Source organism: Carassius auratus, chromosome 13 (assembly GCF_003368295.1).
Source record: "Carassius auratus strain Wakin chromosome 13, ASM336829v1, whole genome shotgun sequence".
In the NCBI taxonomy this organism is placed as follows: Eukaryota; Metazoa; Chordata; class Actinopteri; order Cypriniformes; family Cyprinidae; genus Carassius; species Carassius auratus.
Genome location: NC_039255.1, coordinates 6,901,071 through 6,973,159, shown reverse-complemented (window position 1 = coordinate 6,973,159; position 72,089 = coordinate 6,901,071). Strand labels below are relative to the sequence as shown.

Below are 72,089 nucleotides of genomic sequence, written 5' to 3'. Positions count from 1 at the left end.
GACGCCTTAACCATTCAGCAAAAAAATGCAACTGGACAATAGACTTTCCTGCCAGAAAAAATCTAGCTATAATCTATAAAACATAATCAGATATAATTTATATCTCCACTGAGTTCATTTACCAATCATAATTAAATCATTTCAGTAGTTTAACAATATTTACACACACAAAAACAACACTCAATAAATTAAACAAAACAATTCCATCTGCACACACCCTGATGCCTCTCTGTCTCTCCTCCATGGCTTTGACCAAGAAATGGCAGCTAAGAGAGCTACAATTAAAATATATTCATCATTGCAAGTCATTTTAGTTTGACAGCTAGAAATAAGACTGTGTGAACATTGATATTTAAGCAAGCCCCATCACTCAGACATACTGTATAAACAGGGCTTCAAGTAAAGAAATATAGGCTCACTCAAAGCCTATGAGTGAGCTATAGATTCAGTTATGTTCATATTTAAAAAATAAATACATTTGTGTGGAGTATTTCAACGTTTCAGTGGATGTGCTGCTACATACTATACAGTTAGGAAACTAGTGCACCTTTGATGAGGAACCCTTGTCATTCTGTTGTTCCTGAAGATAAGGTTCAAACCTCTGTAACAGACTTCAGATCCAGAAACAAGATTTGATTGTTGCAGGAAAATCTTTAGAAATCTCAAACCCAAGGGCTTTCAGTCAGATCAAACAGCTACAGGATCGGCTACAGGAGAGTTAACCAGGAGGCTTGGACTACATCCCATTTCCTCTACTGATTCAGCTGTAGCCGTGTGTTAGTGAAGGGTACGTGTGTTCCTTTTCATGTGGGTGGAGGTCCGTTGATATAGAGGAGCATGGGGTAAAAGGATCGGGCAAAGTTGTTGGAGAGAGTGCAGCTGTAGTCATCTTCTGAGAGAGGCACCAGACACGCCACAACCAGCAGCAGCAGGAAGAGGATGTGGAGGGGGAAAGCTGCTCGTAGGACACGATATAGGAACAGTCTCGCTGGGGACGAATTAGACTTGCCAGCCCTGGAGTAAAGACAGAAAGTGTAGATTTTTTACACTACTGCTCAAGAGTTTGGATTTTGTCTTTTTTTTTTTTAAATAAACATTTTTTCAACAGGGATGCGTCTGATCAAAAGTGATAGTTAAGGCTTTTGTATTGTTACAACTTTTTATTCATCAGCGAAGCCTGAAGTGGTTTGCACACAAAAACATTAAGCAAAATAACTGTTTAAGCATTAGAACATATATACATATAGATCAACGTGTACCTGACACTCCCCTGGGTAACAGCGTGAACTCCTGCGGCTTCCTAGAGAGAAGAAAAATAAGGTAACACTTTAGTATAGGGTCCAATTCTCACTAATAACTAGTTGCTTATTAGCATGCCTATTATTAACATATTGGCTGTTTATTAATGCTTATACAGTACGTATAATGCATGGCATCCATAATCCTACCCAATACCCTAAACTTAACAACTACCTTATAAACTATTAATAAGCAGCAAATTAGAAGTTAATTGAGGCAGAAATCATGGTTAATGGTTAGTTAATTGTGAGAATTGGACCTTAAAATAAAGTGTGACCAAAAATAACTCTGTTATTTTTTTTAAATGTTTTTTAAAAATGTTTTTTACCATCTTGTAACCATGATAAAAACAGACCAGTAAACTCATTTACTGTCACTTTCAAAACCAAACTCCCCAAGAGCATTGTTAGAAGACAAAATTACAATGACCTACGGCTGCATTCAATTTACAATAAAACTGTCCTATATCAATAATAAGAAAATTACAATTACAGTAGTAAACGTAGACTGTAAATAGCAGCAGTTTATTTCACCAGAAACTAAGTCAGATCCTTGTCATTTCCAGTCTGAACAGGGTGTTAATGGAGAGAGTGCTTCTGTACCTGGTGTTGTGTTGGTGCTGTCCTGCCCACATTCGGACCTGAAGAGTCCTGTGACAGAGCACAACCGAAGGTGAAACCAGCCTGCCCTGCAGAGAAAGTTTTCGCTTGTGTATGTGAGACTGAATCAAACTTACCAATCTGCTTTGCAGTGTGTCCAGGTCGTGAGCGATTTGTCTGATCAGCAGTCGTAACTTGTTGCTGATGACGTGAACCTTCTCTTTGGCCTCCAGGGTGTCTTCTCCGTGGTCCTGTAACAGGATCTGTGAGGAGATCTCCTGCAGGCAGAACACCTCTCTCTCACGAGATTGTAAGTCCTGCTGAACAGCCTATTATGCACAAAAAAACTACTTTAACTTAACAGTTAAAAAAATACATAAATTTAACCCATATAATAAAGTTATGAATTTAGAAATTTTGTCCCACATTTAATAATTTATTGATCAAATATCATTATTTTTGTGGGGACATGTTTAGATGTGGTTGACACACTGTTATACCTTAAGTGAGTGTTGATGCTCTTGCAGGATGTTGAGGTCTGTGTTTCGGTCATGGATGTTGACCATGTAGCGCTGGCTCTCTGCTTTGGCTAACCACAGCAGCAGAGAGTGAAGAGTCTCATGAAACTCCTGTGAAGAATGAAAACGGAATACACAGATGAGTCTCTGTTCATTAAATGGTGCTTGTGTGTTTGGTTTAGGCTACACTATATCAGGACCTTTACAAAATCCCTACAGGAAGTTACTGGCTTCAAGAACAACATGAACCCAGCATTTAAAAAAAAAAGTAACAAGTGCAAAGGTGTGAGTGCCCTGACATGTGCTTACTAAACACATGTTGTGTTGCAGTTGCACAACGAAACAAAACAACACTCATGGTATTTTGCTGTTATCTGAACTCTGTTTTCATTGTCACTTTTCATGCATGTTTTTCCTCACCTGACACTCCATGAGTGCTTGATGCAGTCGGTGTTCCCAGCTGTCCAGGGCCACACAGGCCTGAGCCCATTTCTGATTGGCTGACTGCAGATTCTCACGCAGTTCTCGTAGTTCAGTGCTGTCGCCGTGCTGGAAGCCCCGCCCACTGAGATTAACACCAATCATCACTGATTTGTAGCCGTTAAAAGTCCTCTGCGTGTCCTTATGAAAGAACAAAATGGCACAATTAATCTATACAGTATATGCATAAATAATATACTGTAAAATGTGTTAATGTTTTTGAAAGAAGTCTCTTAAACTCAGCAAAGCTGCATTTATTTGACTAATAATGCAGTAAAAATAATATTGTGAAAAAATATTACAATAAAAAAATTATTTTAATATATTTTATAATGTAATTATTCCTATGATGGCAAAACTGAATGCTCAGCATCATTACTGTTACATGAGCCTTCAGAAATCTAATGCTAATTTGCTGCTCAAGAATCATGTTGAAAACAGTTGTGCTGCTTAATATTTTCTGTGGAAACAACAATACATTTTTTTCAGGATTCTTGTCCAAGAATAAAAGTGTATATATTACATACATGCACTCTCTCAAGTGGCTTACTGTTTTATTACTTATTCGTTTCTGTTTGTCTGATTCTATCACTCTCTAAATCTCTCTCTCAGTACCTTTAGTTTGTGGATACTGCTCTCCATGTCTCTGATGGTGATTTTTGGCTGTACAGTTTGAAGTTTGTCTAGCTCAGGCATCACAGCGTTCAGCCATGCCATGACATCAGAGAGGTCAGAGTTGAGTTTGTGCCACTGCTGAAGATCCTGCGGCACGCTGCACGACTGTACTTCCAGGAGCTCCCATCGCTCAATCACACCTGAGGCCACAGATCCGAAGGGCAAAGGTCAGATGTCACTGAAACTCAACTGATGAATGAATATGTCTGTAAAAGTCTGTGTACATAATATAGCAGTACCCGTCTTTTCTGCGACGGAGAGGACCGTCAAACCCTGATCATCCAGTTGTTCTTCCTCGCTCAGAATCAGTTTCACTCGCTTTATACTGTCTATACTGCCAGCACACTCAAACATGAGTTTATCCTGAAGGATGAGAGAGAGGAAATGGTACACAAAATGTATTTATATGTGTGTGCCAAGGTTAAAGTGTGTTTAGTGAGTGTGATGCATGTGTGAGGACTCACATAGGCCTGTGGGTGATACTGAGCACTGTTGTCAAAGGGTGAGGATGTGAGACTGCTTATAATCTCTCTGTTCGCTCGCTGCCTGTCTGGGGCATCAGGAGAGTGCCATGTCTCCACCACTGACCTTCCTCCTATGCGAGAGACAGAGCAAGATGTTTTAACTCCTAATACCAATCAAAACAAGCATGCAAAAAGTCATCACAGCATGCTACAGAAACAAAAATAGAATAAAGATGCATATGGTGGCAAAACTGACATGCATTATGAAAAACATCTGTACTGCAACACATGCAGAGGAAGGTTTTTGGCAAACATAAAAACAAGCATCATGGGATTTCAAGAACATGGGCAGCTGCTAGAGAGACAAAGTTGTTATCCAGCCAGGCAGTGAGCACAAAGCAAAAACTGTCTATTATATTTCCAGATTAAGGAAGGAAACGTCACATATGCTTAAGCACCCATGTAATGTGCAGTGAGAGCACTGACAGCATGCAGCAGGCTGATGCCTACCGGACACAGCCTTCAGAGCTTTAGATGTAGCTTTAAAAAATAACTGAGAGCTCTCAGTGACTTCTACATCTGCAACAGAAGAGCAGCAGACAGACAGAGATCTAGAGACACTATAACAGACAGATAACAGACATCTAGACTAATGAAGAGTCAAATATCAGACAGAGAGATCTAGATAAACTAGAGTGTCAAATAGATAGATGTCAATATACAGTATAAAAAGCGGCAGACAACAGTAAGATATATGGATCATTGTATAATTAGTGGTACATTTCACAGCAACAAGATCTTCATTTATTATTAAAATCAAGTTATATCTATTATTGTTACTTAATGGACCTGAGCTAACATGGACTAATAATGAACTGCTGTATTTGTATTAACTAATGTCAACAAAGATTAATAAATACTGTAACAAATATATTGCTCATTGTTAGTTAATGCATTAAATAGAGTAAACAAATGGAACCTTATTATAAAGTACTACCCAATATGCTTTATTAACAAAACGACTATTGGTTTCTTTATATATTTCTTTATATATAACTAGTTGGGAAGCTTAATTATTATTACACCATTTTAATAAAACAATGTAAAAAACTGCAAATTAAACAAAAGTTGTAAATAAATATTATTAGTTATACAGAAAATTAGTTATACAGTTTTTCTATACTTCAAAATGCCATAGTTAATCCAATGTGTTATTTGCAATTTCTTTGTAATTGTTTGTTAAATTTACTAGCAAGTCGATGGAGGCAAAAGCTAACAAAACCTAAGTAGAAAAATATTTTCTTAATTCAAAGAAAATGAAATCCAAAATTTAAAAAACTTTTTTTTTTTTTGCTGAATAATTTAGATTTGAGAAAGATATTTAATATAGATACATTGTACCTTATTTTTTCATTCATTATTTTGAACTCAAAGCCCAATCGCACAATAACAGACATTGCAAAAAACATAATTTAAGGGACATTGAGGCAATTTTAAGCAATAAAATATTTACATTTTCTTAAAAATATGTGAAAAAAAAAATTATTAAAGGACATGAAATGCACCCTAAATTGTAGAATGACTCATATAATAGATAGATAGATCTAGATACACTATTACAGATTAGTAGTGCATCTATAAAGACTAATAGATCTACATTTACCTAAAAGTGCAGCAGATGACAGATAAAGAGCTCTAGAGCTCTAGATATACTTTAATAGAGCAGTAGAGACCAGTCTGTGAAGAGATACCTGATAGGGCACTGTAGAACATCAACTCCTCATCATCCTCTGGAGATGAAGATCCTCCCACATCGACTGTGTGGTCCCACTCCAGTGGGATTGAATCCACACTGACAGGCGTCTCACGCCCGGAGCGCTCCAGAGCAGGGTGTAACAGCTGAGATACGGCCTGACGTACTGTCAGAGGAACATCAGAGCTCAGAGCAGCCTCCTCTTCCTCCTCTCTTTCTCTCTCCCACACCCCACTGAAATCAGCCGAGTCCTCTGGATCTGTGTCTCTGTCTGAGAACTCTCGGTCCTCCTCAAGCACCTATGAAAAGAAAAGAGTGGGAAGGGTAAAAGTTAGTAATCAATCAAGAGTGTATTGTTCAGAGTTTGTGAGATGAGTATTTTCAAACTGACCGGGCGTCTGCTGATAAGACGGTGGTGGAATCGGGCGACTCTGCCAAACACTTCCTGGCAGTAAGAGTGCAGCTCCTCTAGTTCATCTTCGATGAGTACAGCGTCCAGTGGAGCACTCTTCTGGATCAGGTTCTCTCCAAATACGATCAGAGCATCAATCTTATTGGTGTTTAGAGTGATCTCCTGCTGAAATGCCTGCAGGAATCAAATAATAAATTATTTTTCACTGTGTGACCAGACTCATTTAACGGTCTAACCCTTTAATAGTAATAACAGAATTTTTTTTAACATAAAATCAGTGTACTGACGTTTAGTTGACGCATCTTTTCATGGATATCACTTTCTGAAAAATGCTCCACATTGGTGAGCTGAAGGTCCATTTCAGTCAGCCAGACCAGAATCCCCTCCCTTGTTCCTTCAAAGTCTTCACGCTGGGATGTGAAGTGCTGCACAGAGGAAAAGCATTTACAGTTCTGTTACATTTCAGAAAATTGAGTTTTGCCCCTAAAAAGTATACTTTGTTATCATGGAAACGAAGAACTGAAGGTCAGATATGCAATTAATTTGAAAATTTTCACAGGTTTTTAGGTTTACTAGGTACCATTTCCAAACCAGTCAGTATTTGAAAAATTTATACAGTATTTGAAAAATTTATATATATATATATATATATATATATATATATATATATATATATATATATATATATGTACATTTTTCAAATACTGACTGGTTTGGAAATGGTACCTTTATATAATATATATATATTAAAAAGTACTGTTCAAAACTTTGATATATATATATATATATATATATATATATATATATATATATATTACTGACTTCTGAACAATATTATGAACCAAGTCTGACCTTTAACCTGCGGAGAACAGCGGCCACTCTCTTCTGTAGCGTATCCCAGCGTTGGTTTCCCTCATGCACCATCAGCTTTAGCTTACTGGCACCATCTGTCCGGTTCTCTCGTGCCAGACGTCGGTATTGTTTGTTCACCAGTTCCAGCTGTGTCTGGCGCTCATGAACCTGGCGCTGGAACGCCTGCGTGTGTGCAAGTTTAAAAAAAGTAGAGCATTGTGTTAGCAGCGCAAAAGGTTGTGGGTTCGATTCCCAGGGAACACACATGGTAAAAAAAAATGTATAGCCTGAATGCAGCTTTGGATAAAAGTGTCTTCCAAATGTAAAAGTCACTCTGGCATCTGTGGTTCAATTAAGAATCATAAACACCTACAGAACATTTATATTGCATTAAAGGTTCTGTATAGTTGAAAAGTTTTATAGTTGAATATTAAAATGTTATTTTTGTTTCACTAAGAAAAAAAAAAGTTATTTTAAGAATGGTTCACTGAAAGGTTCTTCGAGGAACCAAAAATTGTTCTTTTATGCTATTACTGAGATAATGAAAGAGCTACTATTTGTGAAAAAATCCTTAAAAAGATCTAAACCTCAAACTTTTTGAGTTCCTCTTTAGCACAGGTGTAAGGTACATCTTTGGTGGCAGGGTTGACTGCTGTACATTCTGCCGTGCTCAGCCACTCTTCAAAGCGTGAATAGTCTTCCAGGATCTTGCACCACAGACGCCATGTCTCCTCAATCCTGCAGGGGACAGTATAGAATACATTGGTCAGAGAAAAAAAACTAATTAGTAACATTGATGCAGCCAAACATGCTGATTTGGGTGTTTGTATTGACCTCATTCTCCTCTCCATAGACATGGCACATATGTTCCTCCAGCGGCGGTCCAGGCTGAAAGTGGTCTGCTGAATGGAGTCGTCCTCTCCATCGCTGCTACAAGCGTCCCCATCATGCAGCAAAACATCACACAGCGTCAGAACAGATGCCACACCATCTGTGTGCTGTTCGATGTCTCTCTGCAAGTCCTAGTGGAGACCAACAAAATCACACTCTAAAGGACCATTCACAACAAGGACAATAACTATAAAGTTCTAATAATCGTTTTAATTCTATGAGAATGGGAAAGTTCACACCAAAATTATAACAATAACAATACAGAAGAGCAATATTGTTGGATGCAATTTCAAAATCCATCCTGCCTTAAAGAGTTTGAGCATTCTTGGTGCAAGTGGACCCAAGACTAACATATACCAAAAAACTCGTCTAAGAAAGATGACATCGCCAAGACATCAAAATAATACAACAAAGGAGGAATATACACTTAAACATGTAAACATTAATAGGCTTTAGTGGCCCTGTTTACCTATACTCTCTGCATAAAGTACTGGTGCTTAGATAAATCTTCTGCATAACACATTGTGCTTTTTGAAGGCATAAAATAAGTACTTGAAGCATGTTAGGTATAGTTACTGTGGTTTTGTTATTAAATGCACAGATTACCTGATGCTCTGCTAGTTTGCGCTGTATCTCATCACTGTGGCAGATGCTGTAGATGATGGGTTTGGCCAGCTCACCCTCGACGCCGGAAAGCCAGGTACGGAGATTAATCATGTTCTTATCCAGCTGCTGCACTGTCCCGAGTGTCTCCTTCAGCTTCCTCACCCTGAAATACAATCAGTCAGTCTGTCAATTTCTTTATTTTTTTGCTGGCATTCAATAGAACAGTGTAAGAGGAGACAGGAGGCAATAAGAGAGAGGAACAAGCTTGGCAAAGGACCATAAGGACTCAAACCCAAGTTGCACAAAGTCACATTTGGCTTTTATAACAAAAAAAAGAAAACTTTTTAAAACAGAATGATATCTTATTTTATTTTTACCTATTCTAGACCCAGTCTTAGAAATTTTCAGTCATTCATTCAAAAAAAAAAAAATTATTACATTACTTAAAAACTATCATATTCTAAACAAAGAGTGAAATAAACTATTTTAACAACCTTTGTATATCAAATAGTTTGTATCACTTCACAGTAGTTAAGAGTTTTGATTGGTTGGACATTTGCTTTCCTATAGAGTGCAAACTGTCTTTCAACTTTTTTAGTGTCCTTATTCCCATTTATTTTCCCATAGTGGAAAAAGTATTTGCTAAAGCAATTGCTGCAGTTAAAAATTATTTTTTTAGAAAAATAAGTTGGAAATTGTTGATATGAAACACGGTTTTACCAAAACATGGTCTGTCTTTAGAGGTTAATAGGTTATCGCTAAAAAACGATTTCCCTATGGAGACAATAAATGGGATTTTTATTTCAGGAACCTAGAAGATATGGATATAGAAATGAATTTTTGTTATAAGTTTTCTTCTGTGTGGAATAGGAGGAACAGTTCACATAAAAAGCAAACATTCCTTGACCTAGTGTCATTCCTATACAGCAAGCCTGCCAGCTGACGTTTACAAAGACAATACAGGACAAAAGGCTTTTTATTAGGTCTGAGTGTGCAATGACCCATGCCAGGTCCGTCTGTCACACTCTATTCAACCCATACAAGAACACTGAGTGCTAGGACTATCTGAGCATGTAGACAGCTTTTAATGTGACTAAGAGGATGGGGGCATTCCTTCATAGTCATGTGACATTTCCAATGGAGGTCTGACCAAAACAAATCAGAGTGCTGATGTGGAAGAAGTGACATCACACAACAACTCACCTGCAGGTGACAGCAATGCATTGAAGCACTCAAGGGTTTATGCTTACTGTGACAAACACAAGTGCTATTTGCACGATCACAAACAAAATGAAGAGAAAACACACTTTAATAAAATAGCAAATGCATGCAGTCACTCAAAATATTTTGGTGCACTGAAATAAGGCAATGTAACAAGATGTCCTCTGTGTCACATTAATATAAACATAAAAGTCTTAAAAGACGACAATATTTAGAAATATATACTTATAGCCTGTTTTTGATGCATATCTGTTTAGAATTGAGAACATGCACCATTTGCACATCACCAGCATGCATGTCCTCCCTAGAAACAAGTGTGTTTTCCATGCAAAGCAGAATCTGGTCAGTCCAGCATTGAAGCTAGTGTTAGCCACTATACACACACACACACTGACAACCCCCCCCCCCCACACACACACTCATTTACGCTTATATGAAAACCCTGTGTGTGTACGCGTGTGTGTGTGCAATTAGCAAACACTTACTCGCAGACTGGTGAGGCTCCATGGCTCTCTCGTGTTAGCATCAACATGTCTGTCTTAATGGCTGTGGCTGATCTCACACACGCTCTTCTCACAGAGCGTGAGCTGCTGTATACTCCCACCCTCCTGTCCCTCTGTCATACTCAACCCCTCCTCTTTCTCGCTCTCACTGAATGGCCATGAGATGCGTCATTTACAGTGGAGCTGGTGAGGATACTCCATTTTCCCATCACTTTCTTGAACTGCATTACAAATACAGCAAGTGGTTTTAAAAATGTAGGAATATTTATATACTGTCATATCACAGACTGTATCATAATTAGATGCTACAGCATTTTGGTGCGAGCAAGCATATTTTACAGATGGTTACAGGGATGTCGTGGAAAGTTTTATGTCTTTTATTATGATTCAAACTTCTCCAACATGCTTAATTTCAAGCAGTTCAGCTAAATGAGCTGAGAATTCTGGGCCACAGGGAACCACGTTGGTGGGCCTCACAGAAGCAGAGCTGCTTGTCAAATGCTTTCAGTCTTAAGAAGAGGGTAATTCACGAGTGTTGGGAAGATTCAGAGCACACTTCAGTACTCTGAAGGGTTCTATTAAATCGTCCCACTTCACGGTAAGTCAGTATTTGATATCCATTCATGATGATATTCATGGTGGATAAAGATTGTTAAAACGTGGAATATTATTTGTGAGGAGGAGACACACAAAACTCCACATACACAAAGAGGCAATGCTGTCACAGCCCAAAATAATCTTATGGCAAACTTGTTGCCATAGAAGCAATTCCAGCTATATGGGTCTAAACTTCCAAGTGGGAACTGAAAAAAAATAAAATAAATTGGCATTCAAGCGCTTTGGTCAACATCTCACAAAGGAGTGTAAAATTGTCCTTTAAACAGGGAGTAGAGAATTTTAATTAACTTTCCTGTGTGTGTGTGTTTGTGTTCTTGTTTTTGTGACATATCAGGACACAACTCTGTATAATGACATGGGTATGACACAGGTATTACAAGGAGAGGGTGATTTATGAGGACATAACCCATGTCCCCATGTCCCCATCAAAATGCTTATAAATCATACAGAATGAGTTTTTTTGAGAAAGTAAAAAAGCACAAAGTTTCCTGTTAGGGTTAGGGTTAGGGCTGGTGTAGGGCCATAGAATATACAGTTTGTACAGTATAAAACTATTACGCCTATGGTATGTCCCCACTTTTCACAAAAACAAACGTGTGTGTGTGGTGTATGTCTGTGTTTTTAGCAGGGGTATTTTCAGCATAACATCTGTCCCATGTTTGCCCTTTGTCCAGCAATAGAGAGCAGGGTTTTGTAAGACACCAAGAGTTCAATAATACAATGGCTGCCATCACTCAGCAAATAGCAGAAGAGCAGACTGACTAGCCTTGATGCTGATTGGCAGAGAGACACAATAAGTGTAGACAGAAGACTTATGGGATGGCGAGTGGACACAAAGGCCTGTGCCAGCAGACATCAGCTCCCACGTGTGCAGATGCTGTGAGGGTGAACTCTGCTGTTCTTTTAGCTGACAAAAGAGTCGGACGTGTCTATGTCAACCTCTATAATCCTGCTTAGAGACTTGTCTCAATCACACACTCCCATTTGCAAGTTGTGTGAGTGACACACACAAATATGTACACATAAACAGCCATTATAACATTTAGGGTTGGTAAGATTATTTTAAATGTCTTTGAAAGAAGTCACCTATGCTTACTCAAGGCTACATTTAAGAGTTACAGTAAAATATTATTACAAATAACTTTTTTCTATCTTAATATACTTTAAAATGCAATTTATTTCTGTGATGGCAAAGCTGAATTTTCAGCAGCCATTACTTGAGTCTTCAGTGTCAAACGACACGATTCTTCAGAATCTAGTATGTAGCTCAAGAAACATTTCTTATTAATTTCAATGTTGAATACGATTGTGCTGCTTCTTTGTGTGGAAACTGTGATATATTTCTTTCAAGATTCTTGGATGAAAAGAACAGTATTTATTTGATTTTGTAATATGATAAATCTCAGTGTCCCCAAACTTAGTAAATATGGGTACTGTATAGTATATATTAACATATCTCTTCAGATGAAGCAAATATAAATTACAAATAATCTCTAAACACTTGACAGTGACAATGAAAACAGAGCAACCAGCTGAGACAGGCTGAGGCATGCTGGAGTCATGCTTGTGAACTTTGACCTCAGACACAGTAAAAACAAATGACTTCAACAACATTATCGACACAGGCTCAAGCCATCACTAAAACACTTTCTTTATGCACACAAAGTGAATTTAAAGGAATAGTTGGATCATTATCCCTGACAGGGTCATCTTGTATCATCCTGAAGGTGTTTATAATTGGATAGCGAACAGCTGGCTGCATGCGTTTTGGTTAAACTCGTGCTCATGGAGTATCAGTGATTGATGCAAAGCAATACTGACAGGTGTAATGCTCCAGCTCAAGGTGACAGCCGACAAACAGACAGGTCTCGTGCCTGGTTACCTACTGATCCACAAAGCTACATTTAGTGTCTACAGGCACCTGCACAGCTAGTGTTAGCTCTAAAATCTTGACATTAGTGGCACAGAGCCAGAGCTAACATGCAAATCGCTTATAGACGCTCAAGAATCTGCTCAGCTGGGAACTATGATAGAAATCTGTAGCAAGACATAATTTGTCTGTACACCTGTTTGCAAAGCAGAACAAGCAAACATGCTATTAACACAATAAGGTGGACTGTTTTTGAGATACGGCTACCTACAGAATTTTAATTACTGTCAATGTGAATCTAGATTTTTGTCTTATAACCTCCGAAGAGGCTTGCTTAAGCAACACAATTACATTAAATGACATTCCACCAACTGTTGCAATGTTCCAGTTGTATTTTGAATTGTGAAATTTACAGTCATAAAAAAAGGCACTTTAATGGTTCCAAGAAGAACTTTTAAAGTCCATGGAACGTTCCACTGAACAAAAGGTTCTTTATAGTGGAAAAGGGTTCTTTAGATGATTGAAATATCCCTTCTGTTAAGAAAATAATGTTTCTTTTAAAAACTGTTCCCTAAATGTTCTTTGGGGAATTGAAAATGGTTCTTCCATGCAATTGCTGTGAAAAAGTGAAAATCTCTCTCTTGCAGTTTCTGACTCAGCGGATCTGATATTTACGATTCATTTGAATGTGACAAACTGCACTTCCTGTCTGTTAAATAAACATCTCAATGTGGCTGAGATGAATTGGATCAGTGTCAGATTAACATCACTGTGCCATGCATCTTACAAAGTACTTTGCAGTTCATATCCTGTGACCCAAATGCTTGTAAAATCCAGCAAAGTTCTCATTTAACTTATGCATCACCGTTTAGTATATTTGACCATGACCATGCTCATGGTTGCTCTAAGGTCTTACCTGTCCTCAATGTGATCAAACAGATGCTGCCAGCGGTCGTTGATGTCCTTGATCTTGTCATTGATTTCTGTCTCTTTGGTCTTGTTGCTAGCAGTGATGAGTTGTTCTCCCAGCTGTTTCAGATGGGTCTTATTCTCACTAAAGAGGTTGATCTCCTCCATACAGTCCTAAATAGAGTGAACATTTGAGTGTAAGAGCCAAGGAAAGTAACGTTTGTTGTTTGTAACATTAGGTGAAATATGGAAATTGTGTTAGCAACACAAAAGGTTGTGGGTTCAATTCCCAGGAAACACACATACTGGTAAAAAATTGTTTAGCCTGAATGCACTGTAATTTGCATTGGTTAAACGCGTCTGCTAAATTCATAAATGTACACAAATGTGGAATAAACATTTGTTTTGCTATCGTTTGTGAAGACCTCTGTCTCACCTTCTTGAGTTTCTCCACCATCTCCTCGATGCTCAGCTCAGCGCTGTGTGCCACCTTGTTTTCCGTCTGTGTCAGCCATTCACACAGCTCACGATTCTTCTCATTAAAAATGATCCAGGCATTCAGCCGGTCAGCAATCTCCTGCTTACGCAGAGACACCTACAGAGAGAGAGAGAAAATACATAAGAGATATGACAGCATGGCTGCAGCTCACACAGAGACAGGGAATCTGAGACCTGAAACCACTAAAGATGTGCAGGTCACCAAAATCAAAAGAAAAATACAATGTTTTTCGCATTCTGACAATAATAAAATAATTTTCTAAATAAAAAAATAATAAAAATATTTGAATATGAATTATGGAAGTCTTGTTGTACTGCCTTTATGCTGATTTAAAAAAGCTTAAAAAATTATCACAGCAATGGAAATCTAATGAAGTCTAACAAATCAATACTAAGAATACAGGGAATTATAAAAAAAACAAACTAAAAATTAAAATATGTGCATATTGTTGTAACAATTTCTGGGACAAATGTACTTAATTAAAATCATTAAAATAGTCCATTATTTTATTTTTTATTCAAAACAACGTCTTTCCATTTATGTATTTAAAGATCACTAGCCAAAACCTCTTTATGAACCTTGTTACTCAAAAGTTTTAAAAACCAAACTAACTCAAAAGCTGCCACATGTGGACATCACTGTTACTAGGCAACACTTCCACCCCCGACACACTCACACTCCGGTGTGTGACAGACACACACTGGGAGTGATTTCCAAAACAAAGAGCTAAAGACTCCTGCTTCTATTCACTTCTGTATGTCTTTTTCAGTGTCCTTCACTCTATACCATCTGCTCTCTCATTCCAGTGTCAACGACTCCCACCCACCCCAAAACTCCCACCAGACCCCCAAAACATAACCCCTGGATACTCCAGCCGACAGATACAGCACCATATTCATTAAAAACCGCAGCAAGACCTCATGCCAGTGATGCACAGGTACAGAAAGGAAATCAATACATGGTCACCAGAACAACATACATCAAAGAACTTCACAGGAACAATGACTCCAGCTAAATCAATGAGCGCTGAAGAAAAAACAAACAAACAAATCCTCACATCTGTTTCTCGGGTAGTGATGGTGTGCTAACATTGTATTTAAAATAGTTGGAATTCCTTTGAACATGTCGTCTGTGTAGGTTTACTTAGCAGAAGCTGGAGACAAAACGGTCTCCAAAAGTTAAATATAACAAAACATCCCTTTGTGGACATCCAGGATGTTTAATAAATCAATTAATGAAAAAAAGCATTAATATTAAATAATTTAGATAAATAGTTATATAATAAAAACAAATAAATAAATAAGTTCTCTTTAAAGCATAGAGTTTTAGTTTAGGTTAGGTTTTACTCAATAGTAATTATAATTAACTTAAAAAAAACAACTAAAATGTTGTGTCTTCATTTAGATATCTGTAGGTAAACACGTGTTTTTAAATCTTTATGTTTTAAAAAGCTGCTAAGTATATACACCTTAAACTACATTCAAATAATACGGATTCATTCATTATCTTTTGCTGTTTAATATTTATACTTCTCACAAAATACAGTTTATCAGTCAGCTCAATGAATTCGATCTGTCAATGTTTAGATACAAGATTCCTGTAAGCATAAAATACAAAAGTCTCTGGTATGTCTGCTAGTTAAAGATATTTGTGTCTTACTTTGAGGCAGAGCTCTTCCCACTGGCAGTGCAGATGGTCCACTTGCTCCTGCAGGAGGAGGACGTCATCGGTGAAGATGTACTGGGACACGTCCGTCTTCATGGTGCTGAGCTCCGAAAGACTGACGGCCCAGTCCTCTAAACAATCCTGAACCTCCTGCATAAAATAACACACCACAGTCACACACACTGACAGAAAACACTGCCAAACGTCCCAGCTCTGACTCACGCAGTCTCTCTCTTTCACCCTCTGGCCCAACGAGATTAAAGCCCACAGGACAAAGGGGGAGGGCAGGAGGGAGAGAGAGAGGGAGGAGGATCACAGCTGAATAAGCCTATAGCAGGGAGGAAAGGAAATCAAAAGTGTCATGCAACACAAACAAAAGCTGTTATGTGTGTAACTTTCACCATTAGCTTTACTAGACACCACAACCGTTTAAGTGTTTTTTTTTTATTACATTATTAAATTATGCCTTTATTGCTCTTTTATTGAAAAAATGCTTAGTGGGTAATTCCTTATGAAGTGGAGCAAATCTGTTCACCTCTTGGTGTTAAGTGTACCTTCACAAGGAGGCGTTCCTCTTCCATCTCCTCCTGCTGATCTGGGAGCGACTGCTTCAGTCTGGCTCGTACCTCCTCCAGGCACTGGGCCTGATCAGCTAGCCTGGTCTCCCATTTCTGCAAAATTATTTTAAAAACATATGAACAGAGGCTTCTTTAATGCTCTAACATGTTTTGGGGATGGACCTGACACAATTAAACATCAGTCAGGAAAATCTAAAATAATGCAGAGAAAACACACATGCATGCACAAACACACACTAGTGTGGGGTCATCACAACACACACACATCTACATGTTAATACAGTACACACACGTCACATATTCATTATAATACAAGTAAAACCATATTATAATAAGACACTACACAGAGGATAAATCCAGAGAATATGGCAAAATATTTCAGTGCGCTGGCATTCATTTTATAAGGTGTTACATGAGAAATGAAGACTTACAATGTACTGTAAGACAAATTCAAAAAGGCTGAGACTGACAGGGAGAGCTATAAATCCCTAGACAGGCTTTACTATAAACCCTTTAGCACATGTCAGGTGCATATACTCGTGAACACACACACAACAATGTATATGTTTTCTGTGTCTTCATATTATTACTAAACAAATGGCAAATTTATTTGATTAAACTAAAATCAAAGTCAACCATGAACGAGGAGGAGAGAAACAGACAAATAGACAGTGACAGACAAAGAAAGACAGCCACACAGACAGACAGAAAGACAGACAGACCTGCATGAAGACTTTTCAGGTCAGGAACACTGATATTAAAATGAATGTGCTTGTGGTTGTGTAGTAGTGTGTGTAAAGGTCTGATCTGGATTAGTCCAGCTGTTGAATCAGAGGGAATGTAGGTCAAACTCAGCTGGACTCATTCCTGCACAAAACCAACATAATACAATATCTTCTTATTCTTCACACACAAACACAATCCAACATTTAGTGTTGCCCTGTATCATTCTAGAGTGGTAATCTATAATGGGAGACATTATTCCCGTTGAAGTTATTTTCATACACGGACAGAGAGTTAATAATAGTTGTTCTATGGAACAACTATAAAAAGGTGTTCATAAGATTGACAAACCATAAACAGCTATTTCCTATCTAACCTGCTATTTCTTAACTAATCATAAAATCATATAAAATCATAAAAATTCCAAGGGCAAATTTCACTTAGCAGTAGCTGTTTTATTATATAAACTTTACCCTCATAAATGCTGATATGTACACTAGATAGGAATGATATCTGACATCTAGAACATACTTTCCTATTTGTTCATGATAACCGGATAAGGAAAAAAAATAAACAATTATAGGAATTTGCCCCTTACAATAATATAGTTCTAGATGGTAATATATATATATATATATATATATATATATATATATATATATATATATATATATATGTAGTATATATGATATTTCTTGTAAAAAGAAATTCTGGACATTTCTATGATTTTTAAACAATTCCTTACCCAGGTTTAGATTAGAAGTCAGAATTTTCTAATATTTCTAGGTTTCCATGATCATAGGAAAACTATTTTAGAAAAGAAAGTCACACATACACACTCAAATAGCTTTATTTGTTTCCCATGTGACCTAAAAAAATAACTGACATTACCATATAAGTCTACATTGTAAATGCAACAGAAGGTCTATAGAACTAAACAATAAAACACAAGAGTTAGCTCCTATTTTAAAACCAGTCAATCCATCTTACCTTTATGATGTCAGATGTGAGAGTCTTTCTCTTTCCCAGCATGCACTGGCCCTGCTCCCAGTCCTCCTTCAGGGCTGTCAGGTCTGTCTGCAGCTGAATCTGCGTCTGCGGGTCACTCACTGAGAACAACTGCCTGCCTACCTCCATCACAGACAGATACGCAGAGACTGACCTTTGAAACAACAGCTCTGTTCGCTTTACAGGGACAGCGAGAGAAAGAGAGAGAGGAGGGAGAGAATAAAGGGTTCAAACAAAAAAGAGAGGGAGAAATAGTGAAACAAACAAACAAAAAACAACAACAACACACTTTTGTCACTAACAACTGCAAGCAAATGTGTCAATATGATTAAATCTCATTATACAATATATTAAAATAGAAACATTTATTTTCAATTATAATAATATTTTACAGTATTTGCCTAAAGGTATTTTTAATCAAATAAATGCAGCCTTGGTGAGAATAAAAAACTCCAAACTTTTCAGCAGTAGAGTATGTACAGTAGAGTGTGACAGTGATATTTGAAAATAATCTTGTTACCTTCAGATCTTCCAGCAAGAGGCACAACTGTAGGATACTACAGTATGTGGGACCGGCAGATGACAAGACTGTGTGTGTGAGTGTGAGGAGTTTGTGGAGTGTCTGCATTGTGTGTGTATAAAGGTGCCAGTGCTGTATGAGCCCTTCCACTAGAGCGCGCCGTTGAGTCCCTCTCTGCACTGCTCCCTGCTAGTGCTCTCTCAGCTGAGCCAGTTTTAACAGGAACTCACTCCTGAGGGCACAGGCAAAGTGGTTAGTAAGACTAGAAATCTCATGTTGAATTATCAATATAAAACTTCCAGGTAGGCCTATCACTTAATATTTAAAAAAAGTAGGTCCTTTTTTTCCATGAAAAAGTGATAAAATACTATATTACATTACGGTTTAAAAGTTTGGGGTCAGTAAGATTTTTTTTAAATGTTTTTTAAGTCTCTTATACTCATTAGTGCTGCATTTATTAGATCAAAAATACAGAAAAAACTGTAATATTGTGAAATATTATTATAATTTTAAACAACTTTTTTCTGTTGTTAGTTATTCCTGTGATGGCAAAGCTGAATTTTCAGCATCATTACTCCAGTCTTCAGTGTCACATGATCCTTCAGAAATTCTTCTAATTTGTTGATTTGGTGCTCAAGAAACATTTCTTACTGTTATCAACATTGAAAACTGTTGAGCTGCTTCATGTATTTTTTTGGAAATCATGACACATCTTTTACAGGATTTCTTGATGAATAGAAAGCTCAAAAGAACCTTTATTTGAAAATACAAATTAAAACATAAAAACATGTCTTTACTTTAACTTTTGAGCAATTTAATGCATCCTTGCTGAATTAAAGTACTGATTTCTTTTTAAAAATCTTACTTACCCAACCTCTGAATCATATTGTATGTCATAAGCAACTATACAAAATCATATTAAATCCAAAACAGAGACTGAAAAACAAACAAAAACAAGTTGAGAATCATTACCTGTCCTCCACATCTCCCTTCTGCAACAAGAGGAGAGGTTCACTGATAACAGAGCAAAGGATCCGATGGCCTAAATACAACTGCAGAACCTGATTTTACCAAGTGAGACATGTTCCTGGGACAACATCGTTGTTGACCCTGGAACAACATTGTGATTAACCAATCAGATTTGAAGAACCAGTTTATAGATTTTGTGAAGTTTACGCTTAAAATCAGTGTTTGGTGCTTGTACATCAGTGTCATTCATCTATCATTTCCTATGATTTTATCGATTACTCATGGTTAAGGTTAGGTTTAGGTGTAGGGATATGGTTAAGAATATATTTTTGGAGTAAAATGTTGTTCCAGGGTCAACAAAATATGTTGACCTAGGAACACATCGAACTTGGCAAAATCAGGACGTGCAAAGACAACTCCTTTGCAAAGCCTGAAAACACTAGAAGAGAAGGAGAGAATAATATTTAATCTGATATTAGTGTCTTTCTCAGCTGATCTGATCATAAGTGTCCATTCACCTGCAGTTCTCCTGAGCATGTGTCACGGGGTCACTGGGGATCAGCCTGTAACTGAGAGTGTTTAGTAGATCCAGATCAGGAGAGAGAGAACTGACCTCCATCAGACCCGACTGCAGACATGGAAATATAGAAACCATTAATACTGGACATCTCTTCAATTAAATAATGTGAATGAGTTATGCATGTGTATGTACATTTTTATTACCTGAGATATATCTGTGAGTTCACTGTCCATCCTTTGCTTGCTTTCCTACTGCTGTAATTGTGTTTGGAGGGACTGGAATGACTTTTCAAATTCTTGAAATTGCTCAAGATCCTCCTGAATGGACATATTTTTAATTAAAGGAAGAATCAAAAATTCTGTCATCATTTACTCACTCTAATGGTGTTTGATGACTCGCAGACTACTATTATAATACTTGACGGTGCTATTATTGTGTTTTTTTGGTTCCTTTTTGGAACTTGACAGAGCATGGATATATTATGCAGAAAAATAACAATAGATGAGTTTTTAATTGAAATGGGTAATACTTCAAACACTTCCATGATTATTAAAGCAAAGGGGCTAATGTGTGCAAGTCTTACCTGCATTGTTCAATTCTTCCTTTCAGAGTTTGTTCTAACTGCAAGAAACCACGTTAAAAAATGGCATTCTGATCTGATATAAACTGCATCATTATCATCCATCTGTTCAGTCAGATCCTTAGACACTTCAAGCATTTCATTCACATCAGTCTGTAGAGTCTCTGAGCATTTTTGTAATACATAAAAGGAGAACATTTTCATCCTTTTTCATTTCATGCAGCTAAGCCTCAAATATTTAGGAAATGCAAATTTACACATTTGTTTCAGGCCAGTGAAGCACAAATCAAAAGAGAAAAGATAGAGAGAGTTGTTCTTGTACATTAGTTATTTTCATACTGTTTTCCTTGTGTTATTTATCTAAGCTAAGTGTACTTTACATTTTATTTTATTTCAATATGATTTTAATTTTTTAAAGAATTATTTTTTATGGCAAAGTCTTAAAAAATACAAATGCATGTTTTAATGCTAATAAACAACAATAAATATTCAATGAAAGAGAAAAAAATATTTTAGTTTAATTATTACTAAATTTGTAAAGTCTTAGTTAATTACTTGCAGATTTTAGTTACTTTTAGAATTATTTTATTCACATACATTTGCTTACATTATTTCTTAACAATTTGTTAAAAGAAAAATAACAATCTATTATTATGCACTGATGTTTAATTTCGAATCAAATAAAATCCAAATCTAAGATAATTATTTTATTTGCTAATTATAATTTTTTTATTGATAGAGAGATTAAAAAGTGAGCAAGGTACCTGATATGTTGGGAGCAGGTGTGTGAACACTGAAGCAGTACAGGAGTTGTGATCCTCTCGTTCAGCCGCCTGTAACCTGCTCTCAGCACCTGTAATCCAGCCACAAACATCAGCCAGCAGTCCTTCAGGAGATAGGCTCTCCAGCACACCCCGATAGAGAGAAAGAGAACAGAGAATGAGAATAAAGACAGATGAAAATGACAGATAGAGGTGGAGAAAATAGAGAAGAAAGAAAACAGGGGAGCGCAGTAAGGGTGACACATGTAATCAAAGACGAAAAAGGGGATGAGAACAAGAAAGAGAAACCAGATAATAGGACTCTATTACTCAAAGATTTCATCAACTTCTGAGTAATACAGGAAATCATGCCTGGATGACTGCCTGACCTCCATGATATCTTTTTATACATGATGTTCTCCCTCAGAGAGACAAAGCTCCAAACTGAAAAACATGAAACTGACAGGTCTTTCTTTCCAACCATCCAGGGAACAGTTAGTAATGATGCAGTAACTGTGTACCTGATGCAGTCCCTGCTGGACGGCAGGAATGAGTGTCTGTATCTGCACCCAGTCTTGTTCCACTTAAGACAGCTGGGACTGCAGAGTCAGGAGAACTGGGGACAGATAAATCAAATGCAGATGCAGTTGGTTCCTCAAAGACAGCACCTTCATTTGTGATGTTTGCATCTGATCCTTCTGTTATAGAAAGGGTTTCTTCTGAGGAGGTGTTTTGAATAGAAGAAACATTGGTTTCTGAAGGAAGAGTGATATCTACAGATGTGCAGTTGCTAGTTTCACTTGGCTGTAGGTCTTCAGAGGTTGTTGTATTTCCAGAGGGAGTGGATGTTCTGTAGTAGGCTGCTGATCTTCTGGGTCTCAGTGTTTTGCTCTTTTTCACTGAGCAACAGGATCAATGATCCAGAACTGATCACTGATGCCTTTAGGCTCCTTCACAAACTCCTGCATTAAAAACATCACAGTTACAAAAATGTCCTAATATAACCAGTGTTGTCATCATTAAAACTAAACCTATTAAAATAATTTTCCTTAATTATAAAAAAAAATTATTTAACAATCATAAAAGAAGGTTGTATGTAGCTCCTGTAAAAAGTCACCAAATGTTTTAATGTTCAAAAAAATCTAAACTAAACATGAATGATTAGAATCACTTACTGACTGACTGACTGTTAAGTGCTGAAAATAGGAGAGGGTGTCCGCATCCTGTTTGGCTGTGGTCATGTGATCTATCCATGTATGCAGGTGTTCAGGAATGATTTTCATCCCAGTGAGTGCAAACCCTTTAATACATCCTTCTCAAGGGCAGAGGAGTACTGACTAAAAATATAATAAAAGCTGCTGTTGGTCATTCAGTTTACCAGTTCTTTTATTCATGCACCCATCTATACCATTTGCTTGTTCTTTCATTTATACATCAAAAAGTGTAATAAGTGTCATTCCACATGATTTCTTGATTCCCTCACAGCCTTTGACGTTATGTTATTTTTTCTGCCCCCTAGTGCATTGCCCCCTAGTCTCAAATTTCATACTATTCATTTATCATTTATTATGTAGCCATCTCTCCATCTCTCTCTCTCTGTCGGTCCCTTACTCCACCCACCTGCAGCTGCAACTACTTCCTGGATTGTCGTCACTTTCGAGGACAACTTGTGTGACAAGGAACACACTCACACACATATAAAGAAGGAACCATACTTTTACTTTGAACTGACTCAAATAGCCTAAATAATTTTTCCATCTTTTATTCTATTCCATTACACTTTATTTCTTTCTAGCTTTAGATAAAACCCCTGCTATTTCCCTCTCAGATGTCACAGAATATCTGGTTAAACTTATTGGTATTACTGCAATTCATATATTTTACTTCCATATATCAGAAATACAGCCATTTAGGTTAGTATGGACCTAATATAATAATTTTACAACCAATCATTAGAAAAACCTATATTGATGGATCGCAAACCTGAATATTGTTGGGAATGTGTCCCTTTCAGTGTCTTTGGTGGTTATGGCCCTGGGCCATATTTTATCAAACTCTTTTGTTTGTACTATAAAAACATACTTTCTGAAATCCAAACTTCCTTCCCAGTCCACAGAGACCTAATATGCAAGAGGACTAACTTTTTGATGTCAGACAGACAAACACTCGATTGTGCGCATTTACATCAACAATGTCTTGTCAGTGTTCAAAGAGTATAAGCTAATGAGGAAGTAGGATTTGCAAAAGTAGGATTGCAGCCCGTGGCTCTGTCAGTAGTGTGTGTCAGAGAGAGTATGTAAATCTTTCTCTGGTGGTTGTGTGATGGTGTGATTATGAAGCTAAGGCTCTGAGGTGCAAAGGTGGTCTCCTCTAAGGGACCCTGTATGTGAAATGTCTTCTAAGGAATCACCCAGCCCTTCATCAGAGGTCATGACATTAGCTGAGGTCACCACATCATCTGTTTCTGTTGGTGGGGCTTGTGACTCTGAACTCTACACTCTACGAGTGTCATGTGTGTGAACGTGTCATTGTTGTGTGGCATCTGTTCCCCCCTCCATGCACCCTGCTCCTGACACAGACAGAGAAAGAGGGAGACAAGCAATGTATATGTTTTGTTGGAATTTTTTTTTCAGACTTGAAAAAAGACTTGATTATGATAGTAATCACTCAGGAGGTATCAGAGGAAGGCTTACTTTTATAGAATGTGTCATGTAAACAACAATCATTCATGAAAACCAAATTTATCATAAAATACATGCATTTAGACATAACTGTGCAGAGTGAGCAGACATTGATTAACTGACTTTTAATGTTACATTTGATCACTTCATGAAACAAAATCTGTTCCTTTCAGAGTAACCATTTTATCTTGCATTTGGATAAAAGGGAAACTCACCAAAAAAAAAAAAATTTTAAAATAAATAATACACTGCTATATGAAAAACAAAATAAATACATGCCATATAAGATATTATAGGATCTTTTTGGTATTATAGTATTGTATTTAGTAATTAAATGCCAATGAGAAGATACCATGCAATGGAAAAATATTTTCCTGCTTAACAAAAATCAAGAAAGTAAATGAAATAATTACAATTAAATGCGGAAAATAGTAACAATGAAAAGGTAATGAAAAGTAGGTGTCCAAATATTTGCCTTGTAGTATTCAATGAAATTTGTACTATTTGATGGAACCTGGTGGGAGTTACTGCGCAGCGTATATAAAAAATAGTGGTTTTGAAATAAGGTGCAGTCATATTTATAATTGTTTTGAGAAATTATGTGGGTGAAATTTCTACTGAATTCAGCACAATGAACTTTGCCTGATGGACTTTTTCCCTGTTCACAAAGTTGAAATTCATGTGGGTTCTGATTTGGTGAACTTTGACATGTCGTAGCACTGACCACTAGCAAGCCTCTTGGTTTGGCAGTGACATTTGTGTGGGCCAAAGAGCAAAAAGATCCACAACAAGATGCTCATTCTATCAAGTCTTTTTGGCCACACTCTGTTATAATACTGTTCTTAAAAATTATAAATACATGAATAAAACATCTGTTTAGAAATCAGTTATTTAGGGTTTGGATGGTTGGTTTGCTAGCAGGCAGAATAGTTTTTTGGAAAAATTCAGTTGAGCAAGGCTAAGTGTGAAAACTTTTATATTATAGTTGCACACACACACACACACACACACACACAGAAAAAAACCACTAATGTCTATCACATGATTGGTTACCCAAAACAGATTAAGTCTAGTATCAAACTGAAGAGTTAAATAAAATACATTTATAAGGCACATTATGTTGGAGTGATTTGTCCATGGATATGAGTTCTCTACATTGTGCCTATGAAAACTTCTTATGCATGACATTATAATGCTATTGCATAGAACTTGTGGTTTAGCAAAGGAAGATAAATAGTTAAATTACTAATCAAACAGATTTAAGCTTACACTCTATACATATACTAACAATATTTTAGACCAAATTAAAAGTTAGATTTGGATAATGTTTAACATATTTCCACATTTGCAAATGGAGTACAGGGAGTATCTGAAAAATAATAACTGCAGACTCAATGAAAGAATGTAGTCATACTGCCCCCTAGAGGATGTGGAGTAACAATCATCAAATCAAACTGCACTATTAAGAAAAGTCAAATCAGGATAATGTCTATATTAAAAAAAGTCTACTGAGATGTGACAAGGCAGAACTATGAACCATGTGATGGAAAGAGTAAGAATGTAGAAAACATGACAGTAGAAAGCAGAGAAAACATCATATGTTTTTGTTTTGAAGTCACTGTTTTATGAAAGCAATAATTAACTATGCATAACAAAGCCCTTTAGCCATGATTATATTCTGTACCTTATATTTATAAACCTTATTTCCTAATTTTCAAACCTGTGTTTCTGTGGGGGTATGGCTGCTCCTCTCAGAGATCCAGGTGATCCTCTGCTCGGGTGTGGATTTGCTCCACTGTCATCAGCGCAGCTCCTGACCTTTTCAATGCATCCTCCTCTATATGCACAATCTGAATATGACCACTCTCCTGCACACACATATTATAACCAGTATGTAATCACTGCCTCTGGACCATTAGATTCTAACAGTATTTTGTCTGACCTGTGTGTCTTCTTCAGTACATGATACTGTGCATTGTATAAACTGTGTTTGTATGCTTGTGTGTGCATATACTGTATATGTATACCTGTTCATGTTCCAGCAGTTGTTCCTGTAGTTGATCTGCTTTTTTGAACACTAGGAGTGTGTTTTCAGCTTTGTCAGGCAGATACAGATCATCCTTACAGTTCTGAATCTCAGCGACTGTCCTTTTCATCAGGTCGATCCTGTCCTGACTGCAAACACACATGAAACACACACAGGAATCAGGTGCTTTATAGTACATCATTTTAGTCTTTTCCATGCCTGGTCAAATGTTTAAATACTGTACAAGACAAATTTTTTACTTTACCTTTACACAGTCCTGACTGATGTCTTTGGTGGTCAAAGTAGATTTGATTTTGGCCACATCTTTCTCCATGACCTTCACCTCTGACTCAATGGCATCCACTTCCTTAAAAAAACGTAGACACATAAACAGAGGAAATTCACAGATTCCTCAAATTATTATTATTATTATTCCCTTTTATAGATAATACAAATGTGCATCCTGATTTGCAAAATTATTCATAAATGAACTAATAATTCTAAGTTAATTAATCAATCATACATAATTTTGTAATGGGGAAAGTCATGGCGTAATGGTTAGAGTTAGACTTATAATCCAAAAGATAGTGAGTTGAGTGTTGGTGGGGTGAGTGAATGTACAGTGCTCTCTCCACCTTCAATACAACGACTGAGGTGCCCTTAAACAAGGCACTGAACCCCCCAACTGCTCCCCGGCCGATGCAGCATAAAAGGCTGCTCACTGCTCCGGGTGTGTGTTCAGTGCTGTGTGTGTGCCCTTTGGATGGGTTAAATGCAGAGCAAGAATTCTGAGTGTGGCTCACCAAAATTGGTTGTATGCCACGCCACTTTCACTTTCAAATGTGTATGTATGAAGTCATATCCTCTTTTTATTTTATAAGATGTCAGTGTGCTCACTGCTGCTGCATGTCTGCCACACATCGATCAGTATTTGAGAGCTGCTCCTATAAAGGACTGATATCAAAAACACTTCCCATCTCTGTCAGCACACTGCTGAAACCCTGTAGAATCTGTCTCATCTGAGCAGAATCATCTAGAACCTAAAACACACACATACACATGTAGATTATTATTTGACATGAAAATGATGAAGCACTTTTAGCCTTATACAAAGATCTGGGCCAGTAACCAAATACTAAGTTTAAACCCCATAGTGGGATGATATAGGTTTCTTCAGAAGTCAGCTAAATGATAATGATGTGTCTGAGAATAAAACCTGCAGTGGATTCACATGACTGTCCAGGCATCTGGCAGTGGTGTATGTGCAGGGTGTCGTTAGCAAAGACTGAGCCTCTGAGATCCAGCTCTGTGACCCTTTCACCATCTCCTCATGCTCCTGCAGCCAGTCACGGACCTACACGCAGACAGTATAAATAACACACTTTAGATTACATGCAAACGAAGTCATAATTCAGTTATTATCCACTGAAACTCCAGTTTTCCTTTCATTCGACTCGGTCATGTTTTACTTCTTTGTATAAATAATTGACAAAAATTTCAATTGACAAATGTTGCTGTATCTTAATTAAAGTTTTGTTTAATTCTTAATTAAAAAGTTATGTTTTGATGAATGTAAAATCTGGGTGCTGAAACAAAATAAGTTCAGAACCATTCAAAGAATGCATCAAATCTGCTCCTCCACTTCTTCTAATGACTGTGAGACTTCCTGAAATGTCCCTCTCTCTCTGTCTCCCATCTCTTTTTTATCTCTCTCTCCCTCCCATCTCTTCTGGAATTGATGAGTTTTTGTCAGAGCACATCATGTTCAAGCTTTCTGAAATACGCTGTAGAACGGACTTCTGGGTACACAGCTTTGAGTGAACCTCCTGTAAAGAAAAAAAGCGACATTACTCATCAAATAGGTTACATTAGTAATGAGTACATCTACTGCACAGACAACCATTTTCAATTTTATCCATTTAATTTCAAAAGTACTTCTTGGTACCAAAACCAAACCAAAGCTCATTGAAGCATCATAAACAAGAACAGCAAAGGTAACTAAATTTGACTGGTTCCTCAAATTACACAGTCATTCACTGAGGGCAGTCACAAAGTGAGTATAGACAAACAGAAAAAACATATGAAAATTGAAGTCGTTTCTGTGGTCAAAATATATAAATGGTGATATCATATAATATATACAGATTTCAACAAAGTTTCTGGAAAACAAGCGAATCTGCGTGGAAGAGCTTTTCGTCCGCAGGCAAAATTCCGAATCGCACATATTCCTATTGTCATTCATTCCTTCATAAATAATTCGCAGAAAATCAATTAATGTAGTCACTGCGTATATTTTTTCACCAGCTGCTAAACAGTTATTACGAAGCTGAGAACACCAGATGAGGTAACCATGACAAGTAGCACAGGCTCCTCAATGACTTTATTATAGATACACATAGGCCTACAACAGACAGGAAGCACAAAATATCGTTGTTTAAAACATTATTAAAGATTTCCACAGGCTATAAAAAAGTTTGTCCTTCAGATAATCAATAATTCTTACTGAAAAGCCCCTCAGTCAGTACCTACATACGTTTTATTGCCTAAAGCACACTTACATGTTCATTTAATTACAGGTTGTGGGACAACTTGATCACTTATACTGTGAGACAAGTGATTTATGAGTAGATCGTGTTGGTTCTCTTCATCAGAACCTTCCAGAATCGACCACTAGGCGTCACTGTTGCATAATTTCAGAAAAGTTTGTTTAACGTTACTAAACACAAATTTATTTACTCTAAATAATACTTTGTACATTTCAGCTAATAAGTTTTGTTTCTGTTCTACTATTGTTTTCTACACAAAATTAAAATAATAATAATAATAATAATACTAGCCCTATAATTTAGTGTCCTCATGCAGGTCACTCCGTATCTTCAGGATTCTTGCATAGTTATGAGTCTAATATGCCTGTTTGTAATTCATGAAATCCAAAGATGTTAAATGTATGTTTTCCCCTAATTTAAAAAATAAAGAATGTAATAAAGAAAATTATTTTCTGAGGAAATTAAGCTGCACAGTTGTCACCCTGCACCCTCAGGTGTCAATAATATCAGACCTTTCAGAAAAAAATCACTTTTTAGATTTTGCCATGGACTCCTTCCCTGTTTGTCTTTGGTCTTTTGTCTTTGGTCTTTTGTGACATTTCATTTCTTTATTACTGCTGGATGTATGTGTGCCAGACTCTCTCCTGTAACTCTATGCTGTGTGACTGAGACTCTGGCTGTTTGGCTGTGTTGTGGAGCTCATACAGAGGCTTCTGTGCTCAACCTGAAGCGTTTCATCGGCTGTGCAGTCAGAGAATTGACCTTTCTGGCCCGTAAGCCAGGATGCAGTGGGCTGCACATCACCACTGATGCCTGCTGGGGGCGCTGTGAGACCTGGGCAGTAAGGCTTACGTTATCAGCCCATGAAAAACATACTCATGAAAAGAGAGAAGCGCTTTTGCAGCAGACCTGCAATGTGATCAATACTTATTCAAAAATGATATGATAAACAATGTCAAGGTGAAAATTAATTTTAAAGCATTGCTATTATTTAACATGGTTTTATAATTCTCTAATATATCAAATGATAAACCCCAGATTCGGTATATTCCATAGTATCATAAATAATAGACAAGGTGATTTTGCTTTTAATACAAATTGAAGCGGCAAAATAGTTCTGACTTTTTCATAAAAATGCAAAGATATTATTAGAGAGATTCAGTTAAAAATAAATTTTGATTGTGTTTAAGTGTTACACATAGAGCAGTTAAAAGCACTTTGGGAACAGAACTCACTTTGACCCATTTTTTTTCCTGCAATAAATGTTTTACAAGAATCATTATTTACTGCTCTTAATTATTGATAAGAGCATATCTGAAGGAGAGTGTCGATATATTTTCTATGCGCACACTCAGAAAAAAACAAAAACAAATATGTTTTATGTGCTAGCTTTGAAATCAACTACTTTTTATGACTCAAATATATAACCCGAATAGTTATACCTCATCCTCACTACAGGTCAATTCAGTTTTAAGGGTCAGATCAAGACAACACTCATTTTTGAAGATAAATTGCCTTCGGGGACAATATTCACTTTCAGTAAATGTTTGGGTTGGAACAGACATTGAGATATTATTTAACATTTTTAATTAAATATTCTACAGTATATTATGCATAGTCTATTAAAAAAAACAAAAAAACAACAACAACAGTGCCCAGATGAAAAGTTCTCATCATGACATCAGTCTGATACACACCCTTCACTTCACCTGTCAATCACTGCAGAAACCAGTCCTGGACCCACCCTTCATCGAGTCGCACCAGCGTGTGTGCACTTATAATGAAACTCGATTAGAAACGGTGCAGCTGCCGAACTGCTCAGCAGACGTGGACCCGTCCTACACATATCCAGTGGCCCTCCGGTGTGACTGTGGGGTTTGTCTCACCAGCACCACGGAATGCGTCACTTCGGTCTGATGGAGAAATCAGCCTGCACTTTAGTTATGGTTAAAACCTCAAAGAGCATGTGCAGGGCAGGAATAAAATTAATCAAAAATCAATCTGTTTGATGTCTATGTACATGCGGAAGAGAGTTTACTTTCAAATGGTCACTGTAGCCTGTGTTACATTCCTAATCCTAGTATTTTCCTCCTCCTTTATTTCCCGAAAAGAGCGAAACTTAATAAAACCGCAAACAACACAACCATGGTCTTCTGTCATAACCTGAAAATAAAAAATCTTATAGCTATAAGGCATTGAATTATTTTGATTTCTCACTGATCTGTAATAGAGAACAAGATTGTTCATGACGTCATAATTGTAAACCTGTTCTTTTAATAAAAAATAAAAATAAAATACAAATCCTCATGTACTAGCTTTTAAAAAAAGTATTAAACTGATCAAGATGAAAGTAAAGACATTTATAATGTTATTAAAGATATCAATTACAAATTAATTGTTCTTTCAAACGTTCTATTTGTCAAAGACGTCCAAAGAAAATTAGCACAATATCCATTAGAATATTAGTAAAACTGTTCAACATTGATATTAAGAAGAAATGTTTCTTGAGCAAACAAACAAATAATAAATAAATAACCTTTTCTGAAGGATCATGTAACAATGAACACTGGAGTAAAGGCAGCTGAAAAATCAACTTTGCATTACAGGAATAAATCACATTTTAAAATATATTACATTTAATTATTTATTTGAATTGTTATAATATTCCACTAAAATACACCTTTGTTTTTACTGTATTTTTATCAAATAAATAAATGCAGCTTTGGTGAGCATAAGAGACTTTGTTCATTAAAAAAACTTTTTTACAGTAGGCTATGTACACACAGTTTACTTACCTCAGACAGTTCTGGTAATACAAGGTAAATACATGGGTAAGGATTAGGGGTAGGTTCAGGGTTAGTAGTTATTACGTAGTTATTGTAATTATTATAATAAGTACATAGTATGTACATGAGGAACAGGACTGTAAAATAAAGTGCTTCCCAAAAATCTTATTAACCCCAAACATTTGAACAGAAGTATGTTTCAGTATTTTCATATACATTACCTATACTGTATAATCCAATGGCAACAGTGCATGATGGGTAACAGAAGCAAAGTATATATATATTTTTTGTTGTTTTTCTTATTTGTTTTTCTTATTTGTCTGAGATTTGTTGTGTGTGTTTTTTGGCGAAAGTCTTGTAACTATGACACATGTCCATATGTGTGATAAAGAAATCATTAGGGGGTCCAACCCACCTGTTCAATGCTGCTCTCATCTCAATCAGTGACTCATAGTGTAATGCCATTTATACTCATATATTTACCACCTGCTCATAACTTTCCATCTAAGGCCAACCAGACAAACTTTTCTCCATTTAAACTTTAGTGTATTTACCTTACATTTGCTGATCTCACACATATGAATAATGTATAATTTATAATTGTCTAATCATCAGAATACTGCAGGACTTAAGAATATTTTTTTCTGAATGCTGCATTACTGTGAGTTCATATGTCCCAGCAGTCCCTGCATGATAAATTATTTAAAGCCTCACTAATTTGAAAATGATGAGAAAACATTTTCATCTCCTATTCTGTTATTGTATTGAGTAGCAGATGCATATGATTATTACCTTTTCCATTATAAACCTAAACACTGTGTGTAACGCCTCAGAGATCAAATTCAGCAGTTTCTGCACTGGAAATTACATTTACTGCAGGTCCAACAGTTTCATATATTTTCATTTAGTTCCACAATCACAAAGGTGTGCAGATTTGGTTCAGATAAATGTGGATTCTTCCTAAAAGTGGGACAAAAAAGTTTGTTTAATTTTCAAATTAATAACAACAAAAATGTACTTAAAATAAGGGTATCTGTGTTCCTGGCTTCTAAGAAAAATAAATAATAAAATAAAATAAAGTTACATGGACATTACATCTCTCAAGGTACTGCAGACAACCTAAAAAAAAAATTAATAAAAAAAAAAAAATCTGCCAAGTAGCAATAAAAAAATATCAATAAATAATAAAAATAAAAATATGATTTTGAAAGGATCATGTGACACTGAAGAATTGAGTAAGGGTTGCTGAAAATTCAAAAGTAGAATACTGTAATAATATTTAACAATATTAGTGTTTTACTGTACTTTTGATAAAAATGCTGCTTTGTTAAGCATAAGACACTTCTTTAAAACATTTTTTTTTCAATTCTAATTCATTTTTTTTTTAAATCAACCCAAATTTAAATTAAAATATCCATATAAATTATCTTAAACAGTCACAGTAAATGTGGTGGATTCTTCACAAGAGTGGGAACTTCCACAGAGTTGCATTTTGAATAATATGTCATGCAATATTAAGTGCTGTAAAGTACAGTTACAAGATGCTATTTTCACTATTTTAACTGCCTGGCAAAAACTGTTTGTGCACGGTACAAGACGGGGATTCCAAAAAAGGCTGATGCCTTAGGGGCATAATCCATTCTGTTGCTACGCTAATGTTGGCATGTACGATATACGTACACCAGCATTTACCAAAAATGTCAAACCTCCCCCAATGCTGCCTTTGTCCCATATTTATTGCCAAAATTACCCTTCTGTCAAATCACTTCCATTCATTGAATTGTCAAACAAACAAAATCTAAATCTGGCCCAACTCAAAGACAGGATCTTTCAAACAACTCGAGGCGTTTGAGATGACGGGCATGGATCCATCCAAATGAGGTTCTAAATATAAGCAAGAAAAAAAGGTATGGCAGAGAGTGTAGTCTTACACAACACCTCTCTCACACATTTACGTTCATTTATTTTAAATACTATTATTTATATCTGCACTATATCAAGCTCACTAAATAAGAAAATCATAAATATTTGTGATAACCAGATTTTATTTCTGGACAATGACTATAAATTCATTTCTAAGTAGACTAAGTAAACAAAATGAAATGTCCAGGCTAAAATAGGATTATTAATTTAGGAGGGCAGTGATTTTATGATTACTTTCCTATGCTTTGATGCTTCATATCATCTTAAGTTTTCGCTGATGCCAGTTTCAATGCGCTCTTTCAAAAATCATAGAGATTGACATGAAAAAGAGAGCTAGGCCATGTGACCTATTCATCTGATATCTGAAAAACCTGTTCAGTAAGAATCTAAAAAATTTCATTAATATTAAAATCAGTATATAGCTACTGCAGAATGGTAGTTTTACAGCAGAGTGGTAGTTTAAACAGGAGCTTAAAATTGGTCTTATTCACAACAGCTCATTGATACCTTGAGACCATCTGCAAAAGGGAATATTTAGGACACAGAAGGCAGACCTCATCTTATATTCAATATAGCACAGTCTTTGGTTTTATATTTACAAACACACGTTACTGCTGAAATGGTCTTGTATCTGTGAAGCAACATTTATGTGTGTGTGAGTATATAAAAGCACAAAACTAATATTTTAAAACCAAGCCAATAACAGATCTTTAGCAAGCACAGCAAAAGAGAGACAGAGAGGAAGATAAATAGATTGTAATAACAGAATCTGGAGGGCTTGATGCCGAGCTGCACCAATACCTGAAAACTGACTTCAGCCGAGAGCTTCATCTGTCTTTCTTTTGTAGAAAACAGGATCAAACCAGCAGGACCATAACACAGAGAGCTGCACTCTTAACCTGTGCTGCGAGATTTAACCTTGTGCTACCTGGATACAAAGAGGGAAACATTATTAAGCATATGTTTATTTAAAAATAAAGAAAAAAATCAAGGAAAATAGTTATGAAAAATTATTAAAAAAAAATGAAATACATACATGTATATGCATACACGATCCGTCAGAACCATTTTGGTAGCACTTTATTTTACAGTCCTGTTCCTCATGTACATACTATGTACTTATTAATACATGATTATGATTACATTAATGAAGGGCATAACATCCTACACCCTCTAAAATCCTGACACATGTAAGTTAAAATGTAGACAAAAAATAATAATAAACAGACCTGTCCTACAATAACCAGTGCTGGTTTTTCTCCTTCAGTTTTATTTCAAGAGTGATGTTTAGTTCCTTTAAGGCAAAGTTCTTGAGTGCTGTTAAAGTCATTCATGCATACGTGTTTCAAACAGGACACAGTCGTCCTTCGTGATCGGTCATGCTACGTTTTGTTAAAAACCTGAATGTAAATTATGGTGATAAAGACAATCAACAGTCTCTTTCATTTAAACATTGAAAATAAGCATTCTGTGAGAATAAATACATCTGCATGCAGTCAACTGCATAATATACAAGCATTTAAATATAATTTCAATTGTACAGACGTCATCAGGGTTGTACATTTTTGGCAAGCCAGAACCCAGCTGGACATGCATTTTATATACAAACTTATGCTGAAAAGGGGGGAAAAAATGGCGGGGGAAATAGTTCCATTATCAGTGTGCAAAGTAAGTGCTGATTGAACATTATAGCACTAAACAAAAATCCTCTTATTTTTGTATTCATCAGTACATGCCACTGTTCTCTGATCGGGTTAGAGTTCCTAGCAGTTATTTAGATCCAGAAACCAACTCCTGTTCCCATACAGATGTTCAGGTGTCAGCCTTATCCTCAGTAAACAGAAGCTAGAAACCAACCCAAGCTCCTACTTTGGGCGTTCCTGTGTAAGCTGCAGGTACAGCTGCCAAATTTGAATGCACCAAAACACCAGTGATGCTACAAATGCTTCATCTCAAATGCTTACTGAATGCAAAGTCTGTTTTCCTATGGCAAAACCTCATCATTTTCAGAGTCTTGAGTACTGAGTGTGGACACTGGGATGCTGCTCTGTGCTTTGAGTTTTGGTCTGTGTGTTTTTGGGGTTGGATCTTCACTAGATGTGGGCTTTGAACTCTCTAAAAGCAGCCTGAGAATTTGTCCAAGCCGTTCTTCTAAAGCTTCCATCCTTCCATTCAGGGCTTGGATCTCTGTCCGCAGCTCCAGCCTTGCCTCCTGCAGCGCAGCCTGGAATGAGCTCTCACTGCTGGGGTAAAAATCCCGGGCTGATCCTTCTCCTCCACTGACTCCAGGAACTGGGCTCTGGGGTTCTGAAACCCTATCCAGTCTCTGGTCACTGTATGTCAAGCCACTATCCAAAGAGTCTGTTTTGCGGAGTGAATTCTTCCTGGATGCTCCAACCTCCTCAACACTTTCTATCTGAACTTTGATTTCTGGTGAAATGCGCTCCATGGACACGGACTTAGCTGCATTGTTCAATCCCTCTTTCCTCTCCTCCTCTGGAGGTGAACCTGGGGCAGCCATATTGTTTTTCAGTCTCATCCAGCCACGGGCGGTTGCTGCAGGTTTGGTCCGTGCTGTGTTAGTCACTTTGAGTCGGTTTGCGACTTGGTCACCGCTGGCCACAGCAGGTTTGAGTTCCATGAAGTCGCGGTTGTTCTGCTTAATTGAGTCGGCCGCTTTAGGGTAAGCCAGGCAGTTCTGGATGGGTGTGATCTGGGAGATGGTGACCACGCTGCTGGTGGACCCATTCTGAACCGCATGCAGAGATTTCTGCATGAGGGAGGTGTGAGGTTTCGGAATGCGTGTGGACTGCTGTAGATGCTGCTGTTTCTTCTCTAGATCCATCTGGGCTGAAGCGCCCTGGTTACGGAGCTCTTTCTGCTGTTTAAACTTCTGGAAAAGTTTTCGGACCGGGTGGTCTACAGGAATAGTGAGTGGGACCTCATTCTTTGAGCGCTGCCTCTCTTCTTCTTCCTTCTTCACGTCACTGATTTTACGGAATATAAACTGGATATGGAGAGAAGAAACACCATCAGTTAGATAGGGAAGGGCATCTAGAAGAATTCCGGTAACAAAACTTTCACTTAGCTAAACATAATTTTTGTGTAATTTGACCCAATTCCTTGTTTTAATGACTTTTTATGCATGTTGAGTTGGTAAAATTGCTTTCTCTATTATTTAAAAATCATAATCACAAAAATGGTATTAGAAAAGATAAAATGTCTGAACATTCAACCTAAATAGTAACATGAATATCAAAAAAGAAGTGCATACCCCAGTATAAAAATTAAACATTTAACCTTTAATAATAGGAATTTCAGCATAAGGGTATTACTGAATGTGTGCTGTGTTGGGAAAGATAGATTTCAATTATACATGTTTCTCCTTTGTCACACTAAAGCTTGTTTTTTCCATTTTTTGTCTTCCCATAGTCTGCCCACAGACTAACTCTGTGTACTGTATATAAAAGATACATTCATTTTCATAAATACAAAATATAATTCTAAATATTATTTTATACATTTATAAATTGCATATAGAATATTTAAATAGTTATTCATTACAATTATTTATTAATTAATATTAATTTATTTAAAAAAAAAAAAAACATATAAAATGTATTATACACGATATAAATATTAATGTACTCTGAATATAAAATGTATATAATTAAGAAATATGTTTTATTTATTTGTATTTTGGATTTTGTTCTTGGCTTTAGAAGATTCTTCTCTATTAAAGAATTTCATATTCTCACTGGACAGTTTGTGGCTGGCCTCTGTCTTTACTTTTTTCTCTCCGTCTTTCTTCTATCTAACCCCCATCACTCCTTGTGCTGTGACAAGAGCCCTCATAGAAAGGTTCAAATTAAAGCAGAACTTCTGATGTTATTAATGGACATAACCCGAGCAATTAGTGTATGAAGAGCATGGGAGTGATAGAGGCTCTACTCAGCTAAACCTCAAAAACATGAACACAATTAACATTAAGGCCCAAAAGTAAACGCAACCAATAGAAGTGGAAAAGATTTATAGCATATTCTTTAATTCTCACTAAGAAAATGGAAATGACTGCTGCAAAAATACACATTAAGACATTGTTATCGTGTACCCTTTTGCAGAAAGGGCAGAATGCTAATTTAGAATATGCATATTCAGATTTGTGAAATGCATATGGTAATATCAGAGAAATTAACATTGCCAGAAGGCATGTTGTATAAACAATTACTGTATAAAGAGGTGCAGGACAGAAATATCTACATGAAAATCTATAAATGCTGTCATATCAGAAGAAAAAGGCAGAAGAAGAGGCCTTTATAAACTCCAACCTCAGTCTAGGTCAGATCCACTCTCACATTCTTTCAAGATCTTAAGCAATGATACAGTTTTATAATGGACTGCCTCACATTCACCTCAGTGGACTTTAGCATCTCACTGTGTCTAAACAATCGACAGCAGTGGATGACCTGACTGTCCTTCCCTGAATGGAGTATCACACACAATGCACAGCACAGCAATACCCATCACAATTTCATGGTTTTTCTCAGAGTATTAAAGCACTCTTACAACATAATTTCCATATTTGAATAGCTATTTTAAGATTCTACTTCTGATCTCGGAGCAAAAAAGTGAAGGATTAGTGCATTAGTGTGTGTTCACCTGTAACTGTCAACAAGAATAAGAGAATGAGAGAAGAAAAAAGCTGTCACAAAGACACATGTGAGTGCTGAGGTCAGTGGAGTAATTACAATACTCTATAGCAACCATAAGATAGATATCATATATCCATTAAACCAATAGCTATCAGATACTCTGTAAACATGTTTAAAACCCATCTTAAGGAATATTTGTTCGATGAGGCCTTTGCCGCTATGCAAGGACTACTGGCTTGGATTACATGCATTTATATTAGTTTATTTTAATTTCATTTTTCTCTTGCTTTATTGTATTATATTTTTCTTTGTATTTTATTGTGTTTTATCTAATTTCTTTGAAATTCTACAGTACTTTTATGTTTTTTAAGGTGCTTTATAAATAAATTTCGATTTGATTACTCCAGTCACTGATTTAGGTTTTAAGAAACATTTCTTATTATTATGCTGAAAACCTTTTTTCCCCAACTTAATACTTGTTTTTTGTTTTTGTTTTTGTCAACAAAAAATGCACTACCATTCAAAAGTTGTTACTGATTTATTTAAAAGTAATGATGATATTTTTCTTCACCAAATAATAAAATGTAATTGTTTAATTCTAAAGTGTTTTAAATTGTTTAAAGGGGGGGGGGGGGTGAAATGCTATTTCATGCATACTGAGTTTTTTACACTGTTAAAGAATTGGATTCCCATGCTAAACATGGACAAAGTTTCAAAAATTAAGTTGTAAGTTTGAAGGAGTATTTCTGTTCCAAAAATACTCCTTCCGGTTTGTCACAAGGTTCGGAAAGTTTTTTTCGAGTATGGCTCTGTGTGACGTTAGATGGAGCGGACTTTCCTTATATGGGTCCTAGGGCATGTCTGCCAAAAGAGCGCGCGCTCCAGTATAGCAGAGCACTGAGAGCACAACAGACTTCACTGATCAGAGCGAGAGCGTCGCGAAATGTCACAAAAGGAGTGTGTTTTTGGTTGCCAGGGCAAGACAACCCTGCACAGATTACCAAAGAAAAAACAGCATTAAGGGACCAGTGGATGGAGTTTATTTTTACAGAGCATCAACAGAGTTGTGCAAGTGTTTTTGTTTGTTCCCTGCATTTCGGAGATTCTTGTTTTACAAACAAGGCCCAGTTTGACGACGGATTTGCACATCGTTTATTTCTTAAGGATGATGCAATCCCAACGAAAAAGGGTCACGATCGTGTGTTGGAACCGCAGGCGGTGAGTAAAATTGCTTAAAATATCTCTGCCTCCTTGTTAGTGCGTCCCCTCCCATGCCGGAGACCTGGGTTCGAGCCCCACTCGGAGCGAGTAGTTGCTTCTGCTGCTCTCGTTCAGTTTCAGCCTCGGGATCTGATTCTGCATCATAAATAAACGGCTGAATCTGACTGTTAGCCATGGTTTGTTTTGGATGATGGTTTTTCCCTCACGATAATGTCACAGCTTCCAAACGCTCTCAACGCAAAAGCCTACTGGCGCTCGTGATTCTTTAGCTCCGCCCACATGTCACGCCTCCAGCCGGTCGTGTTTTTCCGGGAAAAATCGGTACAGACTATCTTTCTCTTATGAATATAATAAAACTTAATACTTTTTGGAGTTATGAAGGATGCAGTACTACTCTATAGGTACTCAAGATTAACAGGATATTGAGTGAAAACGAGCATTTCAGCCCCCCTTTAAGAGAAAGTATGCTTATAATGTTACAAATTATTTCCATTTCAAATAAATGCTTTTGAGCTTTCTATTCCTAATCCTAAATAAAAAGTTTTATATACATATACATACATATATATATATATACATATATATATATATATATATATATATATATATATATATATATATATATATATATATATATATATATATATATATATATATATATTGTTTATACTAATATATTAAGCGGAAAAAGCTGTTTTCAACAGGTTTTGATAAGAACCATTATTGATATTTAAAAACCAATAATTACTGAGCACCAACTAAGCATTAGATTGATTTCTAAAGGATCATGTGACTGACAACTGAAGTAATAGCTGCTGAAAACTGCACATAGCTGGCACAGAAACCTGTTAGCAAAAGCATTGCATAACACATCTTGGACACACGCACACACGCGCACACAAACTGCCATCCCAGAGTGGGGAAGCGTCTTCTCTCTGACGAGAGGTAATTGGCTCAAAATGTGTCCACAACATTTACTGCTGAGAATCACTGACAAATGCTTCAGACCCTCTTGCTTTCACATTACAGTTAACAGGAAACCAGGTGTGCTCACACACACATAACTCCTCATTATATACTAATAGACAGTGTGACCCCATATTAAAATGTAAGAATCCCCACACGGGTGGAGAAATAAATTTAATTCCCTGACATTACGGCAGCGAAAATATCAAACACACACACGCTTTCAGATTTACAGCTGCCACATTCATGCATTATTGCCAGAAAGTGAAAAAAGCAGGCCTGCTCCACTCCTCCATCAATTTCTCACTCTCTAGAATGTTCTGGAAGCACTTGAGAGAGAAGCCATTATTCCAAAGAAGAAATCTGCAGGGGAGTCTCACCTTTTTGCCTGAGGACCTGTGTGTGTGTGTGTGTGTCTGTAGGGAGGTCGCTGTGTGTATCCATGATTAGATAGGACTGATTTTTTTTTTCTTGGTAACAGCTCTTGGGGACAATCTGCCTGAGGGGAGTGAATTGGAGCATTTCATCTTTATCCATTTGTTTTGTGTGTGTGTGTGTAACTTCTCTATCTGTTTTCCATATATTTATCATATAAAGTGTCTGAAATTGTATTTGTGTATCTCAGTTCTCTCCAGAGCCCTGACACTACAGAGAATAAACTTGAAAACACTGCTAATTAGACCACTAAACAGACCAAATGGAGACCAAGACAGGACTGAGAGGGAAAACACATGAGGGAGTGAAAGAGAAAGAGAGTGTGTCATGGGGGGAATTCACTTAAAATGAATGCCACCAGTTGCTAGCATTGTTTGTGTTCATGTGCTGTCCATGTTAAGTGCCTGATTCAGGTAATGGTGCAGTTGTTAAAAAAATTATATTAGATTTGCATTTAGCATTAAAAGGAGGCTTGTCTGTTCTAAAATGAAAGACAATGATGTGATCGTGCCTTAAACATAATTTCTTAATTGTTCTTTTTTGTTCTTGGTGAGTATTTCTATTTCTACTGAATGGATCCTTTCAGTGACATGAGAAAAAGCACTAACTGCACTATTCTTTACATAGAAATGTAATAATAAACAAATACTTGTAATAAATCCAATGCATGTTGTGATCAAGATCACAAAAGTGCTCAGGAGGAATATCAGAAGTTCATGGACGTGCACGGATGCTGCGTTGAGGGAACACTGCCCCTCTCTTTTTCACTTTAAATATATTTTCTCATCTCTTTCTTTCAGCCCTACCCTGGTGCCATCACTGTACCGTAACCAAACCTCACTCCTCTCTCTCACACACTGAGTCAGTCTCAGCGGGTGATTGGGTGACACATAGGGCTGTTTAGGCAATCTAGCCTGTCACCTGCAGTCACACATGCATCTAATGCAGCCATGCACTGAAAGAGTTCTAATTCAGTCACACAAAGAGAGAGGAGCTATGAGATTCAATCTTCTGTTCAATTTACTGCTTAAAGAAAATAATTCTAAATCTGTCTGAATCGCTTTGTTTGAGAAAACATCTGATTCCCAGTGGAATTAATACACTCTTTATTTAAATCTGCAGTTACTACATATTGCAGAGTATCTGCTGGGATGCCACAGTTACTCTACAATAAGTTGACATTTTGTTTCTACATCATCTATACTAGAAGGGCAGAAATGTTGTTTTTGAATTCATGAGAATTATTTTTTTTCCCCCATTAACTGGCCTAACTGTTATTATGAAGGTTCAAATCTCACTGACGGATAAAAGTGTCTGCCGAATGCATAAATGTAAATGAAGGTACCAATCTGACTCATGAATCCACTCTTCAAAATCTATCTGAAATAGTAAACCATCCAGAGACGTTTGTCATACTCTTTTAAACATTTTGGGACACACTTATTCTAAAGTCACAAACTATTTCAGATGTATAGTATGAAAATTGGGATGCTGATCCTATTTCACTATATCCCTTTAATTTACTGTCCTCTATTTAATATTAATACAGTAGTGAAAAGAAGAACACTCAAAAATGATCAAAAATATCTTTAGACTGTTTAAAACAGTGCTGCTGTGAATTTTTGTTGTGCCTCAGCAGTGATGTAAGACTCTTTGACAGGGTAAAAGCAGGCAGGGAACAATCAGGGTGGAAAAAGGGAATAACATTAAGAAAAGAGGAAGAGAGGGAGACGGAAAGTGAAACACAGGGGTAGTATGTATGAGAGGAGCTTTGTGCTTTGATTTATTGATATCTGACCATTAACCTAGAAACACTGCTGCTTGTTGGTATGAATGTGTGTGGTTTTGTGGCCGTGTGTGAGAGAATGAGTGTGTGTCTATGTGTGTGTGTGTGTGGTTAAGTAATTGTTTAAAAGAGAGCAAGAGAGAGAAAATGTGGAGGGAAGGAGCAAACAAATCTAATGTAAGGCTAGTGATAAAGGAAACAAGTACATATGAAGTGTTTAATAATAAGAAGGCAACTAGAAATATGACAGTTGAATAGTGGAGGGGAGAGGACTGAACACGAGCGTAGAAAGAGGAAAGCTGAAAGCAAAAGAAAGCTTCAGACAAAACTAAAAACAGTAAAAGTCTGAGTTTTCTGAAGACATACAGCATGGAACTTCCTCCACTGCACATCTCTCAAATAACTTAAAATGGCTTGTGAACTGCTTTTGATGCTAACCTTTTTTACCCCCCCCCCCCCCCCCCTCCAGTAAATTGACCCTAATTATACCCTCTTATATCTTCAGAAATTAAGCAAGTGACTATCTTCATGAATGAATCACTCAATCATCTACTCCCTCGATTCATTTAAACTGCTAATTCTTTCAGAAATGAATCAAGTAACTGCCTGCGTCCCAATTTTCATACTATACATCTTAAATAGTATGTGATATCCAAAGCATAGTACAGTGTGTTGAAAGACTTGATTTTAAAGAGTGGATCCGGGTACCTTTTACATGAGTCTAACGGTACGTCATAGAATCTACGAGGGCAAATGTTAAATTATGTGATCATACTCAGTCCAGAAAATCCACCAATTTACATTCGAAAAACAGAAGAATATATACTGCATAAGCAAATATATATACAGCATAAAATCAGAGCATTTTTACTTCACTGTTTCAGCAGCATAACAGCATGCTAAGATGCTATAATTCAAACCATGGGATTACCTTTTACATGACAAGGCGGATCTACAGGGGCGATTATTATTGAACAGCAGAGCTTTTTTGAAAAAGTGTAATATTGTACTTTGCGTGACAGCTACCATTGTCACCGAATATTAATGAACTCTCAAGCGAAAATGACGGCGTCAGTTATGCACAACACATGACATAGGCTAATCAAATCAAGTTTGAAAACAGTCGCATTTTACTGTGCAGCATTTCGATTGGTCAGTCTATCAATCAGACTGACAAATCAACATTTTCTTATTTTACCTATGTTATTTTAAGCAATCGGAAATCTGAGGGGGCCGGACATGTAAATGAGGGGGCCAAGGCCCACCCAGGCCCCTTCGTGGCTACGCCACTGCTACAAACCTGGCGGATGTGCATGAATCAACAGGTTAAGATAAAGGAGTTTGAGTTTCTACTTAACATTTAACCTGGTAAAAAAATATTGAATCTTATCTGTGTTATATTTCATCGCAACAACAATGTGAATTTTAATAATATCCTTAACTTTTAAATGTATCATTATGAGATACAATTGTATGAAGTGATATTATGTCCCAAAGCTTGCCTACTCTTCTACTACACTCTCAGAACTGTGTACTTTTTCCTCACCAAAAGAGTACATACTTTTAGGGCGTAGTACAAATATGCACATTGGAACGCAGCAACTGTCTTTATGAATGAGTCACTAAATCCTTGAATCACTCAATTCATTAAAAAATATGGATTTATTAGTAGTGAATCACTGCTGCGAGTCAGAAAGGCACAACAGTTCTGAAACTATTTTCAATTGTGAAACAAACAATATTGTGTCTAAAATGTAACAATGTTAACTTGTTTATTGAACTGTTGTAAAAATCAATATCACATTTGTAGTCATGCAGATATTAGGGAAAACTGAACTAGCAAAGCCTCTAAAATGTTCTCTTCTTGAGACCACTTTTTGCTTCCTTTCCCCTCCAAACTCCTGAATGTTTTAGTATTCCATGACTTACTGGTGTACCCATATTTTCAAAGTATTGAAACAGAAGCCTAGACACCCATAAAACAAAGAAAATCAAAAGCCAAAAAGTCAAAGTTGGATGAACATAGCTTTGAAAAAGCTTCATGTTGAAGATGAGCTCCTGTGCTTCAAATGACGATTCATTTTGAAAGCAAAAACACAACTTCAAAGTCCACAACCCCAATCTTAGCATGTCTCTTAAAGCAGGGGTGTCCAAACTTGGACCTGGAGGGCTGGTGTCCTGAAGAGTTAAGCTCTAATTTATCCTCAACATACCTGCCAGGAAGTTTCGAGTTTGGACACTCCTGTTTTAAAGGAATACTTTGTCCAAAACTTACAACTCACCCTCAAGTCGTTACAAACCCAGAAGACTTATCTTCAAAACACAAATTATGTTTTTTTTTTTTTTTTTTTTTTTTTTTTTACAAAACCTGAGTAAAAAACCTGATAACCTTTCAGACCTTTTTTGGATCTCTTAAGTTTTGGTTACCTTAAGGGACAGAAACATTACAGATTTCATGAAAAATATCTTAATTTGTGTTGTGAAGACTAACCAGTTTATATCTTATGGGTTTGGAACATTTTATGGGTGAGTAAATGACCATTTTCATTTCTGGGTGAACTGTCCCTTTAAAACATCCAACATATCTGCATAATTCTAATCATCACAATTCCTCTCTGGATAATTCAGGCCTCTAAACCCTCTTGCTGATTTAATTATTATCGCAGAGTATCTTAAAAGAACATAATAATAAAGGTGTCAAATCATCAACTATTAAATCCATGTAACATTGTAATACATGACCAGACAGGATTCAGAAATGGAAAGGGCAAAAAATAAAAGAGCCTGCAAACTAACCTGAGAAAACATGAGATTTCAGCACAAAATAAAAAAATAGGAAGAGTCATTTAACCCAATAAAGATGAACTCAGACAAAGGAAACACTGACAACCCTAGCAAACACAATGAGAGAGATACATAACACACAAGAGGTGTGCTGGCTAATGTGTCTCACCCTTTTGCGTAGGTTGCAGGTGAGAATGAGGTTTCGGGAGAAAGAGTTGGCAAACGCTGTGTAGAAGTCCAACACTTTCAGCAAGGCTTCTCTCTTTATGATGTGAAGATCACAGTACGTTAATGCCCGAACATTAGCGCATGAGTGGGCTAAAGTTGTCTCCTTCCAAAACACATCACCAAACACGTCCCCTTTACCTGAGAGAGAAAGAACAAGAAGATTAGAATGATATTTAACAGAGCAGAGCGTTAGTGTGAGACTAGATTGCTTAATGGGTGTCAATCAAATGCATAATTTCACAGCAGGGTTGAGCAGAAGAATGATCAAATCTGACATTTCAATTAATATTCTCTTTATAGAGCCAGAGCATGGCACTGGCTTGAACAGGAGAATTACTTAAATATATTGGAAAAAGTTTAAAAAAATGGGTAACTGACCTTAAAATTTTGTAATCAATTACTCTCGTCATTCTGAACTCATATGACTTTATTCAGTGTAATACAAAAGATGTTCTGCAAAACATCTTTTATGTTCCAAATGAGAAAGGAAATCACATGAGTTTAGAACAGCATGAGGGTGAGTAAATGACAGAATTTTCATTTTCTGGTGAACAGAATGGAATCACTGACAGATCTTTTGTGTCTTACACTCAAATCTGATTATCAAAAAGAAAAAAAAATGTTAGGCAGAGTCTTGGTTCAATTTAATAGTTGATGAACTGTCAACAATGAGATAATTTTTTGTAAAAAAGATAGGATGAATTTTCATCTTATCCCAACTTCACATTTCAAGGCCAAAAGGAAACCAAAACTATTCACGAATGCAATAAATGTGAAGCACACAACACTCTTAAAGCTCAAGGATCTTCTTTTAATTATCTCTCATTTTCAGAACTGACAGAAAGCTTTAGTGAATGAGGGCAAGAAACAGTAAGAAAGCAGGATAATTGCTGCATTAGATCAATGTGGCATTATCAGAGAAGAGTGTAGTTGTCGCTACTTGTTTAAGATGCTGAAGATCAATGGCACACTGATCTCTACGATCACTTTCTGCAGATCCTTGGCGCCAGGAACCTAAAATAGACCTGCAACCTTCAAGTCCCAACCCTGCACTAATTCCATAGGTCACAGAGGTGCTGAACATACATTTACTACAAGAAAAACAGACATACACCTGGACCGACCAAAAACCTTATTTGGTTGGGTTAAAAAATTAAATTACTTGTTTTGATACTAATATTTTTAATGCTGATCTCAGATTAATCTCTACACAGAGATCGTCGGTCACAGGTGTTTGTCGTGCCAATTAAAGATTTATTACAACCAAAACACATTTAATTGGCTGCACATGCCAGACCACACCAATTAAACCACAATTAGCAGCTGCTAGGAGTGAATGCACAAATGCGCTCTAATTAACCTTTCAATGCAAAACTGAAAATTTCTCTTTTCCTGAAAATCATTGTTCTGGCATCATATTGTTATAAAAAAGCAGACCACTTTTGTGTCAACTCTAATAATAGGTCGTAGAGTGCAAGCACAAGAGCTGTTAAGATACATTCGGTAGAAATCATTATAAAAAAAACATAACCTCTATACAACTTAATACCTATTCCAAAACGATTTTCAATCTTCATGTAAACAATATTCTGGTAATAAAGGAGTGATTCACACAGTGTTTATTTTGATTCGAACATACTGTGTGCAGCAGATATGGCCTGCAGAGACTTTGTCAAGGGCTCTACTGAGAGTTTGAAGATGTGTATGTAGTACAGCGAAGAGACTGTGGGGATTTACAGTTTATCTCAGACAGAAGAGCAAAGCCACCAAACATGGCCTCCAAGGAGTTATGCGTCTCCATGGCACTCTGTCGCCGTGGGGACAGTTGAACCCATAACTTTAGGATCCATAATGTAATATTTTATCATTCTTTTATAGTGGGTGTAGAGTATAGGTAGAAAATGCAAAAATGCACCAGAAAATGAGGCTCTGAAACCAGAAGTCCACCAAAAATTAAAAGTGTGTCATTTACTCACCATCATGTCAATCCAAACCTGTATGGTTTAGTTTCTACTGGACAACACAGAAGGTGATATTTTGAACAACATTGAAGATTTTCAGAGTCAGCGGGATCCAAAACAACATTTTAGACCCAACAAAATTTCACTTTATAGGCAAAAAACACAGACTGTTCAAAATATCTTCTTTTGTTTTCAACAGAACAAAGAGATTGAGACAGGTTTGGAACGGCATGATGGTGAGTAAATAATGCCAGGACCTTCCTTTTGGGTGAACAATCCATTATAGACTCCTGGGAATGTTTTTCCTTCATTTACACACATTTACAACATTTCTGCTGAAGACAGTCCAGTGAAAATTGTTTTGGGTAAATGTGAGCCATATGGATAAACGTGATTAATGACTTAATTTTTTTTCATTCGATTCCTGCAGAGCTCTACACCTCGGTAACTCAGCTCTCCAGGAGATCATCTTCCTCTGCCCAGACACCCACCACCCTCCTGGGCACAGAGAGACACTTTGGGTCCAAGTGTCTTGCTGAGGTCTCAACTTATTGGCCATTAGAGATTCATGATTAATGGCGCTGTGTGGATCCGTTGCTATGACGGCTCAAGTGGGAATGATCATCTAAACGCGATTTCTGTGAAGCAGCTGACTGAAATTTGAAAATGAGACAGTGTTTGTAGTGGAAGTCAGTCTGATGACAAATTAATGATGTCAAAAAGACAACTTTAAAGAAATGTCTATTTATTTAATCTATGAGAAGCATATGCTGGTTTTGTTCTGTTGTGTCACAAATCTGTTACTGCTTTTTTCAATTGTTTTCATCCCGATGGCAACCAAAATGCAATAGATGGGATTTTTTTGCCCATCATTTTCTGAATCCACATACGACCTAAACATATCAGATGTTGCTGTACGAAACAAGCTAAAAGTCATTGCAGAAACACGTTTGTCTTGTTGCGAAGTGCAGCTCAAAAATGCTAAATTAGAGTATACTGTTAGTCAGCCTGGTCTACACACTTGGTCTACACAAGTTGAAACCGATGTAGATGGCAGCACAGAATCGAGTCATGCAAACATCTGTGTTGCAAACCCATCCATAGTGCTGTTGTTGTTTTTTGCAAGATATTTCTGGAAAACAAATCTAATCTGACCAGTTGCATTATACAGTGTGGAGTCAGTAATTTAGATCAGATTCCAATTAGATACACAAATAATCGGGAATTGGACTGACAGTGTGAACGAAGCACGTCCTGATTTTGCCAAGTCCGATGTGTTCCTAGGTCAACATATTTTGTTGACCCTGGAACAACATTTTACTCCAAAAATATATTCTTAACCATATCCCTACACCTAAACCTAACCTTAACCATGAGTAATCCATAAAATCATAGGAAATGATAGATGAATGACACTGATGTACAAGCACCAAACACTGATTTTAAGCGTAAACTTCACAAAATCTCTAAACTGGTTCTTCAAATCTGATTGGTTAATCACAATGTTGTTCCAGGGTCAACAACGATGTTGTCCCAGGAACATGTCCCACTTGGTAAAATCAGGTTAGGCGTGAAGTCAACGAAGCTGAAGTTCATAGAATGTATTAATAAGTGCTTTTAAAAACTTTTAAACTTTAAAACTCATTTTTAAACTAACCCAGTATAGCGATGACCTCGTCATCCTGGATGACCTCCAGTGACCCTGACACCATGAAGCAGAGCAGGTCCACGCTTTCACCCGCATGGAAGATGAGGTCCCCGGGGGCGGAGTGTATCATCTGGAACTCCACGGCCAATGAGCGCAAGCATCCGTCACTGGCCAATCGGAATGCTGGGTGCTCGTTGAACACCTCTCTGTTCAGGTGCACACAGATGTCTGCACGCATGTCCTTGGGGCAGATGGAGAGCACCTGTGCACAGATGAATTTCCAATTTAGTATTTTCCATGGATAATATCAAAAACTTCAGTCATGAAACCATCCCATCTGTTTCAGTCTCACCTTCTCTGTGTCGATGCCTTTGGACATGGACCACGTGGAGACGATGTAGTCCATCACTCTCTCACTGAGGCCTTTGGGCACCTGGTAGAGCTTGAGGAAATCCCGCACGTTATTCAGCATTTCGTGGTAACGGTTGGTGTTTGCATACATCTGCTGGAAAATGGTTGTCACATTACCGAAGATAGTGGCGTAAAGGAGAGCTTTAGGACATGAGGAGAGAAAGAAATTGTCATGTCAGACAGATTTGAAATAAGAAAAACTAACTCTGGTTCATTTGTAACAATATTACACAATAGTGTTCACTTTTGAGGGTCTGAATATGTGGTTGACTTAAGTACTTAAAAGTAATTGATTAATTAATTACAAAAATAAAACAATTGTATTCATTTATTTTTTAATTACCAAATATAGCTTAAAACAAAGTAGATGTGTGGACAAAGAAAATATTAATATAATATAATTTTAAACAAACAACATATTCTGTATCAATCGTAATACATAATTTCATAATATACACTTTCACAAAGCTAGATCTTGATTTAAATAATTTCTTTTATTTTCTAAAATGTATATTTCCAAATGTCACTTTTATATGACATTTATATTTTCAAACCCATATTTACCCAAAGTCACTGGATGTCATTTGGAACACTATTTTATGAACAGAAAATTATTTTAGTGCTGTTCTTGTTTTTCCATTTTTCCAGTACTTGAATATTAATTAAAACTGAATGTCTTATATACATATATATAGTACATGTACAATGTAAACTTCTGGCACTGTGTTTATTGCCTTTCTCATGAGTTACCACGGTATCTTCGCACCTCGTCTCTATGGCAACCTTTCCTGAAATAGCTTTCCAAATATTCCACTCACAACCAATAAGGGAAGAGCAGGAACAGAGAAGAAAGCAGAGGATGGAATATGATGAGATAAAATGGATGATGAAAAGCCAACGAAATGACCAAGAACTTGTACAGTAAGAAAAATGATTTTGACTTCCAGAGAAAGGTAAAGAGAACCAACAGTTAAGAAAGAAAGAAAGAAAGAAATTAAAAAAGTTAAAAGAATTTAAAAGTGGTGACTAGTTTTTAATCAAATTTTCTTAATCTTAATATGCAGAAACTATACGATCTGATTACACTGAACAGTGAAAATACTGTTGCTCTGTTCATGCTGTAAAATTAATAAATGTCCACATATGATGTGTTTTAAATAGACCCACAGATCAGACTGAAAGTATCATCACATCTTCACAATTTACAAAGTAAACAATTCACTCTTAAAGTCATGACTGAATCAATGATTTAAGAAACAAAAATGTTCTGTGCATGCATGATGTGAGCAAATCATTAATTCATTATTATGAATCAGTTCTTTGAAAAAAGTAACACTTCAAACTCTCATTCGAGAAATGAGAAAAATAAAAAAAAAATAATAATAATAAAAATATTAATCCAATATGTCTTTAACAGCCAATATAATGTGCATTCAAATCATCACGTTAACACTGCATGTGAATTATGAATACTGGATATATTTTCCAGTCCTAACTGGCTGTGACAGTTCCTCACAGTATCAGTCAGATGGTGACTGAGAACATGTGATCATAAAATCTGCTTGTTTTGAACAGCTTGTAATAAATATGAACATTAAAAACTAATGTCATAAGGGATCTAGAGTCACTGGTTTATCTGGCATATGTGAGCAAAATACAACAATATTCCACCCTACATTTCACCTAGTGTAATTTAAGCTTTTCATACCAGTGTAACTTCAGGGCAGATATGAGAAAAGCTGTAGAGCAAATGGCACGGATGGCAAACGAGGGAGAGTCTCAGGGGCTCCTGAACAAACTACCACGCATAATGAGGCCTTCTAGGACCTCGCTTCAACAGAGACAGACACACACACAGACAAAAAGATGTTGGCAAGACAGGAATAAAGATGTTTAGTGAAACACATAAACGAAAGAGAAAAGATCTTGACTGAAGGATCAGTAGATGAGAACAATGCGTTCAGATAATTACAGAGAATGGGACTCTGTGCTGTGTACAAGCCTCATCAAAGAGTCACCAGAACTATAATTATTCTCTTCATTAATTGTGGACTGCTGTTTTTATTGGGCGTGTGTGATCATCTCCCCTTGATCAAACCAAAGTGTTCTGAAGACAACATCATAAGTAAATCAACAGCCTTGTTAAGGGCCTTAGGTTGAAAACAACCTAATTTCTGGCCTTACACTCTTTTACTTTGCAGTCTCAGAAATAATGGAATAAAAGCTGTCACTAGGGTGGTCCCCTTTATACCTTTAAGGTACTAATATGCACCCTTTAAGGAGAAATAAGGTACAAAGGTGCACCTTTTAAAATGGTACAACCCCAGTGAAAGCTTTTGTACTTTTTTCTGAGTGTGGCCTTAATAATGTCATTAGACACACATGGGAGAAATCCTTTCTTGGTCATATGCAGGTCATACTGAAAGCTGTTTCTTGCTGTTCCTTGTAGAGCCATACGTTTCATGCATCAGCACCCACAACAGCATCAGCAGAGCTCATTTGAGCATCCTCTTAAAGGTTCATAATGACCCATTAGTCTAATAAGCATCTTCTGACTCCTCCACCCGCGTGATGTCAGGTTAAAGATTATTAAAGGTCAGGGAAACCATTGTCTGGGTCAAAAGCAAGAAAATGTCTTATGATTCACAGCTCTAATGGGGGTATTTTATTTTACAAAAAGACAAAGTAAATTATAAGCTGGGGCAGTGATGGGAGGCAAGGCTTATCTGAGTCAACTAAAACAGGCAATACTGCAAAGTCTCTTAAGCTCACCATATATTTGATAAAAAATACAGTACAATACTATTACGTTTTAAATTAAAATCTGTTTTTTGTTTATTATAATAATAAAATTTATTTTATTATAAAAATAAAATTTATTACTGTGATGGCAAAACTGGATTTTAAGCAGCTATTACAGCAGTCTTCGGTTTCAACTGATCCATCAGAAATCTTTCTAATATGCTGATTTGCTGCTAAAGAAAATAATAATAATTATTATTATCAATTTATACCCATTTTAAAGGTTTTACTGTCACTTTTGATTCATTTAATGCATCTTTGTTGATTAAAGCATTAATTTATAAAAAAAAAAAACGGTAATGTACTGTAAAAATATAATTAAAAATAAATAAATATTTCTAGGGAATGCATATACTTTATATATTCATATACATTTGAACCTGGGATTTCTTCCACATGAAAGAAACACTGTAACCTTAAAGTGTCCTCAAAACATGGCTAAAGCCCCTTGGAGTCTGCGTGGGTCAGTGATTGGGGTTTCTATATGTGTTTTTGTGCCGGTCAGCACTCACAGATGCTAGTAATTAAGATCGTATCTCAGTTTAGTTTCTAGAGTGACTCCGCACCAGATGCACACTGCTGGAGAAGGACATTGGCTTTGTTCCTTCATTCTGGCCAGTTTTATGTCCCTCTCTCTACCAATTTCTCTCTATTACTGTCTCAGAGGTACTTCTGAAGGAGCTGCACTAGAAGGACAGAGGGGCCAGATGAGATTAGTCTTAGATTAGATTGAGATTAGATTAGAGTTATTCTGACAGAGCAGAGAATAAACAGAAAAAAGGACTAAAGATGTAAGAAAGGAACAGAAAAGAGCCCCTGTTTAATTTACTTTGGGTGATCCACTTCCTCCAATGAAAATTACAGTTTATTTCATAGATCAGATCACTTGACTTAACCAAGACAATTCTGAAAAATAAGACATTTAAGAAGACAAGTACTCACATCCGACCATCATCATGGCCACAGAGAAGATCTTCTCTCCGTCTGTGGTTGGCGCGATGTTTCCAAAGCCAATGGTGGTCAGGCTGGTCATGGTGAAATATAGTGACGTTATATACAGAGAGTCTTTCCCAGGGCCGCCCTCCCATTGGCCAGTCCCACTGGCATTGTACCGGTACGGGGATCCAATGCTCGTGGCTAACTGGTAGAGCCAGCTGTCGGTCTTGACGGTGTTTGTTTGTTCATCAATGACCTCGTAATCTCCAATGCTGTACCATATGCAGGCAAGCCAGTGGGCCACCAGTCCAAACACACAGACCAGTAACACGAGCACTGCTGCACCATACTCCAAATAGTGGTCCAGCTTACGTGCAACACGACCCAATCGAAGCAGTCGAACTACCTTCAGAGAACTGAACAAGCTACTGATGCCCTGGAAAAGAGAAAGATAAATAACAGACGGTTGTATTTCTAACATAACATAACATAACATAACATAACATAACTTAACTTTATATATATCACATATTTTCTTTTTATAAACATATAATTAAACAATTGTCTACACCGAAATGAAGCACACAAAGAGAAAATCAATTCAACATTTATTCTGTCTGGTTAAATCATTCTTTCATTGTCATTTACCACAAAGATGCTGAAATAGACCATTGAGTTATATAATATTATTTGGCACACAGTAATGCTAATGAAATGCTACATTCAGAAATAATGAGCGCTATTCAAATTTTTCAGTTCACTGAACACACTCTTTACAGTCCTAATTGCACAAAATAAAATTCTGCAAATGTTTTTTTCTAAATTTGGAGCCAGGTGTGCTGAGCCATGCTGACAGAAAAAAGGTGCAAAAGCGGTTGGACATCACAATCACTTTGTGGGGAGAACGCTCTGTTCTCTCTCATGATCCTCCAACATTAAAAGGCCTCTGAAATTTTGATGTCAGGCAGCACTTTAGTCCTTCCACTGCATAAAAACACTGCCATTCGGTCCAGCCTGAGCATCTGAAGCATTTCCTTTCCAATAAAGTGCAAATTTAGTTCCAGACATGCAGGGAGATAAGAGCAACTCTGTGTGCAGGAATGACCAACAATGTAGCCTGCTATACTTGTCAGGGTTCTGTCACTTCAGTCTAGTTTATTCTATTCATTATTTTTTTGACAGAGCCCCAACACTCCTGTATTGTCCTTGTGTGAGTGTGCGGTCTCGAGTGTCCTCGGTCCGTGTACTCTTGTCTGCATGCCTTGTTTCATGTTCGAGTGTGGTGTTTGGATTCTAGCACTCATGTCTAGTTTAGATTTGGTCTGGTGTTTGAGTTCGAGCACTCATGCTCCGTGTCTTGTTTCTCGTGTGAGTGCCCTGGTTGTGTGTTCATTATGAAGTTATTTTTGATTCAAAACAACTGAACACCTGTGGCAGTGCGATTTGTAGTTGTAGAGAAAAGCCACACATGTGTATCAGTAAGTTTGAAGTCACAGAGAGAAATGTTTTAAGAGTTGCAAACCTGTAGACTTTTTTTCTCTCTCACAAAACACAACACAACAGTTACACCTTCTCAAATTCTTCATTGCAGGTGTACAAATCCTATTCTACAAATCACACATTTAGAAACTCGTACGCTCAAATTTTTGAAACAATTGCTGCAGTGAATGTGGTGCAAAACGCATTTACACACCCACATCAAGAAATGTGAAGCCGTGGAGAAATGTTGAACATCCGCAAATCAGTACGTGAATTCATCAAATGAGAGTTGCACACTTGTAGAATATTTTCTCAGAAATGTCTTGTATATTTTTCTAACACAAACACAAAGTACATAACTACAGCTGCTTGAATCTGCTGCGATGAATCTCAAACACTGTTTTTCGCTTTCAAGTGACAAGTTTCGCGCTCTCCCTTTTGCACCGAGATATTTGGTTCAAAAGTGATTTGTGCATCTGTAGAGGTAGTGGGCGGGACTGTTTAGAGATTAGAGAATTTCAGCCAATCAGAAGAGCTACTTTGGCTCGTTGCTGAGCATAGACTCATGGTGTCTTCTGTGTTTACATCGGCCGTGTACTTTCTTGGTATGTTCTGTTTTGTTTTGTGTAGCCAACGGCTTGGATTTTCCTCAACCGTGTGCTTTCATGTTGACATGTTTTTGTGTGAACATGCTTAGGTGTGTGTTCATGTCTTGATTTTGTTTTGTTTGTTTTTGTGTGCCAAGTGCTTTCCTGTCTATTTATCAACCCCTCATGCTTTGTTACCTGATTATTGGTTATTTTGCCCAACATGTCCTGCCTCATTACCTGCCTTGTTTGTTCCCTATTTATTCTCCTTGTGTTTGAAGTTTGGAGTCCTTTGCCAGTTTGTTGTCTAATGTTGTCTAATTTTCTACTTTAAATCAGTAAGCCTGAACAAATACCAGCAAAGTTATGCTAACCAAACAAATATACAATTCATACATATATTAAAAACTGTACCACAGCTTTTTAAATTATCATAAACATATTTTTTATGCAAACCCCAAATGTATGTATTTATGTAATGTAGCTACTGAAGCCTGAAGGCATGTATGATCCTTGTGTTTATTTATCTGATGCTGGCCTGCCTAGACACAGAAGGTCTTCATGAGAATAAACAGATTATTACATGATGTTTACAGCAAAACCTTAAATATAAAATTCTCTTTTATGCGATAAGACATTCACATGAAAGTTAACATGCCGAATTTGTGCTATGGGATTTTTCTGTAAGCTTGTACTAAAGTATCAGAGCTATTTAACAGAGACAACACGCAATACTGCATTCAGTTCAGACACAGAGTTCTGTTATCAAGGAAAACAGAGAGGAGTCGACTTGAACAATTTTTCATGTGTGTGCAATTTTACTGAGAGCTGCATTCAGGGGCGTCATGCACTCCTGAGTTTTGAGGGGGCATGTGTATACACACAAATATATATATTTGTGTGTATATCCGCCAGCCAGTGAGCGCGGATTTGGATTTAGCTGATGCTGTGCCACACAGAACGATTTAATCACACTGGTGTGATTGTATCAAATATGAAAAATATCGGCTATTTTTTATTTATTTTTGGCTTTGAATGGGCATGATGCATCTGGCTGCATTACTGAGAGCTTTTAAAACTGTTCATAATTAGTAAAATTTTACAGACTTAGATAAATAAAACCTTAAATGAACAATAAAATACTATTTGCCAAAATAGGTGGAATAAAATAAATGAAGGTATACTGAAAGCTTAATCTCTTTTCTAGCATTTTAAATGTATCTTGTTTTCAAGATGTACAGATCTGACACTTGAAAATAGGATTTATTTATTTATTAATTATTATTTTTTTAGCTGTGAATGTACTTTTCATAGTATAAATTCCAGAAGATTCTGAAAAAATGTAACTGAAAGCATGCTAGTGTTCAACGAAACCGTGTTTACAGTTGTGTGTCTGGGGCTCGGCTCACTGCACTGACTTCCTGAGTGAAAGAGAGAAGATAATCCACTGTATGTGCACAATTGAATAACTATACTAAAGCACATAACCTGGACAGACCCCAAGAATATATAACATAAACCAGGAGAGGATGCAAAGGACAATATGACTTTAAATGGTTCCATTTTCAAGAGGAAGCACTTTACAAATCATCTCAAATGATTTGCTGAGTATTTGGCCAATCAATACAGTGGGCTTCTTTTTATTACTATCAGTCTCAAAGGGCACAGCCACAGACCACACATAATGCCTTCAATGACTGGCTTGTGAATACTACACACACAAATGATAAGAACCACAATGACACAACAGCTTTTGTTAGTCGGAGTGGAAGTGAAGTATGTTTTTTTGTTCAGATACAGTTGATAAAATGAGAGCTTCTAGAGGAAAAAAACTCAACTGTTAGAACTTATTGGCAATGTAGTGGCATTTCATTTGAGGTGCTTGGTAGCTCATAAACTTAAAATTCACAAGTTTGAAGGTTTTTGGCAAAAATAAGCTGTAAATTAGAACAGATTTAAGCTGTCAGTGAAAAGTGTGTTCCATTTTTGTGACACTAACTTTGAATAAGGTTTCTATTGCTGTCAGTTTTTCTGTCCCAAAACTATCAAGATCTTGAAAGGTTGAAAGGAATTTGACCAAGAACCCTAAAGCATTATCCTCAGAAGAGTACCTCTGAGGAGTCCTGACATAATAATAATCGTTCAATCTTTCATCTTTGATGGGTTGACAGTTAAAAAAAAAATCAAGTGTTTGAAGCAATGCTGAGTTTTATTTGAAAAAGCCAACTACAGCCAACTACAGCTGTGTCCTAATCTGGTACAAAGCAACAAAACAGCGGCTTTACGGTTTCTCACCTCATCCACGTTTTCGAAAGCGTTGATGATGTCATAGGGCAGACAGGACAGCAGGTCTATTACGAACCAGGTCTTCAGGTAATTCATCCTGATCAGCTTCGGATCCGAGATCACCTCCCCTCCAGGCCCGACAAACGTGTTGTGGAAGTTGAGCACGATGTCCACAAGGAATATGACGTCCACGATGCTGTCCAGAACCAGCCATGTGACGTTATTCTGTTTGGTCTTGAAGGAGACATTGTAAGGAACCATGATGGCAGTGTAGAAGGTCAGGATGAGGATGACCCAATCCCAGGTGGTCTTAAAGGTGCAGTAGTGTAAGATGATGTGAGGCGGGGTCTTAGGGGCTTCCTGCTTATACTGCGGGAGAATGTCAGAGCCGAGCTGAAGCACCTGAGACAAAAAAGAAATAAAGGGAGAGAAGGATCTGAGACAAAGAAGAAAAGAAAAATATTCAATCGAGTAAAAAAGTTTTTCTTGGAGAAGAAAATCCAAAGGTAAGACCAATGTAAGTGAAATTTCAGAATATTTGACATGAATATTTATTGTGAAAATGCATGGTAGAATTATATAAATATTTGAGCAAATTAGAAATTTTGGCCCATATTGATTGAATAGCATCTTGCAGTTGATGGAGATATGTGGGATGCACATCCAGGGCACGAAGCTCCCATTCCACCTCATCCCAAAGATGCTCTATTGGGTTGAGATCTGGTGACTGTAGGGGCCATTTTAGTACAGTGAACTCATTGTCATGTTCAAGGAACCAATTTGAAATAATTCGAGCTTTGTGACATGGTGCATTATCCTGCTGGAAGCAACATTTTTCCATTTTTTATAGCCTCTTTTTCCTATTTTTAGTGGAGATGAGTGGTACCCGGTGGGGTCTTCTGCTGTTGTAGCCCATCGCCTCAAGGTTGTGCGTGTTGTAGCTTCACAAATGCTTTGCTGCATACCTCGGTTGTAACGAGAGGTAATTTCAGTCAAAGTTGCTCTTCTATCAGCTTGAATCAATCGGCCCATTCTCCTCTGACCTCTAGCATCAACAAGGCATTTTCGCCCACAGGACTGACGCATACTGGATGTTTTTCCCTTTTCACACCATTCTTTGAAAACCCTAGAAATGGTTGTGCGTGAAAATCCCAGTAACTGAGCAGATTGTGAAATACTCAGACCGGCCCGTCTGGCACCAACAACCATGCCACGCTCAAAATTGCTTAAATCACCTTTCTTTCCCATTCTGACATTCAGTTTGGAGTTCAGGAGATTGTCTTGACCAGGACCACACGCCTAAATGCATTGAAGCAACTGCCATGTGATTGGTTGATTAGATAATTGCATTAATGAGAAATTGAACAGGTGTTCCTAATAATCCTTTAGGGGAGTGTATATAAATTGACAGCCATATTTTTTTTCCAGTACTTCTGACATAATAAGAGGATTATCTTAAGAGAGACAGAGTAAAAATGAAATGAAATACAGTGAGCCTTTAGGAAAGTGAGTTTGTATTAAATATTAAAACTAGCACTGGAAATGTTCAATTCTTTCTTGGACAAAACACAATGCATATTTGTTTAAACGGAACATGATGTTGACTTTGAGATTTAACAGAATTTCCCTCCAAGAGACAATGAAGATCAGAAGATAACGGAGGGCTATAGATCGTTCAAGATCATTTATCGATCTTGGGCAAAATTTTCTATACAAGTCAAAGATTCAATCAACAGCATCTGTGGCACATTTGTGGCAAAAACAGTTTTGACTAGCCCCCTTTTTCTTCACAAAAAGGCAAACTTTAAGGTCACATTGATGCACACCATTCAATGGAAGAAGAAGGGTGATAATTTTGGAGGTTTTGAAGCAATGAACAACAGATGAGAAAAGCAGAAAAGGGAACAGGGGTTAGGGACACACACATACATTCCTCATCAGTATTAATTATTAATAACAGCTTCTGGCAGCCCACTGTAGACTATTGCTGTCCAACAGACACGTGAGAGATTGCATTACAGCAGCGTCCTGTGTGTGTGTGTGTGTGTGTGTGTGATTCTATTACAAGTTTGTCCTCCATGAGATGAAGTTTTGAATAACCTTGTACTGCACAGTCAAGGATGTAAGCAAATGCTGCCTGTGTGTTTGTGTGTGTGTGTGTGTGTGTGTGTGTGTGTGTGTGTGTGTGTGTGTTCTCACCTCTGCGAGTCTGGAGTGTTTGTGTGAAGTGATGTCGGCTCTGCTTATAGGCGTAAGCTGCTGAACGGTGCTTTTGCTGTTCGTCAACGCTCGAGTCAAACGTGCAAACTTGGTCCAACCTACAATAAACATATAATGTGTTTTAGAAAAATTGCTTCACTGAATTGTAAGACAGAAGCAGCAATTACTCCAGTCTTCAGTGTCACATGAAGCTTCAGAAATAATTTTAATATGATGATTTGTTTTTATTATTATCAATGCTGTTAATATTTTTGTGGAAAATGTGACTTTTTCAGTATTATTTGGATGAATGGAAAGTTCAAAATAAACAGCATTTATTTGAAATGGAAGATTAATGTAACATTGCAAGTAACATTGCAAATCTTTACTGTCATAAAATTAAAAAAAAATTAAGTAGTAAGTATTACTGACCTTTTTGAACAGTATAAGCACACAACAATAACATGAATCCAAAACTTAAGTCCTCTGTGGTTCAGATATGAGTAAAAGTGTGACAAATGTTTGCTGTCGCTGCTGCAATGAATTTACAATGAGATATAACTGCTGGAACACGTTTCAAATCTGTCTCTCTTTCATTCCTATGTGAGTAAAGCTCATATCACACACACTGATGAATATCATGTACGTTGACACCACATTTCAACCCAAAGTCATTTAGCATATTAAAAAATGCCACAAAACTCGGACATTTTTCCTCAAAATGCTCATTACTCTAACGTAATTCCCCTTTATTCTCCATAGTGACTGATTACAATAATAAAAAATAAAAAAATAATCGACTTATTTAAAAAAAAAAAGAATGCACTTAATTGTCATCAATTTTGTCTAGTAATTGAATAAAATATGCGTCACTTTTTTCTTGAAACATGTCATTTCTTTTGTTTTGAGAGTGAAATATGATCTGAACCTTGTCTAAAAAAGGTTTTATGAAATTCACCCACACACACCAAAGCAATACGTCTGTGCCAGCACTATTGGGAGTTTTGGAATCAGACTCTAAATAACTTTTTTCAGCTCAATAAACAAGCTCCCACCAGCAAACACACACACACACACAGGGCTTGAAAAAAAAAACTCTTGCATGTGAGTGCCAAAAGGAAAAAGCTGACAACGCTTGCCAATCATAAACAAATATTTATTTATATGGCATAAGCACATTAGAGGAAGTGTTTATCTCTCATAACAAAATCAAGCCCAACAAGCACTATTGGCCAGTCTGTTACCATCACATTCAATTTAAACTGTGACTTTTACAGAATCTGTTTTGAGTTGATCACTGACATTACAAGTGGATTACACAGATTATGTATAGCCTATATGTGTGTGTGAGAGTGTAAAACTCACCCCTGGTGCTTTCATCTTCAATAGGCTGTTTAAAGACAGTGATGTCCTTAAATGTACACAGGAACAAAACCACTTTCTCATTTTCATTTCGAATTGGTGCAATCTGCATGTAGAACCACACTGGAGTTCCTGTACAAGGTCAGATGTCAAAGTAAGCATTATCATATGATTTCTGACAGCGCCACGTTTTAAAACTAGTTCACAACCTTTTTATATTGACGTTTCTAACCAATATATGATACGTGACCTTGTACCACAAAACCAGTCTTAAGTGTCAATTTTTTACAAAAAAACTAAAACAAATACAAAGTGGTTGGTTCTGATATTCCATTCTGTGTGGAACTTAACATGTTTTTCTATGGTTTAGAACACCCCTAAAATACATTCTTTGCATTAATCAGCATATGTAAGAAACTTTATAAGTGTTAGCCAGTGGTCATATGTTTGTTTGTATGAAGTCTCACTTACTGTTCTTTCTGTACAGCAGCACTTCAACACAGATGGACTCATAGTTGTCAAAGGCCTGTCTCACCTTTTCTATGGTCTTCTTGTCCGTCAGTTCCCCATACATAAAACTACAGAGAGACAGACGGACAGTAATCTCCTATTCTCAAACCAAATCATTCAGTTTAAGAAGAAATGGTCAGTTCTCACTCCCATCAACCCTTTGAGTGGGATTTACATAGATTCTAATGAATTCAGGAAGTCATATGACCAAGCAAAGTTATCAGAAGATGTACAAGATTTCCACATTTTGCCAACAGACATGAAGTATGGTTATATGTTATTATTATTATTATTATATATTAAGTTTAAAAGATTATAGAGATTTGCTAAAATTCATATGCAAAAGTGTGACCAATTATTCCATCTTAGTCTGTTTGTTTCTGTTGCTGTCCCAGATAAAAGCTTATTAATGACAAAAAACTGTCCGTTGTAAGCATGGCCAGAAGAGATGTTTTTAAAGGGTGGTATAGAGTCTTTATGACCTGCAAGACAGTATATCTGTGGCTCAGCACTTTATGACAGCCACTTATTGAAATTAGATTTTTTTTCTGCCACTGCGAGGCCAGATCATGTCTTGGCCAAAAAGATACTTTCATCTATTTAAACTTAAATTCCAAATTCATTTACTTCAGTTCACAAAAGAATAATCAGTGATGTCATGGTACCAGAGTTTTCAAGATTCGTTTTACATGTTCCTCAACTTTAGGCAGAGCCAAAGTGATGAAACACCTCAAGATTATGACATAATCACTTCTTGGTTTTGTAGGAATCTATCCACATGGGTCCACAACAAAAAATGTAAAGCCTCATTGTTAAATTGTTTTATCCAACAGGCCCCTTAAAGTACCGGAAAAACTGTGTAACATATTCCTATAGACTTCTATTGTCACATGTATAGCCACTCACCTGCATGTGCTGCTTTTCTGCATGACCTCTGCTCTGTGGTATCCAGACAGCTTGCAGAAGCCGTCATTACTATAAACAACAGGCCAGTCCACAATCTGAGCGTTCCCCAGCAAGAAACTGGTCTCTGAAGATTCAGGGAAGATGTCGGAGAGTAAAAGAGGGATCAGGAATTAGTGATCTGACACACACTACAGTTAATTACTGTGACTGATCTACTTCAGCATCTGGTGTGTACTCTCTGTAAAACAGACTTTAAAAAGCTAAAAAAAAAAAAAAAAGCTACAAAATGTCCTTCTTTCTTAGTGCAGAATATAAATTAGATTTACATTCAAATTATTTTTCCTCACTTTAACTATTCTGTGTTATATACTATAATCCTCAGATTAGTGTTTATGATGCACTATAAAGAATCCAGACACAAACAGCATTATTGTGACAGGGAATTAAAGATGATGCTCCCTCTAGTGGTGGGTAAACGCAACAATCCGCAATTTGCATCAGATATCTAAAAACCATCAAACGACTTCATGCCAGTCCTGATGTGCTGCTGGCGCACAGATGTGGAGTGAAATTATATTGAGTGCCTTTTAAATCAGATGAACCAGAAATACCTAATTACATTAAATTTGCATAGGTTATAATTAAGTGCATAATACTTTTCTCAATTACGGCTGCTTAACGTTTTATTGTTTATTAGAATTTGTACATTTCTGCAGAAGTTAAAATTATATATTTTTTTAATTAAAGAACTAAAATCACTTGACTCAAAATAATACATAGATTTGGAGTTAGATAAATAACAAATAAACGTTAGATTAAATAAACACTGTCTCTAAAATATAAATTCTGCAGCTAAAAAAAGGCATATATATATATATATTCTATTAGATTATATAAAGTGAAATTAAGTTTCTTTATTTAACTCCCATTTTATCTCATAAACGACTCAATAACAAACATCATGGTGTAAATAGTGCATTGAAAAAATCCTAATAAATTAAAGACAAAATATATTATTATATATTATATAAAATATATATTATTAATATCCATGTTTCATATCATAAATGTAATATGAATATACGAATAGCTGTGCAATACAGCTCCATATTAATAACATGTTTTTAGTTTGAATTACTGACTCAGTATGTAAATGCAGAGCAACACGGTCTAGGTAATGTCAAGTGACCGAACACATTTCGGAAAGCATAAGCGTGCTCCTCACCACTGGAGCGTCTGACGATATTCTCCAGGAAAGTGTTTTGCGGTGCCACCAGCCCTCTCTTTCCCCCGGGCATCGTGTGGCTGTGGGTGTCGCGCTGCTCTCTTCAGATGGGCACTCTCTGCGCGTGGAGTCTCTGCCGGCGGAGCAGGGAGGCTCATTGTAACGTTGCGCGCTGGCTGCCCTGGAGCTACTTGTGTGCCACCCGCGCGCACTCTGGGCTCAAAGCTACAAGTCAGTGGGCACGGGGAGCTCCCCGCGCATGCGCAACTGCACCGACGCGCACAGGCGGGCGCTGGGGATCTCCGAAACCATGTGCGCACGAGCGCACAACAACCCAACTGCGCAGAAAAAAGGTTAACTCTTAAGCGTTATATTGTAATACAGTCAGTGCTCGAATTGAGGGGGATGCATCCGCTTGGTAAAACCACCATCCTGAATCCCATTTAGAATAATATGTGTATTATGTAAAACTTACCATGCACATTAAATGTTAAAATTCTTTAAACTACTTATGATAATTCACAAACTAAATAGCGACGATTGGCCAATCAGAACTCGGAACTGTAACAAGCTGCTCACTAGCAAGCAAGTTTTCGGTTTTTTTTCCCGCGCAGAATGGTTCAAGTGCAATTTTTGAAGTTCTTTAAAAAGAAGACAATAGAAAAAAGTATGATTTTTCCTTAATTATAATTTAAAGACATTCCGCGACATTATGTTATTGTGCTGAATGTGTGACGGATTGAGAGACGATAGTAGAGCTGACATATCGAACAAACGGAGTCCAAAAGCATTCACTGCGCGATGAAGCTTGTTAGAATAGGCTACAGTTAGAATGCCTTTAGAATTCAAGCAAAGCAAGAAAAAAATACATTTTCTATTCCTTGCACAAGTAATGTACTTTTCTGAATATCTTCTGATATCGTGGCCTAATGGTTAGAGGTTCGGCCTTGTAATCCAAAGGTTGTGAGGTAGAGTCTCCGACCGGCAGGAAATGAAGGTGGGGTGAGTGAATGCGCTCTCTCTACTTTTAATACCATGACTGAGGTGCCCCTGAGCAAGGCATTGAACCTCCAACTGCTCCCCGGGCGCCGCAGCACAAAAGGCTGCCCACTGCTCCGGGTGTGTGTTCACGGTGTGTTCAGTGCTGTGTGTGTGCACTTTGGATGGGTTAAATGCAGAGAGCACGAATTCTGAGTATGGCTGAGCACCAAACTTGGCTGTATGTCATTTCACTTTCATATTTCTGCATCAGCACAAATGTGCTATTAATTCTCTGGTTTAATTCACATGATTATTTATCCATGACATTGCTAAACCAAGGCCAGCAGTACCAGCACAACATTTTTTCATTAAATAAAAACCTTTTTGGAACAAATATTGAAATCGTTATTTAAAATTAGCTATAGCCCCCCTCCCCACACCATCCCCCCTGAAATATTTTTACAATTTGACCACTATAAAATGAATAGCTCAAAAAGTGACATTTCTGTAATAGTAGCTAAGGGAAATGGGGGTAGTTGGTACAAGGGCTGTATTTCAGAAAGTATAAGATTTTGAGTCAAAGGTCCAATTACAAAAAAGTGTGTTTTCTTTTGCAGTGGTTTTAAATGTTGATTTTAAACATAGAATCTTCTGTAAATCATCTTATATGTGAAAGTGAATTATATGCTTAATCTAAAATTTTCATTCCATATTTTTTACTAATCGTGTGAACATAATAAAACACTATATTTGGCATTTACATCCTCAGAAATTTTTTTTTTACAAGCTGTCATTGGCTAGTTCCAATTCAAAAGATATTAATGATACAAATATACTTAAGGTATACAATGCACCATTTAGGGATTATTAAGGTACAAAAATGAACCTTTTGAAAGGGTACAATCCTAGTGACAACTTTGATACCTTTTTTGAGCATGTATCAAATATAAGAGTCAACTATAAAATGAAAGCAGATACCTGAAATATTGGACTGTGTTGAGATTATTTCTCAGTAATATCAGGTTAAGGCAAGTCACATTAGGATTCTTTTAAAAATATATATCATATTTGTTGGTAAAAACAATGGTTTTATTTTTACTTACGATTCAGTGATTCACTCATTCATGTTACAGTTCACATTTTTACCATTCATAAATAGTTTTGAGTTTCACAAGTCCTTTACTTCTAAACATTTAACATTTACAGATTAAATATGAAATGATGTTATTATAGCACCGCATGTCCAAAATGAAATATATTGACAGTTAATGTTAATTTGATTAGGGTGAATATTATAACTGTCTGAAATATGACAATTAGTGTGTGAGATACAATGAATTTACAGAAAGCAATAGTACAAAATAAAATCAAGGGCCAGGTCACAGCCAGGAACATGCAGTAGTAGAGCAAGTTACTCAACTGAAGACATTCACAAATATTCAGAGGGACATTTTCCTATATTCAGATTACTGGTTGATCAATAATTACAGTTTATTTAATGAATAAATCTTTACCTTTGGTCTCCTGAATGCTTGAATAATTAGTTATTTGTCTCCTTGTTACAGGGCCTATGCAGGACAATGTTCCTAGTTGTCCTTTCCTAAAAAAACAGCCTTGTCAAGACCAATTTGTACGCAGGCTTGTCTCTGCCCTTTAATATCTATTAAGCTTTAATCATCGAAGGCTCTCACTCTGATGGGCTCCTCACAGAAACACCTGTTCTGCCCTCAGCCACCTCCAACAAACAGACATGATGAACGGGGTGACAAAGAAGAGATTCATACCGAGTGAGTCTACATCAACATACTGTACACCTTTAGTTTAAAAAAGCATTCTGTTAAAAGCAATCAGCTTTGATGTCTAAGAGGAACATGGTACTAATAACATGGACACAAGATTGATCAATGGGGACATTGTACAAACCCGATTCCAAAAAAGTTGGGACACTGTACAAATTGTGAATTAAAACAGAATGCAATGATGTGGAAGTTTCAAATTTTAATATTTTATTCAGAATACAACATAGATGACATATCAAACGTTTAAACTGAGAAAATGTATAATTTTAAGGGGAAAATAAGTTGATTTTACATTTCATGGCATTAACACATCTTAAAAAAGTTAGGACAAGGCCATGTTTACCAGTGTGGCATCCTCTCTTCTTTTTATTACCGTCTGCAAACGTCTGGGGACTGAGGAGCCAAGTTGCTCAAGTTTAGGAATAGGAATGTTGTCCCATTCTTTTCTAATACAGGCTTCTAGTTGCTCAAATGTCTTAAGTCTTCTTTGTTGCATCTTCCGCTTTATGATGGGCAAAATGCTTTCTATGGGTGGAAGATCTGGACTGCAGGCTGGCCATTTCAGTACCCGGATCCTTCTTCTATGCAGCCATGATGTTGTAATTGATGCAGTATGTGGTTTGGCATTGTCATGTTGGAAAATGCAAGTTCTTCCCTGAAAGAGACGACGTCTGGATGGGAGCATGTGTTATTAGAACTTGGATATACCTTTCAGCATTGATGGTGCTTTTCCAGATGTGTAAGCTGCCCATGCCACACACACTCATGCAACCCCATACCATCAGAGATGCAGGCTTCTGAACTGTGCTCTGATCTCCATTTGGGTTGTCCTTGTCCTCTTTAGTCCGGATGACATGGCGTCCCAGTTTTCCAAAAAGAACTTCAAATTTTGATTTGTCTGACCACAGAACAGTTTTCCACTTTGCCACAGTCCATTTTAAACAAGCCTTGGCCCAGAGAAAACAGCTGCACTTCTGCATCATGTTTAGATATGGCTTCTTTTTTTACCTATAGAGTTTTAGTACATTTATCTTTTCCGTCCTCTTATTGCTACCTGTCCCAACTTTTTTGGAATATGTAGCTCTCATGAAATCCAAAATGAGCCAATATTTGGCATGACATTTCAAAATGTCTCACCTTCAACATTTGATATGTTATTTATATTCTATTGTGAATAAAATATACGTTTATGAGAATTGTAAATTATTCCATTACTTTTTTACTCACAATTTGTGAAGTGTCCCAACTTTTTTGGAATCGGGTTTGTAGTTTTAAAGTCAGTCATTGCATTATCCACACTTTGGCACTGCAGGGGAGCAACAGCAGTCACCAGGCTAACTGAAGTTTTTTTAACTCCAGGCCAATTACCAAACCACAGGGTTTCATGCACACATGCAGAAGCTCACTTAAAACCTCTTTTTCTGACATCATGGTGAATAGTGCACTTATTTGGTTACATAACCAACACAAAAGTATGTTATTAGGAGAAATGTCCATGTTCATGTTTTTTCCCTTAATTAAAAGAAAGAAATAAGAAATAATTTGTACACAGAAAATTAAGTCTATTTAAATTTTAATTGTAATACATATATGTATAATATTTGTATTTTAATAAATATACAAATCTATTAAGTTTGTACACATAAATCAGCAAAAACTAGATTTACAATTATACTTAAAATGTCAACAAAATATTTTTTTTTCAATAAAAATAATATTTAAAATGCATTACAGTAACACCAGCTGGGGCCCTACATTTTTAAAACAATCTTAACAAAAAGAATGACATTTTAATTGATCTATAAAGAAAATTAAGCGTATTTTAGAAACATTTAGAAGCATTTTTAATTGTTTTCATGCCAATTTAGCATATTTGCCCCCAAATTCTAATTTCAGTAATAAGTCTGCACTTTTCTCAATATTAATTCTAACTATTCATATTAGTTTAATACATTACTCTCTCTCTATATACATATATATCTCACATATTACAATAAGTGGAGGCCTAGAATTTGCACAAAAAATGCCACTATGCAAAAAAATGTATGGTCCAAAGGTATGCTTTATATTTATCATTCTAAATATAATTTCTATTTTCTCCCACTAGTTTCAGGGAGAAAAACGGTCTTGACATGTTATTGACAGGCTTTGACATATCCACTCAGTTCATGTCCTAAAATACTGCACAGCAAAAAACAGAATGCTCAAAAGAAGGTTCAAGAAGAAAGCCGTCAACATTCATTCAATCACTCACATGCTTCGTCTTTGCAGTTAGAACAACATGTGAGACATAAAGTGCAGATAGTCTTCACAGAAACTAAATAAAACAAATAAGAGTGGTGAAGTGCAGGGAGGAGAGTATAGAAATCCAATTGTCCCAGCTGGGAACTTTAAAAGAGGCCAAAACTAATTCCTTAAGACACAATCTGATTATTACAGCTCTGTTGGTTCTTTCATGAGCAACACAGTTTAGGCTCGACAGCATGAACCTCAAGTGATCGATACATTCCCAGATGTTTAATAATTCAAGTTTCACTGTAAATGTCACAGACACGGATCACGGTGGGGGGGGAGCTCTGACCTCACCCTACCTCCAAAGATGGCGACACACTGGGTGATTGCAGATACACACACATTCAATTACACAAAGTCATAAACACACACACACACTCTCTACTGTATTCACTGACACACATTTACTTAATCTCTCATTCTCGCTCACACGTACACACACAAAAACCCTGCCATGTCTCCATTCCTCTGCATTGATCGTGACTGTTAATTAGCCAGTGAGCATAGCTGTCTTTCTTTCTGGTCTCCCTCTTTCTCTCTCTGTGATGCCCATATACAGTCAGATATCAAACGTTCTTCCTAATTAGAATCCGTTTGAACCTCACTAAAAATATCCAGTCGATAAGTCAATAACCTCTGATTCTGAAAGCCGAGAGGTCATAAGCAACTGTGACAGGGTCAGAGAACAAATGATAACTTCACAGACATGATAGATTTTCCTTTGTCGTTACACCATTAGTGGTCTCTGTAGCACTGCCAGACTTTCCTTAGAGGGCTGAATTACAGTAATGGCCCTTACATTAAGTGAGCTACTGTAGACATATTAGAGCCAACGTACCCATTTTACTTCTGAATTGTGACACACTTCAAAGCAAAATTGGATATTCGACTGAAAAACTGTAGGATGAGTACTTGATTTTCTTCATCGGGATTTGATTTGAAAATGAAAAGCAGGCAATGAAATCAGCCAGAATGGAACCAATCTTGAATGTCAATTTGCAGTTAATTTCAAAGGACTACCAACTTTTCAACCACAATGTGGAGGTCAATATTGTAACCATAACATTTTTCAAACATATCTGCTTTATTTCTTTTATATCCTTAATCTTTATTACAATGATGTTAAATGGTATTAAATTACTATATTAAAGACGAAGTGTGTCATTTTATACGCACTAGCGGAACCAAACTACTATTTGAGCAGAACTGATAGTTTAAGTTTATGACAGAACTATTGTTTTGAATAATGGAATAATGCCACCAGCGGCACAGAAATGACACACTTTAATTACACTTTTATATATCGGCTGATTTCACAAAAACTACATTATGCTACAAGAGCATTTGCTGTTGCAACATCCGCTAAAAAGGAGACAATTAACAGAAGAAAGTTTTATCTGGGTACATTTTGATTAAAAAAATAAAATATATATTTTGCACAATTAAAAAATGCATTACTTACAATATAGCGTTCACCACTGAATAAAAAATAACCCATTCGACCCGGCAAATATCCGTTGAAAAGGAGAAATTTAAAAGGAGGAGAAAGTTCCATCTCAGTACATTGTGATTAAATTATAGTAAAATAATAATAATAATCAATTACTAAATCCTCTACTGTATGAGCAGAGACATATATTAAGAAAGTGAAGTAAATTTTGACAATGTTAATTTTGGTTTTAAAATCTTTACTGTTAAATTCACTCAAATACATTTTTTATTTTCAAAAGAATAACAGTTAGAAATATGAACGTATTATATAACAGTGAGTGCTAATACAATGGACATAATCGTTCCTCTTTCAGAGGTGTTTTCTTCCTTCATCATAGCAGTCAGGTGAGAAGTTTGCCTCATGGTTCTCTAACAATCAAACGTGTGGTCAGTACAGTTCACAGAACACAGCTTAAATGAGTCACAGCAAGACTCCAGTATCTGAAACTGACAGACATATGGCCTATTCCCAACAGGGAATGAAAGGAGAAATAACAGGCAGCAGTAAAAGAGCAGAACAGAAGATTTCCAAATGCATATTTTTTTCACAGCATGATTCAAATTAGTCTTTTAATATGAGTTTTAGGCATCAGATTTAGGTATCAGGCTGCCTCTATATTTAAGCACATCATCACCAGCAGTACAGTATGTCCCAGAACTGGCCTCACGTGGTATAAGTGCTTTCACTCAAAGCACCAATAAGATTAGACACCATCCTCCTCCTAAGTAGGTAATATTTGTTCTCTGAAGTCACAGACTCTATGAATCTGTTTGTATGTAGTCATATAAATACACATTGTGATGCTGCCGGTGATGTCGAGCACAAACCTGATCTATTTGTCTCCATGCTTGTGCTAATTACAGCTCTGCCCACGATTCCTGTCCACATTTTCAGATTCAGAGCCACATAAACATTTAAGAACCGGAAGCCCCTTTTGCAAGAGCTCACCTGGAAATATAAAAACAACATGTTCCCATTAGCACCATAAGCAGAAAGAATATGCACTTATGACAAGAACAATTTTAAAAATATTATAAACATTTTGATGGCAAAGCTGATTTTTCAGCAGCCTTCAGTGTCACATGGTCCTTTAAAAATGATTCAAAGGATTTGGTAGATTTTATTTCCCCGCAGAAGTTTTTAGTTTCAACAGAACAACCTTTATTTACTCCAAACTATTGAATCGTAGTATATGTGATATATATTTCAGTTAAACCAATCTATAAAATTCCATAACTTGTACAACTAGAAATAGATATAGTGATAAACATAATTAAATATTGCATTATTTGATAAACCTATTTGATTAAAATATTTTAATACTGTATTTCGCTTAGTACAAAAAATGTCCGTTTAAAAAGAGAATCGTTTTTAGAAGCGACTCATTTGAATGAAACGTCCAATTCTGAATGAAACCATTCATTAAAATGAATAGCAGTTTTCTGAAAGTGATGGTGGCGGTGTTTCCTGACTGAAGACTCAATTTCACAGTACAGTTTACTGTATTTGGTTATTATCAGTTTACTTGACTGAAGCAGTGTCGTCAGCAATGCAGTATTGTGTCAAAATTCGTCACACACACTAATCCTCAACTTATTTTTGTCTGGTAATTGCGGTTTACCGGAAAATGGACTGTTTTAAAAATTTGAGCTGCTGTCAATGAAAAACATATTTAGTATGTCGCTA

At 36.7% G+C, this 72,089-nt stretch overlaps 3 protein-coding genes across 3 annotated transcripts in view; 1 reads left to right on the top strand and 2 right to left on the bottom strand.

The window, feature by feature from the left end:
* LOC113112464 (nesprin-2-like) overlaps positions 1-18,289 on the bottom strand; it is an 18,576-nt gene extending 287 nt beyond the window's left edge. Inside the window, exons 1-22 of the mRNA XM_026278057.1 lie at positions 18,126-18,289; positions 16,389-16,505; positions 15,829-15,984; positions 14,107-14,265; positions 13,678-13,844; positions 8,550-8,712; positions 7,887-8,074; positions 7,640-7,790; positions 7,053-7,235; positions 6,488-6,625; positions 6,180-6,374; positions 5,787-6,087; positions 4,546-4,614; positions 4,036-4,166; positions 3,811-3,934; positions 3,512-3,711; positions 2,837-3,037; positions 2,399-2,527; positions 2,036-2,227; positions 1,902-1,949; positions 1,260-1,300; positions 1-1,014 (exon numbers count right to left, since the gene is read on the bottom strand). The exon at positions 1-1,014 is cut by the window's left edge and continues 287 nt beyond it. Coding sequence (XP_026133842.1) covers positions 804-1,014; positions 1,260-1,300; positions 1,902-1,949; positions 2,036-2,227; positions 2,399-2,527; positions 2,837-3,037; positions 3,512-3,711; positions 3,811-3,934; positions 4,036-4,166; positions 4,546-4,614; positions 5,787-6,087; positions 6,180-6,374; positions 6,488-6,625; positions 7,053-7,235; positions 7,640-7,790; positions 7,887-8,074; positions 8,550-8,712; positions 13,678-13,844; positions 14,107-14,265; positions 15,829-15,984; positions 16,389-16,505; positions 18,126-18,272 — 3,411 coding nt within the window. The 5' untranslated portion in view covers positions 18,273-18,289 and the 3' untranslated portion in view covers positions 1-803. The remainder of the gene's footprint in view (positions 1,015-1,259; positions 1,301-1,901; positions 1,950-2,035; positions 2,228-2,398; positions 2,528-2,836; positions 3,038-3,511; positions 3,712-3,810; positions 3,935-4,035; positions 4,167-4,545; positions 4,615-5,786; positions 6,088-6,179; positions 6,375-6,487; positions 6,626-7,052; positions 7,236-7,639; positions 7,791-7,886; positions 8,075-8,549; positions 8,713-13,677; positions 13,845-14,106; positions 14,266-15,828; positions 15,985-16,388; positions 16,506-18,125) is intronic.
* An 11,082-nt stretch (positions 18,290-29,371) lies between these two features.
* LOC113113230 (glycoprotein hormone beta-5-like) lies at positions 29,372-30,663 on the top strand. The gene is made up of 2 exons (XM_026279393.1): positions 29,372-29,587; positions 30,472-30,663. The coding sequence occupies exons 1-2, from the start codon at positions 29,372-29,374 to the stop codon at positions 30,661-30,663; spliced, it is 408 nt and encodes a 135-aa protein (XP_026135178.1).
* Positions 30,664-34,543: 3,880 nt separating this feature from the next.
* Positions 34,544-64,089, bottom strand: LOC113112463 (potassium voltage-gated channel subfamily H member 5-like). Its single transcript, XM_026278056.1, has 11 exons — positions 63,840-64,089; positions 62,615-62,738; positions 61,670-61,776; positions 61,202-61,330; positions 59,837-59,955; positions 57,647-58,039; positions 53,292-53,721; positions 49,489-49,688; positions 49,146-49,398; positions 45,469-45,665; positions 34,544-36,462 (listed from the first exon to the last, which is right to left on the bottom strand). The coding sequence occupies exons 1-11, from the start codon at positions 63,910-63,912 to the stop codon at positions 35,440-35,442; spliced, it is 3,048 nt and encodes a 1,015-aa protein (XP_026133841.1). The 5' UTR covers positions 63,913-64,089; the 3' UTR covers positions 34,544-35,439.
* Positions 64,090-72,089: the final 8,000 nt, after the last annotated feature.

Bases quoted from the DNA above. Each gene is read 5' to 3' on its own strand.
- LOC113113230 (XM_026279393.1), top strand. From the start codon at position 29,372: ATGTGTGCCAGACTCTCTCCTGTAACTCTATGCTGTGTGACTGAGACT. The intron at 29,588-30,471 runs GTAAGGCTTACG...CAATCACTGCAG, and splicing joins GGCGCTGTGAGACCTGGGCA to AAACCAGTCCTGGACCCACC.
- LOC113112463 (XM_026278056.1), bottom strand. From the start codon at position 63,912: ATGCCCGGGGGAAAGAGAGGGCTGGTGGCACCGCAAAACACTTTCCTG. The intron at 58,040-59,836 runs GTGAGAACACAC...TTTTTGTCTCAG, and splicing joins AACACTCCAGACTCGCAGAG to GTGCTTCAGCTCGGCTCTGA. The intron at 53,722-57,646 runs GTGAGAAACCGT...TCTCTTTTCCAG, and splicing joins CTTTCGAAAACGTGGATGAG to GGCATCAGTAGCTTGTTCAG.